Source organism: Urocitellus parryii, chromosome 8 (genome assembly GCF_045843805.1).
Source record: "Urocitellus parryii isolate mUroPar1 chromosome 8, mUroPar1.hap1, whole genome shotgun sequence".
Classification (NCBI taxonomy): domain Eukaryota; kingdom Metazoa; phylum Chordata; class Mammalia; order Rodentia; family Sciuridae; genus Urocitellus; species Urocitellus parryii.
Genome location: NC_135538.1, coordinates 134,602,461 through 134,674,549, shown reverse-complemented (window position 1 = coordinate 134,674,549; position 72,089 = coordinate 134,602,461). Strand labels below are relative to the sequence as shown.

The following is a 72,089-nucleotide window of genomic DNA, read 5'->3' as shown; positions in this document are numbered from 1 at the left end:
ATTTGTTTTCCTATGAGTCTCTGATTTGAACAAGGGTGTTTCCAGACTTAGCGTTGCTTTCCCCTCACCCATCACCCTTCCTCATTTCTAGACACTGTGAAATAAAATGAGAAACCCAACTATAGGGAAATGAAATGAATCAGATGCATCCAGTTTCTGCCCAATATCCTGAGTTATCAAATGTATTCATTTTTTTTTGGGGGGGGAAGCTACTTCAATCCCTTTTTGGAATGAGATAGTTATAAGTTCAGGGGTCCCTCCATAGGCATGGGATCCGTATCTGTGAGTTCTGCATCCAAGGATTTGACCAACCAAGGATCAAAAACATTCAAAAAGAAATTGCACTGGACTGAACACGTAAACTTTTTTCTTGTCATTATTCCCTAACCAATACAGTATAACAACTACTTGCATGGTATTAGAAGTCACCTAGAGATGATTTTAAATATGCAGGAGGATGGGCCCAGGTTCTATGCAAATACCACATCATTTTTATAGAAGGAGCTTGAGTTTCTGCAGGTTTTCATGTCCCTGAGGTGTCCTGGAATCCACCCACAGGGGACACCAAGGGACAACTGCCATTGAACAGTATGCGTGCAGTTACATTCTAGGAAGAATGACATTTCTTCTAATGTGGGACTCAAAATTATTGGAATTAATTCATGAGAAAATACTCCCCTCAATGCCATTTTCTCTCTAATGAAAAATACTGACAACATGTCAAAACCTGTTTCCCTGAAGGGAGCCCCAAACAGCAAAATTAATCACCAAGAACTGTTATCTTTGAGCACTAAATTACATAAAGGCCTCTGAAGACTAGACAGGGCTTAAACTACCCCCGGGTGTGGTTGTGGGTGTGAGATGTGGAGAGCGTGTGAGCTCTGGCTGTTTGCCAGGCATGCCCACACAGCTGCCAAGGCTAGACAGCTACGCCAGAGGCTTGACCATTTTTCGATGTGGTTGAAAGGGCCATTTAGGCTCTGTCAAGGCAGCTACCCTTGTGTTGTCTGTCTTTCAAATGCAGTGCACTTGCAAACCAAGAAAATGTACCGTCAGACAGGGATTTGCTGATGCTGAATCTGGAGTGGAGTTTCAGACAGAGTATAATCAGAATCTAAAGAGATGCCAGTCTGCTGAACTTCGAAATGGGTTATTAACAAAAAACAAAATCTGTGGAGCAGTCTGCAATTGCTTAGCATCTAAACGATAGCTGTAGTTTAGTCCAAGATTGGGCATAAAAACCAGCATTGGGTTTCTAGGGGGAAAAAAAGTATATATATATATATATTTGGGAGAGTGGTGGCAATAAAGACCCCGAAACAGAATTGTGTGCGTGCATTTATTCTCTCTCTCTCTCTCTCTCTCTCTCTCTCTCTCTCTCTCTCTCTTTCTCTCTCCACCCAGAGGTCCAATATAAGCAGTATAAGCAATTAATTTTTATTAGATAAATAGGAAGTAGATGTTCCAGTTTTTCTTAGTTCTCCTTCAATCATTGATCCAAATTGGATTTTGGAGAGAAGACAGTTCTTTTTCTAAATCTTTAAACGTTTATACATTTATGTTTTCCATCTTGGCCTATGACATCTGTTCTGGACCAAGCCCAGGTTGTTTTGAATGTCTGAATTACAGAGCCCCTGGGAAAAGAGGTTTCCAGTATTGTCCTGCCTGGGTAATTGTCAGAACAATTCATCCTGACAACTAGTACAAATGAACTGGAGTCTAGAAAAGTCACTCCTTGAATAAGACGGTAGATTTTGTTTCATTGCCCTGGGCTTTTTCCTGGTTTCAGTTCACCAAACACTTCACCTGAGCAGAATGTAATTCTCCACTGAGAAGGTGTACACAACCACAAGACAATGTAGAGCAGAAAGTTGACAACCAGCCAAGATACTTGGGACAATACAGACCACTAAGTAATTTGGTAAGTAATAAGGTAAGTAATTTGGGCCATACTTCAAGATAAATATTCTGGCCAACTAGGAGTGAGGGGAGAAAGGTAAAATTATAGATTTTACTGATATAGCCATCTGCATTGAGCAAACCCAGGTACAGATTTATCAATACAGCAGTTTCCTCCCCATCTATAAGTCTGCATTTTGTGGCTTCACTTACCCATAGTCAACCATGGATCCAAAATATTAAATAGAAAACTCTAGAAATAAAAAAAATAAAAACTTTTAAATCATTCTCCATTTTGAGTAGCATAATGAAATCTTGCACCATCCCATCTGGGATGTCAATTATCCTTTTTTTTCAGTGTATCCATTCTCTATATGCTACCTCCTCATTAGTCACTGAGTAGCCATCTGGATCATCAGATTGACTGTCAAGGTATCACAGTGCTTGTGTCTAAGTAACTTTTATTTTACTTAATAATGGCCCCAAAGCATAAGACTAGTGATGTCAGCAAATGTATTATACTCTAGTGTTATAGTTGTTCCATTTTATTATTACTTGCTATTGTTAACCTTTTGCTAGGTCTAACTTATAAATTAGACTTTGCTATAGGTATGCTAGTATAGGGAAAAAATATAGTGTATATCAGGTTCAGTACCCTCCATGGTTTCTAGCATCCACTGGGGGCTTAGAATGTAGCCTCGGCAGTAAGGAGAGTGTAAACAGAATGAATTTGGTGATTCCTCTCTGAAACTGGGAATGGCTTCCTCGTGCTGAGAGTAGAGGCTGGGTGGGGGGCCAGACAGGGACCAAAGAAGCTGAAAATGGAAATTGTCTCCAGCCCCTGCCTGTATAGCACAAGTTGATGACATCTGCATGAGTACATTCTTTGCCATTTTTCTCACTCCTCTGACTCTTCTTTAAAAGTTCTGCTCACCTTCAGGAATTCTGATGATGGAATTTCTGGAACAATTAATTTTCTTCTCTCTTCCTTCAAAGATGGCTTTAAATAAAACCTGTTTTTCTACCGATTGGACTGAACATTGCTGGAGCAGCAAGCCTAACCTCTCCCTCCCTGGGTTGGTACTGGGGCCACCTGGTAACAGGGGGATGACTGTATACATGAAAGCCAAAATGGAAATCGGAATGTGGTTATTTTTTTCACGTAAGAGGGTTACCTGGAACTCGGAAGTCCTCTCGGCTGGTGGTAAGGTGTCTTCAAGCATTCATATAATATTTCCCCACTTCCTTAGACCAGACTTCAAAAAAATAATCATAATTATTATGTCAGGAATACAAAGAGAAATAAACCAAAGTTTCTCCCCTCAGGATATGAGATTCCAAAAGGAAGGCTCTTGAGATTCTCATAGGAAGACCACAGAAGATCAAGAAATAATGGCTCTGCCTTAGAAAGAAAGGAAAGGAAATGTCTAGAGTCAGGTGGGATGTGGCCGGGGTGCCTTGGCGCTGATCGGGAAGGGAATTGAGAACGAAGAGGACCAATTGGTAGACTGCACATGCTGCCCCATGGATGTTAGCCACACCTCGTGCACTGCAGATGGCCAGGATCTGCTTTCTTGTCCTTGTTGGGCCAAGACCTGGCTGTATATGACTTCCCTTGAATGGCCCAAACAACAAAATTCCTCCAACACAGCAGGGGTTTTGCTACTCAATAATGCTGCTGGGGACAAGCCCAAGCCTTTTTAGGTGGGAGATGTTAAATGGTAGGATATACTAACTATTGCAAATCCCTGTCCACTCTGATACATGTAAAAGGATGTAATCTATCAGAATCTTTTCTGCAATACACCTACTTTATAAGGCGAGAGGCACTGGGATGCATCCTTGGTCTTTCACACCACGAGCTTTTGCTCACTGAGTCCTAAGAGTCTGATCATGTGATCAGACTGAGACTGCACCGAATGGGCAAGATGCTTGGCATGTAGACACGAGCAGATGTCCGACGGAGTAAGCATCAACCCAAATCTCCAGCCACAGCTCCTTGAACAAGCCTGAAGGAACTACATCCCCTTTCACTGACTCATAGAATAAAAAGCTTACAGAGTACCAGCCTCAAAAGTCTTCATGTTGTGTGATACAACTAATGCATTCAGGACAATATCTCTGTCTTGCAGAGCTTGAATGATTTTACAACCGACGATCACTGCAGTTAAGTGATGATTAAAGTCCCTTTCAGCTGGAAGTTTAAATGATTCTCTTAAAGTTGAGTTGACTACATCTAACTTGGGGGATTTGGATATAAAATGCAATATTCTGGACCTAATTTATGTGGGGCTCTTTTGTTGAGGGAGGTGTGCAGTAAACTCAGACTTATCAGGAATAAAGAGGCTTGAAATACAGCTGCTGCCACATCTGTCACCGTGTGGCTAACTGTGAAACTGTCTCATATGCTCCGTGAATACTTTAGGAAGTTGTGATACCCACTCTGTAAATATTCTATGAAGTGGTCTTACATGCTTTTGAGTACCCCATGAAATCGTTTTAAGGAAGGTTCATTTTATTTTACTTTTTAAATTTTTCTGTGTATTTTTAAAAATTGTTAACTGACATCCCCCAATTTTAAAAGCTGTACACAGTAATGGGGTACCCATGTACTGTTTGATACATGTGTGTATGCATTGTATTATGTTTAACATAAGCATATTTTTTTTCTCAGATATTTATAATTTCTTTGAGGTAGAAACTTTCAAACTCCTTTTTTTCTGGCTTTTTGTAACATACACTGTATAAGTGTTATCTATAATTGCCATACTGTGTACTGGTACCCCAGAGCTTCTGTTCCTATCTAACTGTAACTTAGAACCCATTGGTTAACTTTTCCCTATCCCTCCACCTCCTGCCCCATTGTGGTTGGTCTCTGGTAACCACGTTCTACTCTCCACTTTTATGAGATGAACATTTTTAGATTCCACCTGTGAGTGAGACCGTGCAGTACTTGTCTTTCAATGCCTGACTTACTTTCTTGAACATGTGGTTGGGAGAATTTCATTCTTTTTTATGGCTGAGTACTACTCCATTGTGCACAAGAAACAAATTTTCTTTACCCACTTCTCAGCTGATGTGCTCTTAGATCATTTTCATTTTTTTGGCTATTGTGTGTAGTGTGCAGATGTCTCTTTGACATGTTGACTTCATTTCCTCCAGGCATATACCCATAACGGCTGTTCTAATTTACATTCCCACCAACAGTGTGCAAAAAATCCGTTTCTTTCCTCCACATCCTCACCAGAAATTGTTTTCTTTAGACTTTTTTATATTAGTCATTTTTACTGGGGTGAGATGATACCTTTGTGTGTTTTTGATTTGTATTTCCCTATAATTTGTGTTGTTGAGCATTTTTTTCATGTACGGATTGGTCATTTTTATTTTGAGAAATGTTTATTGAGATCTATTGCCCATGTTTAAATTGGATTTTTTTTTTGTATTGAGGTTTTGGAATTCTTGATATAGTCTAGATATCAGTCTCTTGTCAGATTTATACATTGCAAACATTTTCTTTCATTCTGTAGGTTATCTCTGCATTCATTGAGTGTCACCTCTGTTTCACAGAAGCTTTTTGTTTTATGTAATCTGTCTATTTTTGCTTTTATTTATTATGCTTTAGATGTCTCAATCAAAAATTTCTTCCCATTCCAATGTCCTGAATCATTTCTCCCTAGGTTTTCTTCTAGTAGTTGCATAGTTTTAGGCCTTACGTGTAAGTCTTTAATGTTGATCTTCATAAATGGTGAGAGATAGAGGTCTACCTTCACTTTTATGAAGTTATTTTTCAGATTCTGTAAACACTCTGTGAAGTTATCTTACGTGCTCCATGAATACTCTATGAAGTCACCTTATAAATTCTACGTAATATGTGTCTTCTAACATAGAAGATATTGACTGACTTTGTTTTACTTTTTCCTTGACCTTTGGCTCAATGAATAGTCATTGGTTTGAAACTAATGTTAATATGATGGATAAAATCCTGTGGCTACTCATGCTGATAGTTAATCTCAGCCTTAATATCATGGTGAGAATAGCAGAAGAAATAAATGTGTTCTCAATGCAGAAAGTAGGGCCTTACCCTTTTCTTTTTTTTTTTTAAATGTACAGCTTGATGTTTGAAATTATGCATATATTGTCTGAATTCTATAAAGAGTAGAAAGATATTATTTTTCCTCCCCAACTTTTTTTTTGTGAAAATTTTTTCACGTATTCACAAAAGGTGAAAAAAATAAAATAATATGATAGGTCCTGAATCCCTTCTCTTTGATACCACAATTATTAACATTTTGCTAGAGTTCTTCATATATCTATATATTTACCTATCTGTATTTATTTATTGCAGGGTCAGTTGAAAGGTGATACATCATAATGCTTTCATACTAAGTACTTCAGCCTACAAACCCTTTAAAAAACAAAAGGACATTTCTATTACAAAGTACCATTAATATGCTGCCTTAGTCAGTGTTCCGTTACTATAACAAATTCCGGAGGTAGAAAACTTTTTTTGGGGGGGGGAGGGGGGTGGTATTGGGAATTGAACCTAGAGGTGCTATACCACGATTCTAGCCCTTTTATTTATTTATTTATTTTTGACAAGTAAACTTGTCGTCCTCCTGCTTCAGCCTTCGGAGTCACTGTGATTACAAGCATGAAGGGCCACCATGCCCAGCTTTGAGTTAAATCAACTTTTGAGGAGAAAAGGTTTATTTTGGTTCACAGTTTGGGTGGTTTCCGTTTATGCCATTGGTCATTCTGTTCATGACCTGTTTGGGACCTGTGGCAAAGCAGCACATCATGGCAGCAGAAGCCACTCACCTTGTGGTGGTCGGGAAGCAAAGAGAGTGATGCGAAGGGGTCAGTGCTTTAGTCCCCCAAAGGCCAATCTGTTGTAGGTTTGGGCCCCAACCCTTAACACTATAGGGAGGTGGTGGGACTTTAGGATGAGGGGCTGGTGGAAGGAAGTTAGGTCATTGGGGGAGTGCCCTTAAAGGGGATGTTGGAGCCTCTTGGCTACCATGAGATGAGCAGCCTCCTCTGCCATATGTTCCTGCCCAAAAGGGACCGGGTTAACCATGGACTGAAACCTCAGAAAACATGAGCCAAAACAAACCTTTTACCCTTACAAGCCGTTTGTTTCAGTTTTTTTTTTTTTTTTTTTTGTCATGGTGATGGAAAGTTGACCAGCACAACTAGAGTCCCAATATCCCCTTTAAGGCACACCCCCAATGACCTAACTTCCTCCCACTAGGCCCCACCTCTTAAGGTTACGCCACCCCTCAATAACACCACAGGCTGGTGATGAAGCCTTCAGCACATGGGGAGATTCTAGGCCCAAACTCTAACATACACGTAGAAAAATAAACAGAAATTCTAAAATAGCATATGAATCCCGTTTATATTTAAGTTTTCCTAGTGATCTAAGAATTATTCTTTATGCTTATTATATGGTTTTATTTTTATGTACTAGGTGTTTTGGCCTGCTTTTTCACTGCTATGACTTAAAGACCTGACAGCACAATTGTAGAGGAGGAAAAGTGTGTTGGGGGGGGGGCTCATGGTTTCAGAGGTCTCAATCACAGACCACAGGCTCCATTCCTCAGGGCTTAAGGTCAGGCTGAACATCATGGCAGAAGAGTGTAGTGGAGGGAAGCAGCTCACATGATGATCAGGAAGCAGAGGGAGAGAGCTCCACTTATCAGTCAAAAATATATACCCCAAAGTCCTGCTCCCAGTGCCCCACCTTCTCCAGCCACACCCCACCTGCCTTCAGTTACCCCTGGACTAATCATATCAGGTAATTAATTCACTGATTGGGTTAAGGCTCTCACAACCCGATCATTTCCCCTCTGAATCCTCTTGCATCGTCTCACATGTGAGCTTTTGGGGGACACCTCACATCCAAACCATAACACTAGGAGTGACGATATTGACACATGGGCCTTTCTAACTACTGTCAGAAAGCAGGGCTTCAGGGGCTGTTCTAATGCTGAAGTTGTCATTTATACTCCTAAACTGAGTTACCTGGAGGCACGTGCTATTTGACAACAAAGTTAACCTGGTGAAGCCACCAGAAATCTATTTTGGGAAACATGTGAAAAACAATGAAATAATATAACTGAAATTTTCCCAGGTCCAAATCACCACGGACCCATTTTAGGGCAGATGACACTGGGATCCTGATTGTTCCGTTGTCCGTGCATCGGAGCAGCTGCTGGCCTGCAGGATCTTTCAGTGGCCGCTCCTTGCCCTACCACCGTGCAGCAGTGAGAAGCTCCTCAGACGTCATTGTGAGGAGTAATCAGATTCAGACAAGCTTTTCATGTGAAAGGAAGCCTGTCCGATCTGTGTATTCAGTGGGTTTTAAAGAGCACAGGGAAATGCCTCCAATCAGCAAAACAGAATACCTGCACTCTGCCCCAGGCTAGCAAACATGACCTCAGTCATTTGCTGTTCTCAGGATAGAGTAGTCTACAAAGCAAAAAGCCTTCCACAGGTTTACCTCGTAATTAGGGGACAGTTCACAGATATTACACACACACACACACACACACACACACACACACACACATCCTCTGAAGAAACATAAAGCACAGTTTGAATGTGTCTCCTGAAAGTTCATGTGTTGGAAACTTAACCCCCAAATTCATGTTGATGACATTTGGAGGTGGAGCCTCAGGTAGGGAAATTAGGACGAGCTGAGGTCATGAGGGTGGGCCATCACAGTGGCATTAGCTAGCAGCTTTGTAAGAAGAGGAAGAGAGACCTGATCTTGCCTGCTTTTGCTTCCTCACCACATGATTCCTTCCACAATGTTATGACACAACAACAACAACAACAACAACAAGTCCCTCATCACATGCAAGTGCCATTCTGTTGGACTTCCCAGCCTCCAGAACCGCAAGAAGTAAGTCTCTATTCTTTATAAAATACCTTGTCTCAGTTATTCTCTGATAGCAACAGAAAACAGACAAAGACACATAGCAAAGAGAAAGAGTGTTTGAACAGGAGTGTGCCCCTTCAGGCAGGAGGTCAAGGGTGACTTCTGATGTCTTAAAAATGGTGGATTTGAGCAGAGATCACAGAGGGAGAATCCAGGAGGACACAGGGCAGAGTGTTAGGTGGATGCAACAGTTACTGCAGGACACTGAGGTGAGGCCTTCCTGGCATATTTAAGGAGCAGACTAAGAATGTGAGTGTGTCAGGGAAGATGGGGATGGCAGGGTGACAGAGGCAGCCATGGGGAAGTCTTGTAGGCTAGGCTAACATTTTGGAGTTTAATTCTAATACAGAAAGTCACTGGAGGGAAGCCATTTGAAATTCATGTTTGGTAACTGAATGGCTTGTTATCCAGCCATTCCTCACCTCCTTCTTTCTTCTTCTTCGTCTTCTTCTTTTTTTTTTTTTGGTCCTGGAGAATGAACCCAGAGGTGCTTAACCACTGAACCACATCTCCAGCCCTTTTTATTTCAAGATAGAGGCTCACTAAGTTGCTGAAGCTGGCCTTGAACTTGCAATCCTCCTGCCTCAGCCTCCAGAGCCACTGGGATTACAGGAGTGTGCCACCACACTGGGCACCTCCTTATTTTTCAACATTTCCCTAGGCTTTAAATTCTGATTTATGTACTTTTTATTGTACATATGTTTTGGGAAGTTATCTCAATTCTTTGTGTAATCAAATAAGACCTATATCTATCTCTATATTTATATGCATGTCACTATTCTGTATCAATTTAACTATGTGGCAAAAGTTTATATCCTTGTTTTAATATTAGTGTTTGGTATGAGGCACTATGTTATCTCAAAACAGGTAAGAATGAAATTCAGGCATGGAAGTTTTACTTCTATTCAGAATTATAAGGAAATGCAGAATCCTAGCAGTAATAATGATGTCTTATTTAACGATGCAGAGAGACACAATGTTTGTCCTAATGTAAAAGACAACCCTAGTACAAATATTCTGGGCAAGCACTATGTCTGTCTTAAGTCACAAGGTTGATCCATAAGTATTTCAAAATTAAACTTTAGACTTTCTTCTTCCTACATAGTTTCCAGAGATAAGCTCACTAACTATGCTTGCGGCAACTTAAGGGCAGTAGGTTGAGCAGATGTGAGCTAAAAGGTGGGAGGAGAAAAGCTCAGCTTCAAACCAAAAAATAATGCCAATCATGTCATATATTCATGCATTCCTACATTTGGGATCTATAGGGGCTGGGGTTAGTACAAAAGCTCTGCTGTCCCAAAGCTGTTTGGACCTCATGGATTATTTGTTTACTTGAAGATTGTTTACTGAGTGCCAGTAGGAAGACTGTAAAACTCTAGCAGCCCTTCCCAAGGGGATTAGTTAACCCTGTGACTAATACTGATAGTCTTAAACATTCTTAGGTTTTCACAAGTCTTGTTTGTTACCAGAATGGTGACTCATGTTGTGTCTAAGCCTTTGCAATGAACAAAGCTAGATGATACAGTTGGCCTTCCATGTTCATGAATTCAGCTAACTGCTGAATTAAGATATTTTAAAAAATTGCATTTATATTGAACAAGAACAGGCTTTTTTCTTGTGATCATCCCCTAAACAATACAACAACTATCCATATAGAATTTACCTTATATCAGGTGTTACAAAAACTCTAGAGATGATTTGAAATATCCAGAAGGGTGCTTATAGATTATTTGCAAATACTAGAGCCTTTTAAAGAAGGGACTCAAACATTTTTGGATTTAGGGGCTCCTAAAATCAATCCCCCTAAGAAATACGGAGGGGTAACTGTAGTGATTATTTTACAAAGAGAAATGTAAATGATTATTTCATATTAATATCACCAATTCAAACTTGTGATTACAGGAGTTTTTCACCTAAAGTCTTGATTCTTATGGATATGATTTCTCAATTACCTTCTCCTACCAGGTATAAATAAAAGTTTTCAAATAAGAAAAGAGAGAGAGAGAGAGAGAGAGAGAGAGAGAGAGAGAGAGAAACTTATATCCAAACACCTCCGAGGCAGCTAAGGGTAAAGTCTGTTACTTAGGCCTTAGATCAGAGATTCCATCCTCAGAAAAGGGGTAGCATGAATCACAAGTGTTTGGCAGGAGCGTGCAGAAAGGAGGCAGTCAGGATGGGGCGGGATTGCCTCGCCTTGGAGTAGCAAGGCTCAGAAGGTACAGAAGACATAAAAAGATCGATTCATAGAGAATTCACATGGGGAGAATCTTGATGGTCATCTATAGCCCAAGTTGACTTCATGATGGTTGTGGTTTGGATCTTAACTGTCCTTTGAAGTCCTATGTGCTAAAGTCTTGGCTTGCAGCCTGTGGCACTATTGAGAGGTGGTAGAATCCTTAGGAAATGGGCCTCCAGGGAGAAAGTTAGGTCACTGGGGGCATGCCCTTTAAGGGGCTATCGGTACCCTAGCCCCTTCCTTTCCTCCTTTGCCATGAGACAAACAGAACTCCTCTGACATGGCATTTCCACCAGGATGTGCTGCCTGGCCACAGACCCAAAACAACAGGATTAAGTGAGCAGGGACTGCAACCTCTGAAACTGTGAGCTCGAATAAAACTTCACTGCTTTATCTCAGGTATTTTGTCACAGTAACAGAAAGCTCACACAGTAGTTGAGGAAACTGAGACAGATTAAGCTCAATTGATGGACCGTGGCCAGAGAGTAGCTCATCATCAGCAATGATGCAAGAGAAGTGACCATGCAAATGAGAGAATTTACCTGGATGAACTTTCAAATCCTTTTCAATTACCTCAGTAGTGCTCAATCGTTGGGTTGCATTTGGAAAACACTGAAAGTGCACAAAGAAAAATAGAAGTCTGTAATCACATTCTTGAGAGAAAATTACCATGAACATTTGAGTTTGTCCCTTTTAAGATGGTTTATTGCCTGGGGTTTGTGTCTCTGGGAAAATCTGGAGTTGATGATGGTTTGTGAAACTTGCTAAAATGTTTCATTATTGGAAATCAAGGGATGGCTTTGTTTCTATGAGGACAGTTTTGGTTTGCTGGCTCATTCAATCCGGTATGTCATTCAGTCAGTTATTGAAGAGATATTTAGTGAGCACTTACTGGATGCCAGCCATTGTACCTTGTGAATATGAATATGAATGAGACGGTGATCATTCTTGGCCTCCTAGAGATTACAGTCTAGCCAGAAAAACATGAGGAATACTTCACGATCATTATGAACCTATGCAGGGTCCTATACGATTGCATCACTTTCTAGACAAAATGAGGTTTATGCTAGGATTAGCCTTGCTACTTAGAGCAGATAACAGAAGGGCAAGCTCTTACATTGTATTAGAAATGAAGAAGTTCAGGCCTCCACCGAGAACTTCTGCATCACAATCTGCTTTTTAAGGTCTCAGAGAATTCCCAGGTACTTTAGTTTGAGAAGCACTGGTCAGAAAGATGAGTGGGAATCAACAGTCCAGGCATGGGTGAGGAAGGCCATTCTACACGGAGGGCCTGCTGGGTCTGTTCGTGGCTCTGGGTGGGAAGGCACTTGGTGCTTTGGGAAAGTGAAGGAAGACTGGGATCAAGGCCAAGAGACAGTGGTAGAATAAGTATCAAGCAGAGCCTTGGAAGTCCTTGGTATGGGGCCAGCTCTCTGTCCAGAGCCACTCTGGACCCCTTAGGAACCTTCTGCCAAGGAAGAATGATCTTCTCCTTCCTGTCCCTTTGGGCTGCTGTAAGGATCACATCAGTCAGTGTGTTGGAAAAACTGTTTACAACTGTGAGATCCTGTCCCTATTGTTCTGAACACACACACACACACACACACACACACACACACACACACCAGCTGCACTTTGAGGGATGCTTACTGAATTATCTCACTGCTTCTAGAACAACCAGAGAGGCAAAAGTCAAAACGGAAATCATGGTGCTCCTATGAGTATTTTATCCATCTGAGAGCTTCCAACTCATCCAAGCACAGGTAGCCTGTCTTTAGCTCTAGCTTTTATATTGAGGGAGCCAGAATGAAGTGGGAATGGGAGTGGTAACAAATGCTGGAAACTGTAAGTGTGGGTCACTCTGGGGTCTGCATCTCCTCTCCTCTCCTATTCTTACCTCCTAGCTCTATACTTTGGGCAGAGTACTCAATCTTATTTCAGACTGAGCTGCTATTGTGTTAGATGCCAAAGGAATGGGTCACAGAGGGTGAACTGGGGGAAATGACTGTCAATTTTGTGTCATCTTTCTCTTAACATTGAAAGCTGGGGAGCAAGGCTAGAGTGAAACAAACGAACAAAAACCCCAAACACTTAAACCAAGAAAAAAACAAAGGAAAAATCAACAAAACATTCATACATCCCTTCCAAAGTGAAGGCCTTGAATTTCATGAAGACTTTTATTCTCATTATTTACTCTTATTAATTGGGCTGAGTCTCTTGTTTCCAAGGCTCTTACCTACAACTAGGGCCCTTCCTTGGATACACCTTTGTAATTTTAAACCCAGCTTGGAACTGGGACAGGTGACCCAGAGAGCTCCTATTTGTTTTCCATTTCACCTTCTATTCTGTAGCCCCAGGCACTGGACTAGCTAATCAGCTTGATTTATAACCCGAAACCACTCCTGCTCCTCTGGATGGCTTCCTGACATTTATATAACACAGGTCCTCAGAGGTGTTTACAGCACGCTTTCTGCCATATGCTTTTTTATTATCCTTAACAACAGTTGAGGACTTTTTTATATTTTGGTTTTAAATTCCCAACTCAATTGGAGATAGCACTCAAAAAGTTCCAGATTTCAGAGTATTCATATTTTAATTAGGGATGATCAACCTGGTGAAGCTTATGAAAATATTCTAAAATTAAAAAACAAAACAAAAAACTCTCGAGATCTGAGACATTTCTAGTTCCAAGCATTTGAAATAAGGGATAGTCAACTTGTATTTATTTCAGGGATTCTTTCCTCATTTTCTTCATCACCCTTAGAAAATATTTAAAACACAGAAAAATATTAAGAAGAAAATATTAATAGCACTTATTCCCACCATCTAGAGTCAAGTCCTACTGACTGGCCTCCCATAGGCCCCATTCCCCTATTAAAAGTAATAGATGCATTTATTTAATTAAAAATGTACATAAGAGCATTATAGAAAAAGCAAAAATTCTCTTGACACCCTCCCATCTGGACTTGTTCACCACCTCTAACGGAACTTTACTGATTTGGTAGGTCCCTTTCTAAATTTACTGTTGTTTTGTTATGTGTAGCTATACTACCATATTATACCCATCACCTATTTCCACTGACATTCTGTAACTGAGATTGGTCCACGCTTTTTTAACTGATTCATTTTTGTGGATGCGTAGTAGACCATCATGCTGTAATTTATTCATGTGGCAGTAATTTATTCTTCTCCCTTTCAATGAACATTTAAATCACTTACAATTTCTCACTTTAGTAAACTGTGCAACAATGAATGTCCCTGTGTGTTTCTCTTAGTACATATGTGGAAATGTTTTTCCAGGATTGAATCCTAGAAAAGGGAATTGTTGGGACACAAGTTATACACATTTTTTGTTGTTGTTGTTTTAACAAATACTGCAAACCTGTTTTCCAAAGAACCTCTTCCAACTGATGCACCAATATTAGTCTATAAAGGTCCTTGTCTCTTCACACCCTTGCAAAAGCTCTTGTTCTTGTTAAACTTGAACAAGCAATTTTTTTTTTTTACAGGTTAGAAGTATGACTCTCAAATGGTTCTGCAAATATGTGTCAAAAAATACTCTACTTGTTAATTAATGAGAATTTGTAACATGATAAGGCTGATTCAAAGACCATTTGAGGGCCTAGGTTTATATAATCTTTTAAAAATAAAGTTAAAATAAGCTTACTAGGCTAGATTAAAAAAACAAAAAACAGTTAATGTCCTAAAGTGCAATAAAAGATAACCTTTAGGGTAAACTTTATTTTTTTCTGGACAAAAATTATTTGTATCGGTCCTGGGCATAAATCTACAAATTTACATGACTTCACAGTCCTAGCATTTTGTTAATAATAAATAGCAAAATAAAAGAAAGGTATATGGTCCAAAGAAATTAAGTAATCTTTGGGCTTTTAAACAATAATTCAACATGACATTGAATGCATGACTATCCTTTTCATCTTATTTCCAGAATTTGGATAATTTCTCTTATTTAAGTAAAATGCACCAATTAGATGGCATCTCATTGTGTTTCAATCTGAGCAACTTTTCAGCATTTGCTATTTTTACTAAGCCATCTAGTTTTCTCAAGTTCCAGGTTTCTTTAAACAAACACGTGTCACTAATATGAAAACACTTTTTTTTTTTTTTAGTGAACAGGAATGCCTGGCACAAACTGAAGGGATTAGGCCTCTTAAGGCAACAGGGGAACGAAGACTTGATTGTCTCTAGCAAAGACTGTTCACACAGCAAGGGTTCATAAAAGCACCATAAACCTGGAGGTCCCAGAGATGCTGATGGGGGAGGGGAGAGCAGCGAGGGAAATCAGGTGTGTGTCCAGAGAGGATGGAGAGACAGAAGTGCCTCCACCGGGCTTTGAAGCTGCCAGCTCCCTGAGTGCTTCTGTCTTCAGGCCTCTCCCTCTGGCCAGTTATCTGTCAATAAACACTGATTACCCTGGTTGGGGGTGGGGGTTAGTTTGGGGAGTGGTTCCAGATTGTGGAAAACATCTTCTCCAGTTTGCAGGGCAAAGGGGGAGGCTGACCAACAGGGAGAGGGTAAAGACAAACCCTGATAAAGAACTTTGAAGATATATATTTTCACAAGTCCCTGGGGGCAGTCTGAAAAAGACTGGGGGGGGGGTAGGGTGGTGGAAGACAGACATCTGGGTCCGGACTGGACACAGAGAAAAGCCACCTGTCTCCAGCCTCTGACGTTTCTAACGCTGCGTTTGGGGTCATTTGGGAGCTGTAGATTTTCTAGAACTGCATAAAAGGCTGTAGGGCTTCTCTTGGTCTCCCACCCAGACCTTAGCAATGTGTCGTCACCGAGTTCTTAAACTATTGTTAAACATTATCTTCCAATTAGAACAGCCTAAGAAATACGCAAATGCCTACTTAGTGTGGGCAAATTTCCCAGTTCCATCTCCGAAATCCCTCAGCTCTCAAAAGGGTTGGGATCACTCCCAGATGCCCTTTCCGAGGGGACCCCCTTTCCCATTACTGTTTTGTCCCACGTCCCTTTTTAGAGAGCTGCCCCTCAGCTAGCTGGCTGAGCTCCTAGGGGCCCTCCACCCACGCTTCTGGTCTGACTGTCCCGCCGCGTCCGGGCAATGGCCAGGCTTAGGCACGACCGGAATGCGCGGGAGGAAGCGGGGCGGAGACGTCAGGCACCCGAGGGGACCCGGGGCGTCCAGCCCCGGTCAAGGCCACCGGGCCCGGGTGGATGGGATGGGGGCGGCGAAGAGATCAAGGCAAAGCCAACCGTGCGGACTCCTGGCGTTCCGCCCGGCCCTCGCCCCCCACGGGGACATGCGCTGGCCTGCCTCGGGACGCCGGCCCGCGAGCCCGGCGACGTGCTGTTTCCATCCCCTCGCGGAGCGGGTGGGGCCCGCAGCTCCTAGAACGGAGAAATCCTGAAGATCGAGAAACGGAAAAAGAAAAAAGTCTCCACCAAGCGCCCCCGTGAGCGCAGGGCCGGCCCCGCCCTCCCCTTCCAGCTTCTCCTCCAGTCACCGACCGGCGGCGGGGGGCCGCGGAGGGAGGAAGCGGCGGCGCGGCCCGGAGGCGGGGACGAGCGCTCGGGTCCCCGCGGCCGCAGTGGCGCGGGCTCCGCGGAGGCAGCGCGGGGCGTGGGGCGCGGTGGGTCAGGCCACCCCCTCCGCGCGCGGCCCGTGGCGGCTTTTCAGAGGGAGGGGGAGGGAGGCGGACGCGACCAGGACTCGACGTCGACAACCGCACCGCCCGCGATGGGAAGTGTCTTATAAAGCCGCCGCCGGGCCGGACAGACCGACTTTTGTCGCGGCGGCGCCCGGATCGCGGGCAGCACCGGGAGTGCGCGCAGAGACCGGGCAGACGCGGGAAGACTCCTGCAGCTCCGGCAGCCCCAGGACAGACCTCAGACCCCAGTACGACCCCGGCTGGGGACAGACCCCTGCTGGGGACCGACCCAGGTCGACTCCAGTCTCGCATAGACGCGGGTCCCTGCGGATCCCGGCCCTTGACGCACTCGAGACCAGACGCACCCGGCCGGACCCCAGCTCCAAACAGACCCCCGGCGCGGGCGCGCCTCCTGCCGGCGGGCGGGCAGGCAGGGGCCGAGGGCGCCCCCGGCGGCCAGGGCATGCCAGGCCCGCGGTATGGCCTCGGCGGTGTTTGAGGGCACGTCGCTTGTGAACATGTTCGTGCGCGGCTGCTGGGTGAACGGCATTCGCAGGCTCATCGTCAGCCGGCGCGGCGACGAGGAGGAGTTCTTCGAGATCCGCACGGAGTGGTCGGACCGCAGCGTGCTCTACTTGCACCGCAGCTTTGCCGACCTAGGCCGCCTGTGGCAGCGCCTCCGCGACGCCTTCCCCGAGGACCGGCCCGAGCTGGCGCGCGGGCCGCTGCGGCAAGGTGTGGGGCTGCAGAGCACCGGGCAGGGGTTGGGCTGGGAGGACCGGGAGGTGGGGAGGGGGCACGTCGTGGCGAGGCAAGGCGGTGAAGTCAGCAGGGAAGAATAACTTAAACCGATGATGCGTCTTCCCGCTCTGTTGCCGGCGGGACAGGGGACACTTAGACTTGGGGCTTCTAAAAGAAGGACGCCAGGGCAGACCTAGCGCCAGCCCTGGAGCCAGGAGGCACTCACTCCTGAGGGAGAAATGAGATGAGATGGGAAAGGGGCCGAGGCCGGCAGACGGGTCCCCTGTCTCCAAGGACAAGTCACTTCTGAGGAAGTCACGGTCTGATCACTACTCAGCCCTAGCCCCCTAGGCTGGAGCGATGACCCCATACCTCCACCCTCGGAAGAGCCAGTCGGTGGCAGAAGGAGGGTTGGGGAAGTGTTTGGAAACAATTAAAGCGTGTCCGAATTGGGGATGGAGACGGCTGGGACAGCTGCCTCTGAGTCGTTCCCGGGGAGACCGCGCCTCCTTTTCCCTGGGAGTCAGCTGAGCTGGAGTGCGAGGTGCCACGCAGCAGCCCTTTCACCCCTCCCCAAGAGGGGGCCGCCCCGCCTGCGGCTGCATGGACAGCACAGGGTCCCCACCCCAGGCCTGAGTCCACATTCCGGTTTGATTAGCTGCGGCCGCCTCCTCCCTGGCCTTGTGACTAGTCCGGCTTGGCCAGGACGCTTGTTTTCAGAAACTGGTGGCTTCCCTTTTCCTACTGCCAGAAAGGGGGCTGGAAAAGGGGAAGAAGCAAGAAAGAGAGGGGCTGAAGTTGAGTAGGTTGGAGACATGAGGGCAGAGAAGACGTGAGTTGTGTGGTCACTTGAGTCGTCTTCCAAGCAAAGACCCCTGGCAGCTGAGGTGAAGTTACCTGAGCTGGGCAGCCAGCACAGGTCTCTTTGGCTGCCTGTCTGGCTGAGGTCTGGAGATAACCTCTATTTTCCCCTGGCAATAGGCCCCACCCCATGTGTGAATTATGTGGATAATTAGCTCAGTTCTCATGACAAGTCCTCTGGCAGACACATCACTTGGAAAGGCTCCCAAAGTCAACCCTGGGTGAGAAAACCTGCCTCTCCACTTCTCTTTGCTTCCCAGATTCTTACATGTGTAACTGTTTTTGAATTGGAGTATTATTTCAAGTATGGAAACAGATTTCTTTGAATTTGCTATTTATTATAACATTTGTAATTCAACAAATGAATGCCAATTGAAAAAAGGATGATGAAGGAACAGCAGTGTATTCAGTGACTTTTTCTGGAACAAGGCAGGCCATAAACAAATGGGACTTCCTGAGTCTTACTCACTCTGGCCAGGTGTCTGAGCTCAGCTGTGACCCCAGGCAGACTGGTGGGAATCCAGCTCTTCCCTGTGACTTAGTACTGACTGCCAGTGTCTTTTGCAAAGATTAAAATGCATGATAAAGTGCCTGACAATAGTAAACCCTTGGTAAATACCAGTTGTTTTCATTACTGCCAGCATTAGCTATTTCTGGCTAGGGTGGCTGCTCCAGGTGGTGGGGAAAGGGGTGTGGCTTCATTGTGGAGGCCCAGATGAAAACACCTTCCCAGGAGCAGAAGGTAGGTGAGTGGGGGCAATTTGCCTTGTCATTACACATGTCCCAGCATTGCATGGGGTCGATTTGTGCTGGGGTCAGTTCCTGGAATGGAGTGTCTCTGCAGAGTGACTAAAGAAATATTTAGGAAGTGGTTGATTATCATGAAGAAAAATAAGAAGGTTTGTGATAGCTGCCTTTACCTTTTAAAAAGGGAACAAAAGTCAGAAATGGGGATTGGAGGCCAAGGTGATAGGACTGGCAGAGGGCGGTTAGGTTGAGGACCAGTTACCGGATGTAAAGGACTTCCTGACAACCTGCCATGTAACTGTTGGAACTGTTGCTGAGGCTGATGGTGACCTGTTTGGTGGGGGCCTCTTGTAAGGACCAGCCCACAGCTCCCTAGAGGGGTTGAAGAGAGGCCCAGAGGAGGAGTAACCTTCAACCCTGTCTCCCTTCCAGTCCTTGGTCTCTGCTTGGAGGCAAGCTGGGTCTGCCCCAGTTCCACCAGAGTTTTGTTGTACCACACCAGGGAAGTCCCTAAATTGTTTGCTAAGCAAGGTATATCACAGAATTAGAAAAGTAGATTCTTCCTTTTTCTCATGGAGATTTATTATTTGCATAGAAAGATTATCAGAATTTGCAAACTATAAACACCAAAAGGCAACCAGATGCGTGTATTGTATTGGCAATGCCAGCTTCTCTCCCTATAATTTCTCTGTTAAGATTCTCTGGTCTATATTTGTTGAAATTTCTGGGCTGTGTTAAATTTGCAGTCTCTGGTTTCATGAAAAAGCTTGGAGAGGAAATCTGAGTTCTGAGCTTTGCTGGCAACAAGCTGGTAGCTCTCATCAGTGTTTGGCTACACATTCTCAGACGGTATGGAAGCTTTGGTCCCCTGCTTTGCATTTTTGAATCTGTGTGCAATTAAAATGATGTGGAGCCCTTTTTCTTGGTTCCTCAAATATTGCAGTGGGGGGAGAGTGTGCATTTGGAGACAATTATACTTTTTGTCCTTTGCATACTCTGGAGTCATGCTTGGTAGCAATCCGTGGGCCCTTGATGACACATCTGCAGGGATATTAACCCCAGTATGGGATGGAGATTCAATGCTCACCAGCTTCCCTTCCTGGCCTTTTATTTGGGTAAAGTAGGGCAAGGCCTCTTCCTTGGAATCTGGGCCTCTCACCAGATCCTAACCCTCTTCTTGACTTGAGTCTAATACCTCTTCCTTTCTAGTCCCCCAGCCCTAGTGGAGGGAGGTAGCTACTTATCTCTGGATTCACAAGATAATTCCCTGCACTCTAGCACCAGTAAGGGCCAGGCCTTGAACTTAAATCTCCTCTATGCAGTACCTAACAGGGTTCAGGGTTTCCTCCCTGGAGCATGATCAAGTTCTCTTACCTTATTTCCATCTCTCACATTTAGGAAAATTTGGGATTTAGAACATCACCATGCAATATTTATTCATTGAGTGAGTTTTTTTTTTTTTTTTTTTTTTTTAACTATTTTGGTCCTTTTAAAATCATACCTGTTTCAGGCCTGTCACCTTTGAGCTGGCCTGGTCACATTTGCTGCAGCAGATTCTATTTCTAAGTAGTTGGGTGATCTTCAATACTTGGGAATTATACCATCAACATTTTGATTTTACATTCATTCATTCAATCAAATATCTGCTGAGTGCCTACCGAGTGCCAGGCTCAGGTGCTTTGGACAATGAAATGAAAAGACCACCCTCCCCACCCCCGCCCTCATGATTTTTATATTCTGATTGGAAGAAATCCAATAATAAACAAGATCAACAAGTGGATAAAATATGTTAAATAGTGATAAATGTTCAGAAAGAAAATAAATAAGCCAAGAAAGGGCTATGACTTTAGGGGAAGGGGAGGGGCTCAGCTTTCAGGATGGTCTGGGACTAATGACCTTTGAGTGACCTTTGAGTAGACACTTGAAGGAAAGAAGGGAGCAAGCCAGTGGATATCTAGATAGGGCACCCAGGTAGAGTGAGAGCCAGTGCAGAGGCCCTGAGTCCCATGTGTGCCTGTTGGGTTTGAGTAGTGAGTCTCTACAGCATGTGCAGTAGAGAGCATGGTCTGGGAGTGAGGAAGATTGCAGTCAGACTTGGGCTCCTATTCAGAGGTAGCCACCCTCCCTGGAGGGCTCTGAGCAGATGACTGATTCCATCTCAGGTGAACTCAGATGGCTGGGCTGAGAAGGACACTGAGCTGGACAAGAGGGAGACACTGAGACAGGCAAAGAGGTACCGAGCCTGGGGTCAGGCGCAGCAGAGCCAGTCTAGAAGGTGTTAAACTGGTTGGTCTGGAAGAGGGAGGCACAGGAGCCATTGAGGGACCACAGGTCCCGTGTGAGCAGCCTCAGGATGAGCCCAGAGTGTTGATTCTGGGACGTGGAACTGTCATGAGCTGGTGTGGGCAGGAGGTGCCTCAGGAGCTTGGCTTGGAATTAGCATTTAGCATGTTTTCCAAGTAAGTTCTGTAACGTTAGCCAGTGTGTGGTGCTCATGTACTCCTCTCGGTTCCCCTCATTTCATGCTGACAGATCTCACACTGCCCCAGGTGACACATGAGTTACCTTGCCAGTTGTAGAAGAGCCAGCCAGGGACTTATGTGGATGGATCTGAGCTTGCTGCCAGGTTGTGCTCACTTCTCACCAGATCTTAAAGGAGAAACTCACTTCTGCTTCCCCGTCAGAAGTCACTGTGAACCCACTGGCAGCATCCGGCTGCCCTTGCACTTCCCCCAGCAACATGGGCACCCTACCCTTTAAAAATGTCTGGGCCAGATATTTCTGTGCTTTTTGTTTTTGCTTTTTCTTCTTTTTATTGTGGTGCTGGGGATTGAACCCAGGTGTGCTCTACCTCTGAGCTATACCCCTAACCCTTTAAAAAAAAAGTTTTAAGACACAGTTTCATGAAGCTGCCCTGACTGGCATCAAACCTGCGCTCCTCCTGCCTCGGCCTCCCAAATAACGGGGATTATAGGCGTGCAGCCCTGCGCTCGGTTGTGCCGTTTTGATGGATATATTCCCAGGGTCCAAAGATGTTCCTGCATTGTGAATAGTTAAAATAGGGGCAGAGTCGAAGTTCTGGTGAGCCCTGGTTGTACCAAGCAGTTTATCCAGTGCCTGTTGAGTTTGGCACCTCTACTGGAGTTTAGCATGCAGGCAAGTGACACTCAGGGGAGAGACTTGGGAGGCTGCACAGACTTGGGAGAACCTGAGCCCAGGGCTCATTTTCTCTGAGGGGCATCAGTAACAGATGTCCACGCCATGACCTCCTCCCCTGGGCAGTCGCAGCCTGGAGACAGTAGATAGGAGGGTACGTTGCTATCAGTTGTTGGCACAGAAAGACTTTTATTCTCATTTATTTATTTAGCGGGGCTGAGGAGTGAACACAGGGTCTTGTGCAGGCTAAGCTGGTGCTTTACCACTGAGCTATACCCCAGCCCCTTTTATTGGTGTTTTTGTTCACAGAAGGTATCCAGTAGCTGGTTTTGGTTGTTACCCCTAAGAATATTGTTCCTTTCTCAAGTAACAGGCCTGAGAAGCCCCTAGTGCCCTTGATGTGAACTCTCTCCTTGATGATGTGAAGGGCAGGGAGGGAGTGTGAGGCCCAGGGCTCTGTACTCCCTTCTTTCCTTGTATGATACCATGTCACTGAAGCACATACCCACAGTGACCCTCCTCCACACAGACCCCTCCAGCCCCTGCCCTCTTCTTATCCCACCCGCCAAGCTGAGTGATGGTGGTGGACAAAACATGGTTACTCTTTTGCTAACTCACACTTGCAGGTTTTCTCCCCATTCATTTTAAGAACAAAAGTCTTAATTATCCTTTGCTGACATGTAATTTAGAATCAAGTTGGAAAGACACGAAGAGCAGCACCTGGACAGAGGGGGGAAGGGAGGAGGGGGAAGGCACTTTTACACACAGTGTCTCCTAGTCCCTGCAGTCACCTTTCCTGCCTCCTGTGTAAGCATGTCCAGGCTCTGTGAGATTGAGTGGCAAACCAGGGTTATAGCCAGGTGATGGTGGAAGAAGTCAGGCTTGGGGGTCCCCTGCCTGGGGACTCAGCCAAGTGACGGTCAGGTTCTGGTCGAAAGCACTGGCTTTGGACACACATAGGCGGGTATTTGGATACCGGCTCTGCCACCTGCTCCTTGCTGAGTGACTTCAGCAAGTTGCTCAGGGCTCCAGGCCCTGTGGATACAAGAGTAATAATGGTATCTGCATGGCATGTTTGTTAAGAGTCCTGCTAATCTGTAATAGCCACAAAGTGCCTAGCACCTACTGGACCCATGTGAGTTGTTGGCCTTGAACTCGGGCTGTCCACCCTTTGCCCTGGCACAGGCAGTGTCCCTGATGACAGCCTCTTAGAGGGAGAGTGAGGGAGTGAAGTGTCCTGCAGGACTGACCCACCCGTGTGCCAGCCTGCTGTTCCCTACAAAACCTTCTGCAGCTGTGGCCACCCCCATCCTTCAAGGATATCCCTGCCTGGACTAAGGGGAGCACTCACAAAGGAGGGTCACCACCCTACCTTGTTGGGACCCTCATGGATTGACTCAGGGCTTTATTGGTTCAGAAACTAGAATTTGGTGCTTGCCTGTGAGCTGGGCTTGAGTTACTGTGGTATCCTGGAGCCAATGTGTCGTTAACCCCAAGAAATAGAATTGCCAGATACATAGAGCTCTTGTGGCCAAAACTTACATAGGAAGCTGTGGTCCCCTTAGCCCTCTGGGAAAACCCTTAATGGGTTCTACCTTGGCTCCCCCCGCCTCTCACCTCTGCCATCTGCTCACCTGCCATCCTCTTCCTTCCAGGAGTGGGGCATGCCCTGCTGTGTTTGCTTAGGACCTGGAGTCCACCTCCTAGGTGACACTGTATGGTCAGTGTTGGCCTCCTGTCCACCTTCCTGGTGAGCAGGAACACACGGGGGAGGCAGGGATCCTGCCTGTCTTGGTGGCTGTGTTGTGGAAGCTCCTGATGGCCTGATGGGTGAGCCCCACAGATGGGTGTGTGAATGAACCAGTGCTTCCTTCCTATTTGGATGGGTCGCTGCTTTTCATGTCTTAAGACACACTGGCCAACTGAATGGCTTTTTAAAAACACTCTAAGTCTAACGTTTCGAGTGGTAATTTTGCTTTTGATGGGGAGAATAATGAAGAGGCCCATTGAGGAAGAATTAAGGAGAGAGCATAGTAAAAATCAGAAAATTCAAGTCAGACATGTTTTTTTTTTTTTTTTCCCAGTTCATGAATTGACTTACTCAAAGAGGCCACTCCCCAGAGCAGGAAGCTGTCCTGGAGGGGAAGGAAGTACAACTTCCTCTTTCAGGGTTCTCCGGAAGTTTTACTTCATCTCCACCTCTTCTGTCTCTTCCCTCTGCATTCTCTGCCCAGCTCTTCATTCTTGGGAAGAATGTAGAGCAGAATCGACCCTCGACCCCGATTGATCGTTCCCCAATACTGTGCAAGGGGAGCCACAGTGGAGGGGTGAACCAGCCCGCCAGTGTCCCCTTGTGAGTGAGTGAGGGGGAGCAGGGTCTTGCCCTGGTCAACACTGCCAGGTGCACTGCTCTTGCTCTGCAGTTACACACTGGGACACCGCTGTGGGAAGCAGGTGGGACCCCATACTGAAGGGTGTGGCCATTTTCTGGGATAATAGAACTTCCTCTGGAATGCTTCAGTCATGCAAACTAGGAGCTCCTCATTCCTTACTCCCTGCAGTCTGGAGTGTTAACTACCTGGTTAGAAAGGTGGGGGTTGACTATATAGCTCAGTATTTGAGTGAGCACTTGCCTGCATGCTTGAGTCCCTCAGTTTGATCGCTAGTACCAGTACCACCCTCCCCTGCAAAAAAGGGAAAAAAAATATGTAGGAATACTAAAAGTTTTCCTAAAAAAATTAAAATATTGTGTTTCCAAACTTTGTATTACACTTTCAATAGTGTATATCCAGGGCTGGGGGTGTAGCTTAGTGGGAGAGTGCTTGCCAATCCTGTTTGAAACCTTGAGTTTGATCTCTAGAATTGAAAAAAAAAAAAAGATAGAGATATATATTCTTTTGGGGGGATTGATTAACCATGTGTTCTACCACTGAGCCACACCCTCAACCCCAAGAATACATATACACAGACATACATATACATGTATATGTGTCTTGATGACAATCATAGCACTTTACGGAGCAGTGTGCTTCTGTGCACAGTACATCGATGTGCATTTGTTAAATGGAAAAGAAATGATTTGAATGCAATTTGCTATTTGACTGTGTTTGAAAATTCCCTGGGTAGAAAGCTTCCCCCCGGGCTGTCCATTGTGTCTCAGTCATAAGCTTGCTGTCTTCTCATAAGAGAGGCCTTGCTTTGGGTCATGGACGTTCCTTAATGTGTGCTCTTCTCAGTTCACCCACGCAGCGTCGTGCCTTTATGTCCAAACTTCAGCCACACAAGCACTCAGGTTAGATTCCGACTGCCCAGGTCCTCCACAGAGGAAGCCTGGGGCGGGTGTCAGAAGTGTGGAGCCCCCAAAGTCTCAAAGAAAGCAGGGAATGGGAGTCTTGGACCCTGGTTTGAGATTAGGAAACTGCATTTATTTATGTTTGCTTTTGCTGACAGATCTGGGGTCGGTTTTGGTTTCAGGAATAAACCAGTAATTTGTATTTGCATATGATGGCTAATCCTAAGGCTGACAGAGCACACCTTGTGTTCTCAATTTCCAAGGCCCAAATCATTTAGGAAGAAAGGGCACCTGGTGCTACTTCAGACTGATATTGAACCCCTAAATGTATGTGCAATTGACTCACTGAAGTTTATATACAATAGTATTAATAATTTTTCAGTTTCAAATTCTTAACTGCTTGGATAAACCTGGCTAAAATTATTCTGTCATAAATTGAGTGAAGTGAGATTTTTACTTTCGTCAGAAATTAGAAACATTTCTAGAAGCTGTGACACTTTCTGGGTCAACTTCTTTAAATATAGGTAGTGGACAGTTGTCCCTTTCTATGCTGAGGAATCCCTGAATCAAACCCAGCAGCTTCCACAGAGTGCTTGCGCCCCCTGTTGGCCATTCCTGGAACAACATCCTTCTCATCAAGAGGGGGTTGATTTCCTTTAATTTTCAACTGTGCAAATAAATTCACAACCATCCCACCCACATGCAGCGTTTGTGAGCCCACATAGTAAAACTGTGTTAGACAGAATTTTTATGCTCTCAGTAATGTTTGCAATACAAAAAATAAAAGTTTTATGTTATCCTAAGTTACTGTATTTAAGCACAGTTTTGAAAGTAATGTTTAAAAGTGTTTCTTATGACAAACAAGCAACATTTGGAATAGCTGCACTTGCCCTTAAGAGTCAAAGGACCTGAGACACAAAGGGACAGAACAACAGGGAGGATACCAAGGCACAAAGGCCACAAGTAGTGTGTTTTGGGGGCAGCAGTCCTTACTGGACTTACAGCTCTTGTCCTCTGTCCTTGAAAAACAAGAAAGCAGTGTCTCACATGTGGACTCCTCAGAACTGCATCTTTCAGTATGTCACCCTGAGAGCTTATGATAATCTGGGGCCTGGGCGGCAGGTGTTGAGGTTCCCACCAGCTGTGAAACCAGAACCCCAGGGAGTGTGAAGCAATTAGAAATTTCAAAAGATTTAATTCATTTCTGCAGCGCCGTCCTGGTTCCTAAGTGTTTTCCTTCCACATTAACTACATCCAGTCTGTTAATAATACTGTTAAAACAATTGAAGGGGAGTGGGAGAAGGGCACTGTGAACTTCAGTGTTTGGGGCTGTCAGAAGCCACGTGGCCAGCGGTGACTCCTCCATGCCCTGGGGTGGGGCCTGGGCTGGTCTGGGCAGCCTGCCTGGGCTGAGGGCCAGTTCCAAGGACCAGTATGTACTTTCTCGTCACTGCTCTGCAGCCCTGCTGGTGACAGCTGAAGCAGTGCTGTTCAGTAGGTGGGTTTCAGTAAGTTCAACAGAATCAGGAGGGAGGGTTCCTTGGAGAAAGGAGGACAGCCTGTTAAAGAGAGTGGATCCACATGGCTAGCCTGATTGACACCCTGGAGCAAGGATGGGGAACTAAATGATTAAAGTGCCCTTAAAAGCCCAGAGCTTCAGAAAGAATCACCTGCCATTTCTGTGCTTGCAGGTCAGGGTCCAGCTTCTTCCCCTTGTGCTCAGCCTCGTTTAGTTTTCAGGCAGGTTTGCTTTTCTAAGGAGTGACACTTGGATTCCATTCAGAAACATAGAAACTGGAGAAAGGAAGCAACCTGCTTCTCTACATTTCCACAAATAAAACCCAAGCAGAATGGCCAAGTCTTAATGTCCCTGGGGATGGATCTCCCTGAGGAGCACTGTAGGGGTCAGGTTGGCCAGCGGGGGGACCTGTTCCTTGGTGTTGCTGTGAGGGTGTGGGGAATTACAGGGTGCAGAGCTGGTAAGGTGGCCTGGGGTCAAGTCCAGGAGGGTCTGCTGGCCCAGCCAAAATACTGATGCTGTTTCCAGAGGCCTGATGGGGCACTCTTGCCTTTCTCTGCCTCCATCTAGAAAATGGGTCACAGAGATGACAGGGTACAGGGCACACAACTCACTTGGAATATCAAACAACAAATATGCTTTTAGTGTGCCAGGCCTTACTTTTGCATTATGTGTTGTTTATCTGAAATGCAAATTTAACTAGGTGAGATATATATATATATATATATATATATATATATATATATATATATATATATATATTAAATCTGGCCACCCTAAAAGATAAATCTGAAGTAGGATGTATTAATCTCACTAAGAGTTGCCCTCAGAGACTGTAAACCCACCCAGGAAAATCAAAGAGGTAGCCGGAAATATGTCATCAAAGCAAGCATGCAAAGACTGTAAAACCCTGTAATGTTGCAGAATTGTTGCACAATGCTTTACATCCTGTAAAGTGGGTGTGAACACGCCAGATGCATTGACTATACAAGAGGATAATCTTCAGAACATAAAAGTCCTAGTACTGTGTCATCAATTTGCTGGGTTCAAAGCTAGTATTCTAAGAGCCGAAGGATAACAGTAGCTTGTCTCAGAATAAAGAAGCTCTTTGTGGGAAGGAGTTATATGATTGTCTTCTCTTTAAAAACATTTTTTTTCAGAGAATTTCAAATTAGCTCTCGTTTTCTCTGTAGACTTCTCCCTAACAAGGAGGGGATCCAAGCATTTTGGTGCAAAGAGCAGCATTTACACACACACACACACACACACACACACAAGCCTGCATGCACATGCAGCCATGCTTTGCGTAAGGACAGGGATGTTTTGAGAAATGTGTCATAAGGTGATTTTGTCATTGTGTAGACATCCTAGAGTCTGGTGACATAGACTAAGCCAGCTGTGGCATCACTGGGTGATATGCTGTATGGGACTCCTGTCATGGATGCAACACCATGATGGTATGTGGCACATGGTGTGAAAACCGAGATTCATAACTATTTGAAATTCTATGCAAGGCATTTGAGCTTGGGCAGAGATATCCATAGAATATGGCATTCTGGTGTTTTCTTTTTTCATTCTTCTTCCTGCTTCTTCCAGTGAGCAGAGCGGTAGAAAGGGACACAGGGTGAACTGGTCCCTTTCTCTGGTGGTGGCCAGGGCATCGTGCTCTGGTGTATTCAGGGGCCATGTGGACAAAACCCCAGGCTTTTCCAGTGGGCGAGTCACAGCCCTGCTGTTTCTCAGACCCGTCATCTCTGATGGGCCAGGTAAAGGGGTCTCCTGGATTGTGCTTTGGGCCCAATTTCTGACCTTGACTCCAGTTGTGAGGGATCCTCCTCCTAGGGCCTAGGCTTTCAGAAATGCACCCTGCTATTTCTGGGGGAGTATCTGGTGGGAGTTCTCAAGAGCTAAGGTGCTGGAGCCTCTTTTTCTTTTTTTGTACCAGAGATTGAACCTAACCCCCCAACCCCTTTTTTTTTTTTTTTTTTTTTTTTTTTTGAGACAGGGTCTCTAAGTTGCTTAGGGCCTTGCTAATGTTGAGGCTGGCTTTGAATTTACAATCCTCCTGCCTTAGCCTCCCGAGTCACTGGGATTATAGGCATGTGCCACCACACCTGGCCCATTGGGGTCTCTTAATTTCAATCAGATCATTTAGAAAAATTTTTTTTTTCTATTTCTTTTGTAGACCCAGGCAATGAGTGGCCTGAAAACTGAATAATCTTTTCTTCATTCTTAAAACAAACAAGTCACTTCTGGAGAACTTTTCAGTGACTTCTTTGAACTTCTCAGTGATCACAGTTCTGGGATTCAGGCTTCTGTGGCTTGATTGTAGTTCACAGGGACAGGACAGGAATATCCTAAATCCCCCAAAACATGGGGGAAAAAGCCAGTGTCCTTGGGAATCTAATTCTCACCCTTGGGAATCTGATGGATAGAAGTTGTAATGGGAAGTCTTACATTTGCGTTGCTCATGGGGAGGCAGAAAAGCATCCCATGTTGCCTAAGAATGTCCTGGAGTCATGGCATTTTAAAAATAAAATACTGTGCACCCAAGAGCCAATCACAGCCTCTGGTGACTGTAATAAGCATCAATGCTCAGATTCCTGGAAAGTGCCATCATGACTCATGACCACTTTGTTTTTCTCTGGGCAAAAATCTGACTTTTCCCCTCCCAAATACAGCATTTACATGACTTGTCTAAATAGGAGCTCTGTTTACATGGGCCTTGTGGTCTGGGCATCCGAGACCAGCAGAGCTAGCCCTTTCCTGTGTTGCTGGGGGTGGCAGATCCTAGGCCAGCTGTCCTTTGCTGCAGTCACCATGCTGGTGGAGACAGAGTGGTCCTGGGTCAAGTTCTGGTTATGTCCGCCGTGGTGTTTTCAGAGTGGTCCCAGGACATCCCACACTGGGTTATCTTTCCCCTGCTTTTCATTTCTCCACCCTGTATTTGGGTTTACAGTATCAACCCCAACAGAGCCATAGACCATTCATTGTATTGATAAAACCTGAAATGAAGTTCAGAGCAGGACTTCGAGAATAGGGCTTCCCATACATGTGGCTGAGTGAGTAAGGTAGGTCTTCCTCCTTTGAGGTTTTACTTTCTGTTGTTTTACCTGTGGTCAACCACAGTGTCAAAATATTAAATGGAAAATTCCAGAAGTCAACAATTTGTAAGTTCTAAATGATGAACCCCTTTTGAGTGACATGATAAAACTTTGAGCCATCCTATTTCATCCCACCAGCTGTTTCCGTGCTGTATATGCTACCCTCTGTTTAGCCACTTAGTAGCATTTTTGGTTAGACCTACTTGTGGTACCCAAGTGCTTGTATTTAAGTAACCATGATTTTACTTTATAATGGCTTCAAAACACAAGAGTGATGCTGGCAATTTAGATATGTTGCAGAGAAATGGTAAAGTGTTTACTATCCATGAAAAGGTGAAAGTTCTCAATAAGAAAAGGGGGGAAAATCATGTGCTGAGATTGCTAAAAATTACAGTAAGAGGGAATCTCTGAAACTTGTGTGAATTTTGCTCTCTTCCCTCAAACTGCAAAAATTAGAGGCACAGTGTGAGATACATGCTTAGTTAAGATGGAAAAGACATTAAATTACAGGGTTTGGGACTATCCATAATTTCAGGCACCCACTGGGGTTCTTGGAACATATCTCCCTCAGATAATGGGGGACTCCATATTTCCAGACATCTCATTACAGAAGATGACACCTGGGGGTGATGCTCCTGTCTTGGGGCTCCTGTTGTGTATTTTGTTAGGGGGATGTGTGTCCTGGTGTGATTTTTCTGACTTGGGGCATTTCTCTCTCTATTCCAGGTCTGGTTGCCATAAAGGATGCACACGACATAGAGACCAGGCTCAACGAGGTGGAGAAGTTGCTCAAGACGATCATCAGCATGCCGTGTAAAGTAAGGACGGCCGGGTCTGCAGGAGGGAGGGAGAGGGCCTGTCGTCTTCTGTGTTTAAAAGACGTGCACCCTCCCAGGTAACTTGCCTGTGTGCTGTATGCTGCTTAGCATTTTGTTCCCTCCCTGGGAGCACCCAGTGAGAGGGAAGCAGGAAGATGTCATCAGGGAGCGGAAGACTTTTGTGGGCTCCCTACTACTTTGTTTTTCTGTCCCCTGGCACAAAGGGGAAGCAAAGGGCCCCAGGAGGGGTGGAGCAGGAAGGGGCACAGGACCCTCTTCAGATGAGGGGTCTTTGCTTCCTTACCTCAGCTCAGAACCTGCTCTTGCTCAGGGGATTTTAGAACAGGCCCACAGAGGCCCAGGGGAGTGTTAGCATTTCCACATTGGCAGGTGACATTGCTGGGACTTTGCTTTCTTTAGATGGTTTGTGAACTTTGGATGGGGTACCAATTAAGTACCTGGACTTGAGAGTTAGGCAGAACCATGAACTTCTTTTTTCTTTCCATATTTTTTTTATTGGTGCATTATAGTCATACGTAAGGGACTCTGTTGTTACATATTTGTACATGCACACAGCACAACAATATAAGTTGGCCCATATTGCTCAGTATTTCCCCTCTTCTTCTTCCTCCTGGTCCCTTTCCTCTGCTCTGCTGATTTCCTCTTGATTTTCCTGAAGATTCTCCTCCACCTTCTTTTCCTTTTTCCTAGCTTCCATATATGAAAAAAAAAAATGACCTTTGACTTCTGAGTTTAGCTTATTTTGCTTAATACACTGTTCTCATGTTTCATCCATGTTCCTGCAAATGACATAATTTCATTTTTTCTTTATGGCTGAATAAAACTCCATTGTGTATATATACACCATGGATTTTCTTTATCCATTCATCAGTTGATGAACACCTAAGCTGGTCCTATAGTTTGTTGTGAATTGTGCTGCTATAAACATGGTAGGCATGTGTCACTGTAGTATGATGACTTTAATTCTTTAGGCCAAACATGGAGGAGTGGTCTAGCTGGGACATAGGATGGTTCCATTTCTCGTCTTTCGAGGATTCTCCATTCTGATGTCCATAGTGGTTGTACTAATTTACAGTTCCACCAACAGGCTGCTGGTAGGACGACTGAACTCCTTTAAGCCTCTGTTTGCTCAACTGGCACATATGGAAATAAGTGCAGCTCCGAGTTTCTCATCCAGAAACAGGGAGATGTGGGCAAAATACGGACCTGTGAATCCCTGTGAGAAGCAATGGCCATGGTGGTTATTTCTGTTATCCCCACGCTATCCTTGAGGCCTTGCATCTTAGCCACAGGGGACCACACAGGACGAGAAGTGGGTCTTGGCTGTAGCCGTCCAGGTCTCACTGGAGCCTCTGCAGTGTTGGAGGTTGCTCCCTGGGCATCAGCATCAGGCAGGACCCACCTCTACCAGGGAGCAGGGCCCTGTCCCAGACAAAAGTATGGGGCCAACTTAGGGGAACTTTTCAGTTTGGGTAATTACTGTGTTTCTTTCCAGTATTCTAGGTCTGAAGTTGTGCTCACCTTCTTCGAAAGATCTCCGCTGGACCAAGTATTAAAAAATGATAATGTACATAAAATTCAACCCAGCTTTCAAAGTCCGGTCAAAATATCAGGTAAGAGCCACAGTGAAGGTGTGGAGGGAAGGTCCTACTGTTGATGGCCATGGTGTGTCTTTGGATACAATATCCACCCTAGGGCTTGGAATTTTGTGAAAATAGTGGTGGAGAAACTGTTTCTGATTTTTATTAAGCTATGTGTTTTCTACCTATTGCTCTGCAGTTCACACTCTTCCAAAGGGATTTATTTTGCATTTAAATTGGAACTTATTTCGGAACTAGGAAGATAGTTATTGTGTAGTCTTGAACTTGGTTCTTGGTTTTAGGGCAGCCAGCCCAGGGGAAGTATAAAGAGTGGGTATAGTTAGTGTGGACATTGGACCTTAGCTTCTGGCTGCAAAGGTCAGTAAAGGCAGCCAGGGTAAGGGGGGATCACCCACAAGAGAATGGATGGTGAGGAAGGAGCACTTTTCGGTAACCTCTTGGGACCAGGTGGCATGTGTCATAAGAATAGTAGACTTGTATTTTTTCAGTGCTGTTTCCTTGAAGGCTGCTGAGGAGAATTTTGTAGAAAAAAAAGAGTTCTGTCCTGGTTGTTCCCAAGACTGGGTTTCCTCAAGTAAGGGGTAGTCACCTTGTAACATAAGAGGTGACATAAAGAGTGTCATCTTGCTGGGGCCTGCCAGTGGAAGAAGGACAAGTGGTTATGAGAGAAGACCCGCTTGGCTAAGAGTGGGATTTTATGTAACATCATGATCTGTAGGAAGGAGGGGAGAGGGCATAGGCACCATCTTTGCATTTCTGAATGGAGGAGAAGGTGGGATGAAGAGGAGGGGACTCAGTGGGAAGCTGAGCCCAGAGCTGTCTACTGGAAAGGAATCAGGGAGAGAGGACTTATAGGGACAGAGCGATGATGCCTAGGTGTAGTGTCCTTATGAAGATACACGCCACCCAGGGATGAGGTTCCCGACTGTGTTCTGGAGCCTGGAGTGGAAGAGGTATTGGTAGATACCCCTGGGAGTGCAGGGTGGGTGGACATCAGGTTTGATACCTCCCACAACAGCTTCTTGAGTGTTCTTAGAAGAGTGGGCAGTGCAAGGGCCCCTCCTTAGCTGGCACCTGGTCTCCAGAACTTTCTTTACAGCAAAGTGAAGATGGCTATGTTGTTATCCTGTTTGGTGTCTACAGACCCTCTTCTTGCAGGGAAAACAGAGAGCTCTGGAATCCCCCATTGGCTATCACATGGGATTCTGTATTGCATAGCCTGAGGCATGGGGAAGCTTCTCTTCTTTAGTCTGGGTGAGTAGGGTCCTTGCACTGAATCTTAGCGTCTGTGCTTTGCTCTATTTTGTTCTGTTTTAGGCAAATGAGAAAGCAAAGAATAGCAGAATTGTCGTAGAACCTTGTGTCATGGGAGGAACTGGGCTGTTGCTTCGTAATGACCCAGAGACTCCAGAGTTGAGGGGACAGGCTGGAGCTGTGTGGAGCTGCCTCTTGGGGAATGACTCCTTGGGAGCAGCAACCTGGAAGTCCCTTAAACCCTATCCTTCTGTCCTGCTTTTATTAGCAATGTTACTAACACATGGGCCGCATCTTTCCTAAAGGGCTGAAAGTCATGAGATGAATTAAAAGGGATAAATGTGGAGTCCCACACTTATCTTTATGTTCTTTGTGTCTTTTTGCAAGGATTAAGGACAGGTTTCAGCCCACGGCCATCTGTGAGCCTCCTGGAGCCTCCTTGGGGCCTTTCTACATGCCCAGGGCCCGGCATCTAGGTCTAGGAAGGTAGGGAGTTTTGACCTTCTAGTGCAAGTCAGGACCCTAGGCCATGTGGGATGTCCTATCCAGCCCTGGAACCATCGCAAAACAGCCATTGCATCTGGAGAAGAGATTCTGGGGAGGGAAGGGGTCAGAAGAGTGGGAAGAAATGGAGAAGAGAGATTGAGAGGAAGAGGATGTGGCTCTGGTGTTGGCAGGCCCCCACTGGTGTGGCACCAGCACTTGGGAAGAAGTGCTGCTGACTTTGGCTCCGCACAGAATACTTTCTGACAACGGAAGAGTGTAAATGGCCCGTAGCTGAAAGTCTCGGTGCTAAGGCTGGGGGAGCCATCAGGGCCTTGCTGCATGAGCCTCCCTCCAGAGAGAAGCATCCTCAACCCCTTTGGATATTTCCTCCCCTTCCTGCGGGTTCTCCCCATGAACTCTCCCAGTCCTCTGGCTTGGCTTCCCGAGCAGCCTACCCTCAATTGTCTGTCCCCTCACTGTCTGAGCAAGGGCTTCCTGACAGATCCGTGCATGCCCCTCGGCACCCCCACCCACTCAGTGCAGGAAGAGCTTCATTACTCAGTGGGCGAGGAAATACACTGATAATGACCCACGGCAGCTTCCGGAATGCTTCCTAATGAAACTACTAGTCCCAGGAGCAACAAGATCTCTTGAGAAAAGAGCTCCCGTGTGGGCACATCAGGTCATGGGTCTCAGTGCCATATCTGGGGTGGACTCTTGGGTTCCCAGGTGGAGACTCAGGGTCCAGAGAGTGCCGGCCTCACAGGAAACATCTACGTGGCTGGCACTCTTCCTCTTTCTCCAGAAATGTACCCCGAGTGCTGATGCCAGGCCTCCCAAACTGACTCCCAGGGTTCATTAATTTCTTTAAACCTCACCCTCAGAGTAAAGCTTGGTCCCTTGGTTGTTCTGGGTGTGTCAGAGTCTGAACTCTGGCTGCTGCTGGCCTGGTGACCTTGAGGGTCCTTCAGGTGAAACCTGCCCATCCATTGCTATTCTGGTAAATTCCATTCATTTGGGAAAACACTCTTCATGGCTGAGACCTATATCTACGCTTCTCCCCCTACCCTAATGCCTTCTTGTGCCAATGTGTCGTTCAGCGAGGAGGTGCCACAGGTAGGGCACTGACCCACTCTCACCCAGACTCTGAAGGCTCCTTTCTTTCCAAATGGTGAGACTGCTTAGTGGTCAGGGCTCCACTAGATGGCGCCAGGCACTAGTCGTGGTGAGAACCCTGTCCATTTCCTGGCTCCCCAGCAAGGCTAGCCCTGCAGCCTTAAGCATTCTTGGCCCCATGTGAATCTAAATGCTCATCAGATCTAAAGAAGCCAAAATCTAAAGTATTCTGTGCCAACTGTGTCTCTGCAGAGTGAAAGAAAACGTAGTTTTCAGCCTTCATCTGCTATGGCTAGTTGGATGGATGGATGAATCTCAGCCACAGAACCTGCTCATGCAGGTCTGAGGGGCCTGAAAACGATCATTTTAATTTTCATTATTCTGGCATCTGTGCAATCTCAGCCTTAATTTTTACTATCCAGAGACAGCCCAGTTAGCCAATTAATAGAAAGACATCGGTTTGGTTTTTGTCTTGTTGCTGGAGTATGTTGAAAATATAATGGGAGAGAGAGGATTTGCAAGCCAGGAAAGCTATATCATGAATACTTCCGAGACAAAATGTCTGCTGAATACAAGGTATAGAAAAGTTAGTGGAGTGACCGGGTGGTGGCTTAAGGGGACAAATGAAAACTTAGATGCAGTTTAAAAAAAAAGAAAGTACACCATTAGGACACTAGGCACCATGGTAGTTGTTGCAAAACCCTCCTTCCTCAAATGATCCATATCGGCATCAATAGTAATAGGGCCTGTGAAACACACGTGCGCACGTGCGAGCGCGCGCGCGCACACACACAATACTGCTACACTGTGGAGAACCAGCATTACTTCCTGTAGGATCCCTGCCAAAGGTGTGTCACCTCTATCTCATGGCTCAGAAACCCAACTGAGGGACATTGCATAAATAGATGGCCCACCCTCCTTACAAGTGTTACAGTCATTAGAGACAAGAAAAGAGGAGAAAGTGTCGAGGTCCTAGGAGACCAAGACTCACCAGCTGGAAGCACCAGCATTCTGGATTGGAGGCCAAACAGAGAATAAGGGTTCTTAGTGGAAAAGCTGGTGAAACTTGAGTAAAGGCGGTCTTAGTTAGCACTACTGTCCGCACGTGAATCGCCTGGATTTCATCCGTCTGCCATCCTTGTGTACAATGCGGACGTTAGAGAAGCCGCTGAGGGAAATGTGAGAACGCTCTCGACTGTGTCTGCAGCTTTTCTGCAATTCTAAAATTAGCTCAAGATTAAAAGTTGGGGGGGGGGGTGGAAAGACATACTAAAAGTAGGGCTCTTCTCCATGTGAAGATAGGAATGCAAAACAAAAAAAAAGCTCGAAAATGAAGTATTTTATGGAGTCAGTCACGTATATGATCAAAGTAATCAGACTGGCCAATGATTCTTGTTGGTGGTGCTAAATTGACATCTAAGAAATTCACATTTTCAGTGTGTTTGAAGACAGGCGTCAGGGGCTGTAATTTTTCTTTAATCATAACCATTTCCTTCAGGTCTCTCTCTTTATTTTTTTTCCATGTGTCACGACAGACAGGAAGACGTTACCGACAGGGAGGGTAATCATGGAGTTTATTTGAGCTCCCAGCACGTGTTAGATGCTTTACATCTATCATCCCTAATTCAAGCGTGTGCCCTGTTGAATGGATACAGTTATTCCCATTTTATGGATAAAGAAACTGGGCAAGAAGTAACTTGCTTCCTAAGCATCCGGAGGAGACCTGAGCCTTGAACCAGCCCTATTTGAGTTCTAAGTCCACATGCCGTGTACCCTGGAGGACCCAATCTTTTAAACTGTAGGCCTTCAACGCTTGCTGATGCTGCGTTCCAGGCAGGTTAATGGGAGGGTCTTGTTACAAGTCAGATTCTCCTATCCAATAACCATGAATCTCAAGGAAACCTTTTGCTTGAAGGTCTGAGTCCCCTGTCCATGCTACTACCCTTCTGTGAAAATTGACCTGCCCGGGTGATTCCCAATCGAGCATTTGCTGTCCTGTTTGTCCACAGATAGGAAAAGACAGAGCTAGAAGGTTATTAGCAAAGAGGATCTGCTTAAACTGGTGGTCCCGGCTAGAAATCTGTTATAGCTAAATGCTTTCTCTCTCCCTCAACCACTAATTTGTATAACTCTTCTTAAGACTTTTTTTTTTCCCCCCAAGTGATGGCATGAATAAAAATACAAACTGTCACAGAATCTGTGCTGCTTTTTCAACTAGCGCAGGATATAAAAACCGCGTATGTTTCCTAGACTTTCAGGCTGCCATGATCTGATACTTGTTTACATATTAAAAGATCATTTGCTTTTCAGCCATCCCTCCCTTTCCAAACCAGAGTTGGGAATATATGTTGCTAAAGCGGTTGCAAACCCACCAGCCCCGTAACCTGGTTTGCCTCTCCGTTGTTGCAGAGAGAGCAGAACCAGAGTTTCTCAGGGGCCCTCAGTTGCCCTGAGGAAAACACGCAGTTTGAGCCAGGTCCCTCCCAGGGACTGGGCCTGAGGCTTCAAGCACTGACAAACCTCAGTGTCCTAAGGGGCCCAGATGGCCTCGCAAACAATTAAGCAGCATTTATGTGCACAAAGGCTTTTTTTTTTGTTAGATAATTAAGAAATGATTAGTTTCAGATATTTTTGGAGGGGATTGGTCAAATTCCATTTTCTAGAACTCCAGAGTTCACATGTAAGAACCATTAGGAATGTCAGATAACTTCAGAGTTTTGTTCAGAAATGATTTGCAGCAGTGACATCTGTTTGAACCTGTAGGGTCCCCCGCCCCAAATTCCCTTGGCAGAGGGGTGGGGAGAAAGGGGGGATGAGGGCTGTCAGCTTAGCTGTATGGAGGCTGCTCCCGAGTTTTGTGTGCTTCCTCAGACAGACAGATTTGGGTCAGAGTTAATAAAAACAATAAAGAAAGTGGTTCTTTGCTGCCACAAACCTTTTAAATTGAGAGGGAAGGGGATCTGAACCTACCTTATTAAGGTTTCTAATTTTCAGAGTCTGCCTGCTCAGCCAGACCTGGCTAAGAATCTTCTTTTTGTTCTTTTCACACCTAGAAATGTAGTTGACCCCAGAGTTCCCAGACCCAAAGTCCCCACCAGAGTGGAGCAGGGAGGAAGACCCAAACAAGCCACCAGTGGCTGCCCCACGGGGTGTGGCTAAGTGTCACAAGAGAACATGAGCGGCCCCCTCTCCAGAAAGTTAGGTATAAATCCTAGCAAGAACTTGGCTCGTCTGATTGATGACTCGTCATTTTGATCCCATCGGGAGAAAAATCTTCTATTTTTCTTTCTTGTTTTTTTGTGTTGTTTCCCTAATTCTCTTCACATGGAGCAAAGTTCAAAGAGCTGAGAGCGGAATGCCTAGAAAGATCAAAGGTATTCAGGAAGTGACAATTTCAGTTAGAAAAAAAGCAACTTCATCCTTTGGAAGAATTTAGAATAAACTATGCTAAGGTATAAGAAAAAAACATAAATAAATAAATAACAGAAAACAATTCTCCAGACAACAAAGGGAAGATATTTCCATGGACACTGTGGGCCGGGAGTGATGCTCTTTTTTGGGGTATGGCGGGCTCAGAGGATGGGGAGGCTGATCCCCAGCGGCCTGTGAGCGTGAACTTGGCTCCGCATGGTGGGATGGTGATTTCTTGCATTTGAGAATTTGAGGTGGTCCTGGGAGTGGTGCTGAGGAAGGGAAGGGAGCCAACCTCACAGGGAAGGGAAGACTTCAAGGCCAAGGAGCATTAATGGACACCAGATCTGTTCCTGTACTGTGGGAAGGGATGAAAGCAGACCCTTGGGAAATATAAATAAAGACGAGAGCAGGAGAGAGGCAAACCACACCTGGCTCTTATGCATTCGGCCAGTACGCATGGATGCAGTCAAACACAGGTCAAGAGCATTGGAAAAGAAACCCTGCTGGACTGGACACGTACAAACTCTCTTTTTCTCTTGTCATTATTTCCTAAATAATACAGAATAATAACTACTTAAACATTGTATTCAGTGTTTTAAATCTTCTGGAGGTGATACAAAGCATACAGGAGGATATGTGCAGATCTCATGCCGGTGCTAGGCCATGTCACGTGTGGCCCTCGAGCAGCCCTGGATTTGGGTATTCTTGGAGGTCCTGGACCACTTTACTTAAATGGACAAGACAACATGATGAATCATATCCCATAATGAGGTTTTAGAGTTAGAAGGATCCTCAGGGGTTATCTCATACAATTTTGAAACTGCAGTGAAGCTCACAGTCAGGCTGCCTGCAGTGTCCGGGCCCCCAGCCCAGTGCTGGTCCCACATCTTTCATTCCACCTCCCCTAGCCATGGACCCAAGCCCCAGACCTCCACCTTTGCAAACTAACGCCATTCAGCCAATGTAAACACAGGAAGTCATTTTTCTCTGTTACCAACATCAGTGCTTATTGTGTGTGTCGGGGTGGGGTGGGGGGATCAATGCCTATAAAGAACTATATATAAAGACAAAAATGAAAGTGTCCTGCTTGGTTCAAAATGCACATTGATTTCATTTGATGCTCACAGGAAGCCCAGGTGGTGGATGTTGTCAGCTCTGCCTCAGCCCACAGGCGAGAGCTCAAAAAGGTTGGGTGACCTGTGAGATGGTGCATGTCACTTTAAACTCAGTGGGAGGGCCATGGGGGGGTGCTCACAGATCCAGAGCCTCTCCCCAGGCAGAGCCACACTGGCTGACTGACACAGGGTCATCCGCATGGCTCCCTCAGGGACTGGTGTCTGGCCGAGCACTGGAATGAACCTCCACTGTGCAGAGTGGGACAGAAAGGGGGACAGTAGGTGGCGGGGACAGTGGGGGAAATGGTGTAATCCCTGAAATTCAAAACCTCAACTCCTCCCCTCCCCAATACTCACTTGATGGCTTTGGTTTTCAGAAATCATGAGGTCCAATGGATTCTGTTTAGCAAACACAGAAACGATCGTCATTGACCACAGTATACCAAATGGAAAAGACCAGCACCTGGGCGTGGATCCTGCAGAGCATCTGTAAGTATCTTGGTTTGACTGTGGTTTTATAGAAAGGGTCCCCAAGCTGCCGGCCCCTGCTGGAGACTGGGGTTTGCGGCCCACACCGGCTCCATGGGAAGGAACCAATGTGGCCAGAGGCACCCTGCAGCAGACTCTGCCCACGTTTGGATACTTATTTTTAAAGATGTGTCCTTTTCTGGAGTTTGGTGAGACCTTGATTCATGGACGTTACATCTTGAGGATCTCTTGAGACTGGGATGTAACATCCATGTTGGCCTCACGTCAGTGGCTCAGGGTAGAGCCTGGCCATTGGCCCTGTTTTGAAACCTAGGGCATGTCCCATCATTGTAGGCTGGATGGACAAACACACCATTGTCCCCTCCATTCCTTCTACCTCTGATAATGCAATTCTTGACCATAGTTTGTGCTCTGGAAAGCACAAACACCTGGGCACCGAGGCACAAGACTTCCTTCTGCTCGGATCTCTGTCTGGCAGCTCCTTGGTGAAATCCTGAGACAGCAGCATCCCCAGACACTGAGAAGGGGGAGTTACACCTTGATTCTGTTTATGTCTAGGCCAGGTCCAGGCTTCTTGGTTGTGTGAGTTCAGGAAATTATCTAGCCTTCTCTGCTTCCCTTATCTTCAAGGGGGACCATTCTGCTCTCTCATGGGTGGCTCTCTGAAGACTGCAGATGACAAGCATAAACTGTCTGGCTCAGGAGGGGGCCCCATGAGTGACACAGAATGGGGACAGCTCATATCTGGAATGTTCATGTCCAGCCCCAACCACTTGGCAGCCCTCAAAGGCAGAAGGAAAAATAAACAAAACACCTAAGATAGAGCTAAGCACCCATGTGACACACCTGGGCGAGTAGGCTGCAGGAGACGCTGACCCACAATGAGCCTGGGCTCTTGGAGGTGGCCTGAGCCTCCTGTGCTACACTCCTGCTCCGTCACAGAGCTTAATGGCTTGTGGGACTGGCACCAGCCCGTAGCCATCCCTTTCCAAGTTTTTCAGGTGTCTCTTGGGGATTTGATGCGAGGATCCTTCACAGTGGACGTGCCAGGAGATGCTGGCACGAGAAGCAGTGCTGCTGGCAGGTCGGCCCTGTGGCTTGGCATGCCTTGCCAGGACACCCTGTGGCACTGCAGACCCTCTGTATAATTCACCACTTCACTGAGGCCTCTGAGCACCACTGATGTGGATCAGTGGGGGAAGGGCAAGAGTCCTGTAGCTTTGTGGTCAGGGATTGTCTTGGTGGAGAAGATAGATGGAGACCCTTCCTCACCACTAGCTGCTGTAGGGTCTGGGTTCCGACTCTACCGTATCCCTAGGGGGACACCTCTGTCTCCAGAAGGACTCTGGAACAGGGTCAGGGTTTTCCCCAAGTGCTGGGATGGAGCCCCGAGCCTCACGTGTGCCAAGCACGCGCTCTACCACTAAGCCACACCCCCAGCCCACGATGCCAGATTTATAAAGTAGTTTCCACTGTGAGCAGTTTTGAGCTTAGAAGAAACAGAGAGAAAAGAGAATCTGGCCGGAAGCACGACTCCCCCGGCTGGCCAGCACTCTGCATGGACAGGAATGGCAAATCTTGAAATCGTGGCCACCTGCTCCAGGTCACCCATCTGGCAGGAGAGTAGGAGCAAGGAAGAAAACCCAGTGCTCCCAGGGAAGCCTGGTGGAGGCTCAGGGGAGCACTTAGAGGGAATTTCTGGCCCGGCATGGCTCTCGGTGCCTGATCTAGGACAGTGAGGCCCAGCTGGTGGTCTGGCTGCAGTTGGCCTCCTGGGAGCTAACTGTTGGAGTGTTTGAACTCCAGTGACACTCGAGACCGCTGTGTGACCTGCCCCTAGGGCCGTGGTAGAGTCTGTACAGGCAGCCCCCACACTCTGGCCCAGGGTAGGGTGGACCCCAGGGCTGGGAACTGGAGATGAGCTGCAGTCAGAGAGCGTCAGACCCCTGGTCGCAGCAGCCAGTCTCCTGGGCAGACACCCAGGGCTGAGGGCTTGGGCAGTTCTGCCAAGGGCTGGACCTCAGCCCCATGATTCATCTTGCTCTAGCCTCCCAGCCTCCCTGGAATCCCTTCTCCTGGTCTTGGGTCACCCTCTGTTCTGGGGTGATGGGGAGCTGCGAGGACAGTTGCCAAGACCCTGTCCTGGCTGGTTTGGGGGAAGATTTAATGCCTTAGGGTGAAGCTGGAGAGTTGGTCTGGTCCCCATGAGGTACTCCGACCCAGTGGAAGCTCTTCACGGGCACCTTGAGCTGCCAGGGGAGTAGGGGGCCTCCAGGAGGAGCCTGAGGCGGGATCTGGGCCCTGCATCCTTCCTGAGCTGGGCGCAGACAGGGGGGCTCCCCTTGCCTCTCTCCTCACTGGAGTTAAAGGAAAGCCCCCCTCTGCAGCCCTTTCTATTCAGACATTTTAAAACTACCATCTCCTCCTCTACATTTTTGGGTTTCTTTTTTTTTTTTTTTTAACCACAAATTACTTAATTTGCAACTTAGAGGAAGCCTGCCGGAAGCCCCATTGTCTGAGGTCGCTGGGTTCTGCACAGTCCTGTGTACTCAGCTTGCAGGGAGGCCCCCCTCTCAGGGCCCATTGCAGCATGTGCCAGCATGTCCACATCAGTGGTGGTGACCTGTGGTCTGGACAATTCATGGACTTCCTGGTCATTGAGCAAGTAGCATCAAGTTCCTATAGCTGTCCTGTGGTCAGAGGCGTCTTCAAGTGCTGGGAACCAGCCCAGGGACTCAGCATGTGAAGTGGACTCCAGAGCTTCCTTCCTGCCCTCCTGCCTCCTCCTCCCACCCACCTCCTCCCCCTCCTCCTCCTGCCTCCTGGGCACTGGTTTCAGGTTAGGAAGATGGAGGCAGCACAAGCAGGACCCGTCTCCCTCCTTGGTGAAACCCCAATATGTGTGGCTGAAGACAAGGAATCTGTTTCTCACAGTTTTGGAGATGGGAAGTCCAGGTTCAAGGGGCTGATGCCTGACTAGGGCCTTCTAGTGAGAGACAGAGATAGAAAGAGTGAGCAAGAGAGAGACGGAGGGTGGGTGCTGAACAGGCTTTTAGAACAGACCCACTCCCATGATTACATTAATCCATGCACATGGGCAGAGCCTAGACTCTTCTTGACACTGTTGCACTGAGGATTAAGTTCCCGGCAGATAACCAAACATGTGGGAACACGCACGAATCACACTTTTTTCTTTGTTATTTATTTATTTATTTATTTTTAAGATTGGAATCTTTTTCTGGCTCAGGAGGTCGCATCTGGGTTGAACAGGCAGCAGAAACATTTCTAGTTCAGGGGGAAACCCAGCAGGAGAGTACTTACTTGACTTTATTCTTTACATTTGGGTACTCAGTTCTCTTCCACCCCACATCAGCCTCCCACATTCAAATGCGTCTTATACTTCCCAGCCTGAGTTAATAACAGCCCAAAGGAGGCTTCCTCACCAGAAGGACCCTCTCCATACCTCCATGGGCCTCCTGCCCCTCCCTGGTCTCCTTAGCAGGCTCCTGCTCCCTGAGGAGAGGCCCCACCTGTCTTGTCCACTGTTAGACCACAGAACTGATAATGCACCTGGCACCAAACAAGAGAGAAAAATGATGGTCCCAAAAATATGGGAATGAACTAGGGCCTCACTAACTATTGGTTAAACCAGCATGGATAGCGGCCACACAGGCAGGAAAACCAGAAGCCAAGATGTATTTTAGGAGAGATCCATTTCACCCAAATCATTTGTAACATGGTTCTTTTCATGTGTCCTTAGCATACCGGGGAAGGCCACCCTGTTGGTCCCTTCACCCCTTGTTCAGAGGGTTGGCCCCTTCCTTTCTCTCCGCTCCATCTGGGACTCCATGAACCAGTCTCACCTCTTTTTTCCTGTTTCAGGTTTGAGAATGGTGGGGAGTTCACCTCAGAGCTGGAGAACGGCGACGACCCAGCAGCTTATGTCACCAACCTGTCCTATTATCATCTGGTCCCCTTCGAGACGGACATTTTGGACTGAGCCCCTCCATTGGGACTCCCCCCACCTCAGCCCTTGACTGCATGTCCTGACGCTGTCCAAAGCTGCCACTCAGGCCTGGATTTCCTAGGGTCCCAGACCCCATCCCTGGTGAGGGCTGGTGTCCGACAATTGGAGCTGCAGGGCTTCTTGGTGGCTGTGGGCTGATTGCACGTCTCCAACAACCAGGGCTCATGTCCCTGAGTCTCCGCAGCCTGCAGTTCTGCGGGGCCTTCTCCTCTCTCTCCGCTTGACACACCAGGATGCCTCTTCACTCCTGGGACTCGCTGCCTATGCTCAGTGCCTGCAGGGCGTGCTCTCTGCCAGGCCAGGGGTGCCAGGTTGTGTCTGGCCTCCCTCTCACTGTTACTCCTTCTCTGCGAGGGGCATTCCCTTATACCAATGGCCTCAGACTGCCTGGCTACCTTGACTCCCCACCATCCCTTCATACGTGAAAGGCAGGAGGCATTTCAAGGGGAGATTTTGACAAGTTGCCAAGTTCTGGATGACTGAAGCAGGGGATGTTTAGTAATCCCGATTTCCCTGGAACCAGGATGTGTGGCTTTTGTTTTTGTGTTTCATCTCTCTGGAAACCAAGTTCGGGGTCAGCCCGGAGGAGTAAACACTTGACAGAAGGTCAAGCACACATGGGGAGTGTTGGCCTCAGAGCAGTGGAATCATTGATGACCAGGTGCGTGCATGTCTGAACTTGGCCTGAGAGTTAATGATGCCCCTCAAGAGCAAAGGAAGCCCTTTCTTGGACCGCCAGCTCCTCTCAGTCAGCCCTTCCACTTGGGTGTGATGCTGTTACTACCGCCTGCAGGCGGCGGGGGTTCCTCTCTCCTGCCCTCGGTGCCATCGTTGTCATAATGAACCTGAAAGGATGGAATTGGAAGGAAAGCTCAGGGCCCCGGGCCTACAGGGGTGGGTCTGGGTTCTCTGAGATTTATCTCCCCGGTGTCTACTAACGACCAGCATTTGCTAATGTAAATAATAGTAAATTATTGAGAATTCTAATTCTTTTACACAGTCTGTTTTTAATCTATTTTAATTAAATAAAATCTATTACTCTACTTTGATATGTTTGTGTAGAAAGGTGTGGTTCATTTGTCCCCTTTACGGGAACAGGACGGAAACCAAACACAGACCCCTGGTGCCTGGCTCTGAGCTCTCTCCCTGTCACATTGTCATTTAGGAAATGTGGTATGTTCTTCCCATGGGGAATGATCTGTCCAAACTGAAAAATGAACAAACAAGCTTGGTAGTTTTGGGGGTTTTTTTGTGATTTTTTTTCCTTTTTTTTTTTTTTTTTCCATTTAGGATTTTTCTTCTTCTCCTTTTTCCTCTTTGGCAGCCACAGGAAACCTCTCTGGTGACCCAGCTGTAATACATCTGATATTTCCATGGATTTTGCATTTCCCTTCTGCTTTCCGGCCTTGTTCAGTTTCATGCAACCTGATCTTCAAATATGCCATTAGGTGGCTGAATGAGGTTGACCAGTTGCCTGTTTCTTTTCTCTCTTTAACCGAGTTCTCAGTTCCATACATGGATAGAACTTTTTGCCTACCACTTAAAGTTAGAATCGATCAACACGTTCAGTTAATTCCAATGTAACTTTCAAAGTGTGATCCATGGATTAGGCTAATCACCCATGTTCCACAGGGTGCTTCTCTCCAGCCACTTACCTACTGAGATGGGGACTTCCTCAGCTCACCCACCTGCACCGACTGTATTTCTGTATGTGTATGTTAAGAGCTGAGTTTGGGCTCCCCAAGCTCTTCCTCTCAGCTTTATTGAAAAAGTATCACTGTTTACAATTAGTGCACAATGAAGCCTCTAAACAGGGCTCAGATGTTTGGAAATTTATTACCCTGTCAAAGCTCTGCCAGAGCATCCTATAGCATCCATTTTTTTTTCTTGGAAAACTTTGGCTTGAAATAAAACATATTCTTTATGTTCCCATCTTGGAAAGAGCCAGAGTGGAGATAAATACGTTAGTGCAATGAAACATGGTTAGTAGCACTCAGCATCACTGTGTGAGGACCATCTGCAGCAAATGGAGAGCCCATGCACCACAGGAGGGGAGCAGCTGGTGCTCCTCAGTTTAGCTGATCCGAAGCGTGGACCCAGTGTGGCCAGAAATCCAAGTTTTTCAATAGAAGCTAAAGTCAGAACTTTTATGTGCAAAATCCAACTTTGATGTGTTAGAAAGAAAAATAACAATAAAATAATAACAAGAAACTTAGCCAAGTAAAAGAATCATCAATTTGCAGCGTCTACCCTAAACCATCAGTTGAGAGATTAATACCAGAGGAGCTCGGGTTGGCATGTGACTTGTGCACTCTTGCTCATATCTTCTTCCAGAGACATGTTCCTCTCCTTTGTTGGTTCTGTCGCCACATCTTCATGCAACTCTGGCAACCAAAGGAGTCTTGGCCACAGTGTCCAGGACATTTTCTTTATTACTGACAATTGTGTGACAGCTATTATCCTGAGCCATGCTTACTACATTAGACAGCCTCCTGCAAAGTAATGTGCAATTAAATTCTTTTTGGCAAATCAAATTATTTAAGTCACCTCATTTTCCTGTTTGAAAAGAATGTTTGGCAAATGTTATTTATAGGCTGAGGAATGGTCTCCTCTTTGTTTTGCAAATCCAGGCTGGTTTTCACACAGGCTTGCTCAGAGTGAAAAATGTACACTGTGAACATGAGGTAGGCCCACCCTCTGATGATTTCTGCAGAATGGACACACTGTAATACATGCCCTCATCGTGGGATACCAGATAAGCACAAGTCACCTGGTAATTGAGCAGACCGTGGGCTCATTAATAAACATACAGTTCTCATGGATATGACACTTATTAATAGAAATATATGCAGGAGTGTTGGCATCCAAATCATCCTGAGTGATGTGTCCTAACCAGCACCATCTCCTCCTGGGGATAGAACACATTCTTGGCTTTCATTTAAGAGGCATTTTGTCAAAGCACAAGTATTTTTTTTTTTATTGCAAATGCAATTTCTGACCCACATTCCATGGTACTAATGTACTCTTGCAGACCAGGATTCTATTCTAGGTTCATTCTGTTTTTTAAACATGTAGATTTTATTATTATTTGATCATGGCCAGGTCAACAGATCAGGAAGTGACTGCCATTGAAAAATGGTTTGTTGTTGTGCTTGCAGAATCCAGGAGGAGAGGGCATGCCATGCCACAGGAAATCATGCAGGCACGGACCAGAGTAGGTTAGAGGGCAGAGGAAAAATATAGCAAGAACCTTTATGCTGGTTTCTGTGGGAAGTACAGGGTGAGGCAGGCTGATTTAGGATTAGTGAGTTTGAACAGTGGTCTCTGGGGCCTAAGCCCTGGACTGATTAGGTTTTGATCAGGTAAATAGTGTCCTAAAGTCCTGGAGCTCAGGTCACTGGGGGTGTGGGCTCTGTATTGGTAGGTTTACAGGTGAAAGTGTTGCTAGCAGGTAATTATTATCTCTTAAGAATTAGATAACTCTTGAAGGGGCAGACCAGTTTCAGCATGAGACCAAGATGTCAAAGCATCAGATACAGAAATTAGAAATCATTCTTATTATTATACATATTTTCCCCCATGAACCCTGGGGCTATGGGAGGGATCTGATTTTATCCCCTGCTGGGAGCACAGAGAAAAATCCCAAATGTGGCATATCTGTGTTCTCCAAGCAATAAAATTATCCAACAGGAAACAAGATTCCTTATGGATATACAAACTCTTTTTCTTATTTAAATGAGTGATATATTCCCATGGTCCAAATAAATAGAATGATGTAAAAGATTTTCAGCAGAAAGTAACACTCCCATTTCTTTCCTATCCTAATTCCCACTAACACCCACATTGATTAGTTTCTAATATGTTTATATGCAAACACCAAATAAACATGACCATATGCTTTTCAAACAATAGCTAGACGAATTCCTCTGGAGCCTACATAAAATTCAGCATTTGTGGTCAATAATAATATGTCTTGAAGTTCTCTATATATGCACTTCAGAAATAGATAATCTGTTTAGATTTGATACATTTTCCTTCTAATAAAAATGTGAATGGCTTAAGGGCTTGGCTGATGTGGAGCATAGCATATCTGAGATATGCTTAATTTTGCTAGGCTTCTAGGGAAAGCTAGATTTTTTTTTGTTATTTGCTCCCATCTGTTGAGGGTGGAGGTGAGAATTGGGGAGTGGAATGTAGTAGAGGCTGGGAGTTTGCTACAGGGTAGGGTCTAACAGTAATTTGTAGTAGACTTGAGGGCAAATCCCTCTCCAGTGAGCACACTCACCTTAAATGATCTTGAGGCAGATGTCCAAATGCCATAATGGCTGCCCCTGTGTTTATTTACAATAGGAACAACTCACCCAGAAAGCAGAATATGTAGAAATTATGGCTGGCCAGTGCCTTCTCTTTCCGTACAACTGGGAAGTCAAATCATGATCTGAAGCTGGCTCCATCAATATAGAAATTGGAATAGAGGGAAATAATTAGATTAACACCACGGGAAACATCACTGGGACCCAGGTTTTAGAGTTTTCATGGAAGGCATTTTCACATCTCATTAATTGAATAAATTAGCAGTATAAAAAGAGACTCTACTATGCTTTTCTCATTTTTCTGTGGGCAAGTGAAAACTTGACAAAGACAGGCAATGAATTTATTGGAAATCCTGAGATGAACAGAGAAACAACAGGGATGACTTCACTAATGGAAATCTAAACCTTAATATCTCCTGAGTCAGGGTAGCCTTGCCCATAGGCAGCTGTGACTGAAATGTCCAGATGAGGGTGGGGAGGAAGGATGCTCTTCTTGGTCCTGAAGCATCCTTGATCTCCAGGGAAATGCCTCTCCAGGAGGAGCATATTGGTAGGAGGATAAGCACTTTTGTTTTCCTGCTTTACCCACATCATCTGGGAGGGAGCCATTAGGGCCACCTGCAGGATCAGACACTCAAAGGTGGTTGGCTTGGTCAAGATCTCTTCTCCACCAGCTGATGCTTGACGACACTGAACAGACTTACCTCTGCAAAGCTGCTGTGGTAGACTGTGCTTCCTCGGACACATTCTTTCCTAGATACTTCATACATTCACACAGGTCTTACACTAACGTATTGGGGTTCATTCTTCCAATCCGAAGAAAATTTGCATATCTCTTCTCCAACCAAGTGTTAATGTCAGAGTATAACCCACAAATAGTCATCTTTTATTAGGATTTTATTTTATTTTTGATCAGATATTGTTTGCACATGATACAAAATTTAAGAGTAAAAAGAGTTGCTCATTGAAAACCTTATTTCTGCTCATCCCTGTCCCTCGACACTCAATTCCCATGTGTAAGGACAGTTATTATTACCAGTTTCCTGGGTAACACTTCAGAAGCATACAATCTTTTTAAAAGATAGCATACCCTTTCATAAACCTGGATTTCTCACTTAATGGTTGGGTTGGTGTTTATTCGTAGAGCGCGCTCATTCTTTTAACCTATGTACCTTTTTTTTTTTTTTTAAGCTAAGCTACATTTTCCTTTTTCTTTTATTTCTCCATAGATTCTCTCTGTTTTTTTCTACTTTAATTTAATTTTGAAAATAGGTAAACCACTCATATATTTCAAACTATTGGCCCACTATTCAATTATGAAATACTGTTGAGTCCTCACAGAATACCAGTTGATGATCCATGCACTAGGGATGTAGCAATGAGCATTGACTTATTTCTAGCAAAGGGGGAGTAATAATAATAATAATAATAACAACAAGGAAATTATCTAGAAGGTAAACTGGAGGCCTTGGAGAAAAATGAGCAGCAAAGAAGAGTTTGAGGATGGAGACTGTAATTTTAGATAAGGTGATGAGGCCATTTTTGTCTGAGAAGGTGATGTTTGAATAAGATCTGGAAGGGAGTGAGGGAGCAAGTCACGTGGCTATCTGGTGGTAGCCTTGAGGACTTCGAAGCCATTGTAAGGCTTTGGCTTTACTCTGAGTGAGAGGGCAACCACTGGAGGGTATGGGCAGAGGAGTGAGGTATAGGACATGGGTGAGGATCATTTTGGCTGCTGAGTGGAGAACAGATTGGAGGGGCAAGAGTGGAAGCAGGGAAACTAGTGTCTTAATTAGTGTGGGGCTACTATCACAGAATGACTTAAACTGAACACGTTATAAACCACAGAAGCTTTTCTCTGAGTTCTAGAGGCTAGGAAACCCAAGATCAGGGCACTGATAGATTTGATGTCTGGTGAGGGTCCCTTTTCTGAAAAGACCACCTTTTATGTGCCTTCACAAGACAGAAGGCACACATAGGGTCCCTCTGACCTGTTTCATAAGGGAGCTAATCCTATTCATGGGGGCTCCACCCCTGTGACCTAATCACCTCCCTCTTCAATACACTGGGGTTAGGTTTCAATGTGTAAATTTGAGGGAAAAAACACCAACGCTTAGCCCACACAGCTAGTTAGGAGACTGTTGCAGTAATGCAGGCAGGAGAAGAAAGTAGACCATGGTGGAACCGTTGTGATAGGATTGCCCTGGGCAAGAAAGGAGTGGACTCAGGGTTGGCAACAAGATGGAGGGTATGAGCCCAAGATCATTCAGTTTACCTCAACTACAATGGCAGAGAAGTTTGGAAAAGTAAGATCAGAAATTCTGTTTTAGGTATGTTAAATGTGAGGTGACTAGTAATTACTATTGGAGTTCAGAGTTCAGACAGGAGAATAAATATGGAGGTGGAGGTTTGGGGAGGTGTCATAAGAAATAGAAAATATGTAGAGCCATGAGACTGGACTTGATCAGGGTTGAGGTAGAAAAAAATTGAGGACTGAGCCCTGGGACTCTCCAACCACATAGGAGAGTGAGGAGCTTGTAAACTTGTGTTACACAGCAGGAGCTGACTCGTGCACAAAGAACTTCTACAAAGAACCACTATGAATCCACAAGGAACTTTATTGATTCCTTTGCTGATTCTCACTATGTAGATTGAGATGGGCTGGGGAATAAAGAGCAAAGCCAAGGGAAAACAGCATCCTGGAAGCCAACAAAGAAGGAGTTTGAAAGAGCAGAGAAGTCGGTAGGTCAGTTGCTGCTGATAATCGTGTATAGTGCAGATTGAGAAAAGAACCCTGGGTCTGAACACAGCAAAAGTCACTGTCAACCTCAACAAGAGCGGTTCTAGTGGAATGATGATGACGAAGACATGATTGGAATCTAAAACATACAATAAAAATTCTTCCCACTCCTGTAAACCATCTTCCATTTCTGAGAACCCTCTACCTCCGCTAAATAACCCATTTTATTAATTTCTTATCCATAGATCATGAATTTTTATGCAGATATTTCTACATGCAAATATGCATTCTTATTCTTCACTTTTTAACATACAAGCATACTATACTCATTTCTCTATACCCTGAAGTTATTCCTTCCAATAGCCTGAGGATATTAAAAGCTTCCTCATTCTTGGTTTTCTGTACAATGCTTCATTGTCGTTATCTTCTGAGTGGTACCCTTTTGATGGACATGTGTGCAGCACTCCAGTGTTTTGTAATTATTATTTGATTGTTCAAACAATACTTCAGTGAACGGGCTTTTCACAGCATATGTGCAGGTGTAGCTATAGGACAATTTCCCCAACAGTGGGTTTCTGTGTCAAAGGGTAGATTAACTTATAATTTGGTAGATTTTGCCAAATTTCCATCCATAAGTGTCATTCTAGTTTGCATTTGAATGTATGCAATGCATGTAGATATTGTTAGGTCATCACGGATGGAAAGAAAGATCATTTCAAATACTTTTCTATAGCAAAGTATTAAGCAAAACACCTGGATATACAAAATTTCTCATGAACAAGGATGCATTGTAGAATGAAGTCTCTTATTGACTTTTAGAGATTCTCTGTATGAGAAAGATAAATAGGAGTTCTTTGTATATGAAGAAAATGATACCTTGTATCGGTCAGCTCAGCTTTTGCTGCCTACCGAGCTCCAAACATGATAGTTGAATGGCTGCTTATTTAGCTCTCAGCTTTGTGAGCCCATAATGCAGATTTAGCTTAATGGTCATTCTGTTATTCAGGGTCAGGGTTGAAAGGTCTTGGCAGGGTCCACAGAGGGATAGCTAGCATAGGAAAGCTCCAGTAGAATAACTCATTCTTTCCACTCTATGTAACCTCTCATTCTCCATCTGGGTCAGCTAGTTTTTTTTTTCCCCCACATGGGAACTCATGGTTCTAAGAGCAGTTAGAAGGAAAACTCCAATGTACAAGTACTTTCCAAGTTTCTGATTGCAACTCACTTGTTACCGTCTCATAGGTTTAAGCAAGTCACATGGCCAAGTTCAGGGTCAGTATAGTGAGACAGTACCCAAGGGCATGAATTCAGGCAGGCTTGAACAAAGTGGAGTCATTGTTACAATCCATCAATCCATAATGGTCCATAAAGGTCCACTCTTAACCCACTGTTTCACACCCTTTTACTCTCACCCCCTTTATTAATAAAGGCAGGCATGGTGCTAGGATTCGACATAATCTTCAAAGCAGCTGAGTGTAAGTTTCAGTTCTAGAATGCGAGTCTCTGTCCATGAAGCTCTTTTCTTCTGAAGAGAGAGCCCTCACAATGGCAACAAAGCCTTTTCTTCATTCAAAAGGAGCTTAATGACCAGGTATCCCTTTGGCATTCCATACAGCCCAGCAGGGGCAGGTTTGATCTTTGCTGATTTCAGCTGCTAATGTGTCCTGGCAGAAACAGAGAACCGAGAATGAGGGCTTTCAGAAATGCCCTGGAACAATTGGATGATTGGATTGAAAATTCCCCAGTGACTTGAAATTTTGACTCATCAAAAACGGTCTTCTTTATCTTTTTCCCCCATTCAACTTATTCTTTTTATTTCTTGAGTAGAGTTGACTTGATGGAGTCAGCCCCGGAACCTGCTGTTTTGGGGGAGAAAGATCTATAATAAAGCCCATGAAATTAGTCTTCTGAGAGTTTAGGTAGATAGTGACAAGGACCTCATAGCCCCTGAGGCATGACTATTGCTGTGACGTGACAATTGTCCTTCACATCCAATCTGGAAACCAAGGAAGGCCTTGACAAGGAGCAGGAAGAGGGGAAGAAAGAGAAGGGACTTTTATTTAGCACCTACTGTATATCCCAAGCAATTGCAAGATACTGAAGGAGCAGAGATGTAGGAGATGCTGTTTCAGTCCTGAGCGGACATGAGTCACCATGAAAAAAAAAAAAAAAAAAACACACTCAAACATAGTATGGAGGAAGAAGAGGAAAGAGCAGAGGAGACAGGGAAGAGGGAAAAAGAGAAGAAATAAAATTAATCAGAGTAACATAAGGATAGTGAGAAGGTTTGCTAAGAACAGCTACCTGTCAGGACGTTTGAAGGTCTTCTTTAACCATTGTAGGAAAAAGTCCCTGACTGTTTCAGTCTCTGTTCAGCCCCAAGCCTCTGGGAGCTCCAGCCATCCTGGTGGTAGGGGCAATATTCTCCAGCCTGCGTGACTTCACCTCGCACCCAGTCTGCACCCCTAGCTCAGATTGGGTGTCATGGGATACACAAGCAGCTCTTTCCATAGACCTGAACTCCTCTGGTGTGTGATGGGCACCCACACAAGAACTGAGCACTGTGACAGTCCCAGAACTCCTCCAGGGTCCCTTGGGTTGGTTAAATGAAATCAGAGACCTAGCGAGTCTCGCTTGCCAGTCTCGTTGCTGTCCCTGGAAAGTGGTCTCACCTGTGGGAGGCGCCAGACAACCACGGAGCCAGCATACCCTGCGCCCCAACAGGTTAATACCTCTCCCAAGTGCCAGAGCTTCCCCCAGGGAGTCTTCATATATTTATTGTTTTTTCCTGGGAATCTGGTTCAACTTGCTCTTTAATAGTCCCTGGGGGGAGATTTGCACCTTTCCCTTGCCAGAAAGAGTTTCTCTCTGGCTCACCAGATGGATAATCAGATGGAAAAATGAGAAAGTGTCTGTGGCATGTTACCAGGTCTCACTTAGCTGCTTAAAGGAACAGCATTAGGGAAGCCCCACCTTAGGGTACGGGAGCCCTTGAGGTTCAGAAAGTCCCAGCTTGGCCAGAGGTTGGCAGAGGTGGGAGCTTCTCCCCAGCCCTTGGCAGGTCGGCTGTGACCTGGGTGCCAGGAGTCACAAGGACCCAGGGACTGGCTCACTTTTCCCTAACTCCTGTCACATGGGCTCAATGTGGAGGTAGACTTCAGCTGGGGTTTGCTGGAGGGTCCAGACGCCTCATGGGTAGAGCCTTTCCTGAATATACCTTCTCCCGCGTGGAGCCCCTGCACCTGCCTTTCACCTGCCAGGCACCCTGCCCCCATCCCCTCTGCTGAAGCTCTTGGCCCTGTGGGACCCCAGAACCTGCACAGCTAAGCCTCTGTCACCCACCAACTCAGCACATGGCATGGCTGCGAGGAGGCCCCTGACCTGCAGTGGATTTAGTACTTTATGTGTTTTGTTTACAAAACTGCACCTCCCCCACAGGTGTCTGTCCTGCTGCTCTGACACCCACAGCTCAGAGCCCACGTAATCCACTCTGTGGGGCCAACTCTCTCACAGTGAAGCAGACGCTGGTTCTGGAGATGACTCCACTGGAGCATCACTTAGAAGTTCTGTTTCGCAGATCTTTAACAAACATCTAACAGGCTTGATTACTTCATCATACGCTTAATAATCAGGTGGAAACACTGACATTGAGCAGGGCCTGGGTGACATTGGTCTAGCGGGGTTGGAGGGATGACTGCCATTATTTCTTGAGTCTGACTTTTCCCCTTCTCATACCTGAAGTTGCCAAGCCCACCCTTGGAAGTGATTTCTTACTTTTACATTCATTCCTGATTATCTTAACCAACCTAGGTTCAAGTGCCATTTAATTGTTACCACTAATAATTATTATTATACTTTAGTAGTGAAATCGATATTGCTATCACTTCTCTCTTATAATAATAAACAAATATCACAGTTGCTGTTGTGAACCTCCAAGGAGCAGTAGAGCACAGAGGTTGAAGAGTCTTTGGAATCAGACTGACCTGGGTTCAAATCCTGACTACACCCACTAAAAAACTCTCATCCCCTTTATTGATGAGCCAATCATATGATTTCTCTGAGTCATTCACATGACCTCTCTGAACCAGTCACATGACCTGAGTTTACTCTACTGAAAGCTCGGATAATCATAACCACTAATCAGTGTTGTTGTGAGACTTGAAATAAAATAAGGGATGGAAAGCGTGATGTCTAAAAAGTGTGGTTGCTCAATAATAGATTCTGTTCCTAGGTTTCTATTTTCAGCCATTTGTGTCACAGTTTGGTCTGGAACAACTTATTTTGGTTTTCTTAAAAATGAAGCATTTCATATTTTTTTTATTATTTGTTCTTTTTAAATGCACATGACAGTAGAGTGTATTTTGGCATATTACACATACAGGGAGTATAACTTATTCTAATTAGGATCCTATTCTTGTGGTTTTACATGATATGGAGTTATACTGGTCATGTATTCATGTACAGGCAGGAAAGTTACATCTGATGAATTCTACTGTCTTTCCTCTACCTCTCCCCCCTCCCTTTCCTTCATTCCCCTTTGTCTCTATTCTTTCCCTCTCCACCCTCCCTTGTTGTAGGTTAGCATCCACATATCAGAGACATCATTTGGCCTTTGTTTTTTGGAGGGACTGACTTATTTTAGTTAGCATAATATTCTCCAATTTCATCCATTTACCGGTAAATGCCATAATTTCATTCTTCTTTGTGGTTGAGCAATATTCCATTGTCAAAGAGCTCAAAAAACTTAACACCAAAAAAACCAAATGACCCAATCAATAAATTGGCAAAGGAACTGAAGAGTCACTTCACAGAAGAATAAGTACAAATGGTCAAAAAATATATGAAAAAATATTCAACATCACTAGCAATTAGAGAAATTCAAATTAAAACTATAGTGAGATTTCATCTCACTGCAGTCAGAATGGCAATTATCAAGAATATAATTAACAATAAATGCTGGTGAGGATGCGAGGAAAAATGTACACTCATATACCGCTGGTAGGACTACAAATTTGGTGCAGCCGATATGGAAAGCAGTATGGAGATTCCTCAGGAAACTTGGAATGGAACGACCATTTGATCCAGCTATCCCACTCCTTGGTTTATACCTAAAGGCCTTAAAATCAGCAGACTACAGGGACACAGCCACATCAAGGTTTATAGCAGATCAATTCACAATAGCCAAGCTATGGAGCCAACCTAGATACCCTTCAACAGATGAATGGATAAAGAAAAGTGGTTCATACTTAAAAACATAAACTTATATTTCTAAATGAGCATGAGGAGGGTGAGAACAACTCACAGTGTGCGTATCTACGACTGACTGCAGAGGGAAGCTGAGTAGATTTAGGGCCAATTCATTTCAGAGGTCGGAACAAACCCTATCCTCCCCTGGGTACCCTGTGCCTGATGTTGGTGGCCATGAGCTGGGTGGATGGCTGGTCAGACTGAGTGAGGCTATTCTTACATTTGCATGGATGATTCAGATGAGAACACAAAACAGCAGGTATCAGAGGGATATGCTCAAGGAACAGGACAGAGAGAATAGGTGAAGACAGTGGGAGAAGGATAGTTTGTTCATTTCTGTTCAAACTGCGGGAAGAAAGCTCTTTGGCCTGTGGGAACTTGCAGCCCAATTGGCTTATGATGGTGGCACCATCCCTCTATCCCCCACCTGGGTTTTCTCAGGACTCCAGTCCTGAGCAGTGGTCTGGTCCCCATGTCCTCCCACACCTTTGTCCTTGCACACAGAACCACCCTCCCATCAAGGCCTCCCAGCTTCTTATGCTCAGCAGCTTTAGTGCAGCAATCACACTGTTTTTATTTATTTATTTTTAACCTAAGGTGCTCAAACCTACTTTTAGTATAAAGAACCATCTCTTAAACATCTCTTATGTTCTAGCGGAGTGACATGTCATGCAGTGTCTAATGGCCGTGGAGATATGTGTCCATGTAGGAGCATGTGACACAGAGGAAGCCCATGCAGTTGGGGGGCCTGATGGGCTCCCCTGAGTGAGTGTTAAACTGAAATATGGAGAGAGGATAAAGTAGGGGGCAGGTGGTAGGGAAGAGAAGCCCTCGAGCAAGAATAGCATCAGAAAAGGCAAGAAGCAGCTTGACCCTAAAGGTGGGCGCACATTGGTTTACTACCATCTTCCTAAACTGGTTCAAGAAGAATGAGTTCAAGGAAACAAACAGCCTGGATTTCCTTGTCCAGTGTGGGCGCATAGTAGGCCTTCTCTTTCCAGGAACTATAAACACACCCCTTCTTATCACCAAAGCCTTCGCACATTTTTGCTCCCTTCACAAGGTTTGTGAATGTTCTGGAATTTAGTTGATTCTGCAGCCAGAAGCCCCTCACAGCAGGAAGAATCGTGAGCTCCAGCACTGGCCTGGGAAATGACAAGCAGGTGGAATCCTGCTATTAGCACACAGTAGTAGCAGGCAGCTATTACTCCAGGGAGCTCCTAGTGAATCTACGAGGTTGGATGAGCATGTTCTATCCTCTGTCACCTTTCCTATCCTTGTCAAAGAATTATTGGTGCCTTCCTTCACACAGCAGGAAAAAGCCAAACAACTGCAGGATTTCTAAACTGTAGGTCCCAACTGAGCCTTAATTACTCACATGGGCTGGATTAATTATTCAAGCAGATGGATTACCATGTGGAGCTGGTAGGTTTACCCGGTGAAACAGGAGCCCATGTGAACAGTCTGCGGCACATGAGGCAGGACCTGTTGTCTTCTCAGTGACCCACTGTGTGCATGGGCAGAGGGGTGCATGCAGCCCCGGATTGCACTTGATCTCCAGGGCTGCACTCTTTGCAGGTGTCAAGGGTGATTTTGATAAGATTTTCTGGACCAGAAGGAGGAACATTGCCAGGCCCGGTTCCCAGGATATGGCTTCTGGGGCCAGACTGTGTTGACCTCAAAGTGAGGATAGCTCTGCCAAGATCTCTTCTGTGTTTGCATCTTGATCATTGTGGTGAAAGGTGCTTGTTAGTAGTCACGAAGAATAACTGGCACAAATTCTCATCTCAGCGCAGAGTGCATGAAACTGAAAATTGGCAGAGGCAGGGAGAGGGAGCCCAGTCTCAAGACAAATGTGAACTCAGCAGCGTCAACCCCCGAGGACTGCCAGAGCAGCTTCTCTGGCACCTCTGTGCCCTTCCCTTGCTCAATGCTGCCTTCTCACCTTAGGAGAGCCCTCGTTCACTCCCAGGACCCCACTTTCCTTGCACCCCTTTCAAGGAAGGTTGCTTGTTTCCTGTGGCAGACCATGAGCCTTGTGTAAATGCCAGTATTTCTGAGCTTGCTCTCCTCCACAGAGCATCCTGGTGGTCCACCAGGGCCCTCCATATCCCCATCACCCCCATGACCCTCTTCATTCACAGGCATGCGGATGGCGTCATCTTAGCTCCTTGTCCTGTTGCCCTCTAATGATGTTGTCTTCTGCCCTCAGACACCCAGGCAACACCCACTCCTAAGCCACACCTTGGACTCCCATAGGAAACTCAGCAATCTCCAAAATAATTCAAGCAAACATGCCACTATTCGAATAGCAACCTCCTGTTCTTTCTAGCTGACTTTCTAACTGATTTTAACTGCAATAAAAAATGTGATCCATATATATGTATATATGTGTATATAAATATACACACATAGATATATATGCACATATACATATTATATATCCACATAAATGTAAATAATGTTAAATATGAAATATGCATAAAATGTATATATACCTATAAAATATATAAAATATATCAATGGGGGCTGGGGTTGTGGCTCAGTGGTGGAGCACTTGCCTTGCATATGTGAGGCACTGGGTTGGATCCTCAGCACCACATAAACACAAATAAACAAAATAAAGGTATTGTGTCCATCTACAATTTAAAAAAATTTTTAAATATATATATTTTTACAAAAATATAAAATGTAGAGATACATATATAAATATGTATATATTATACATGCATATTGAAATATATTTTTCTTTTATTTTATTGGCTGTTTTTAGTTATACATAACAGTAGAATCAATTTTGAAATAATTATACAAGCACACAATATGTCATATTCTGATTAGGACCCCAGTCTTGTGGATATACATGTGGTGAGATTCACTGTGGTGTATTCATATATCTATGTAGGAAAGTTATGTCAGATTTATTCCACTGTCTTTTCTATTCCCATTCCCCTCCCTTCCCTTCATTCCCCTTTGTCTACTCCATTGAACTTCTCTTCTCCCCCCACCCTTATATGATGGTTCATCTGAGGATATTTTTGATGCAAAGGTGATATAAATTCAGTAGAACCATACTTGGAATTGGGAATTTGCCTGTGCTCCCGGGCTGGTCAACCTCCCTCACCACACTGAACAGTAGCAGCCAGTTGCAACTCTCAGTCTAACCTGTGATTGGGAGGTAAAATAACTGACACTCTACAGTGACTGTCATTGTGCTAGATGCTCAGCAGATTAAGTGCAGCAAGTGCATTTTTTACTTATATGATATTTTCAACTTAAAATGGATTTATTGGGATGGATGTAACCCTCTCCTAAGCCAATATGCATCTGTCTATTTGCATATCTATAGCTATGTAGATATATAAGATTTACTGTTTTAACCATATTTAAGTGTACAATTTAGTGGCACTAAGTGCATTCAAGTCGTTGTGTAGCCATCACCCTCATCCACCTCCAGCACTGTATTGGTCTTCCCAAATTGAAACTCTGTGCCCATTCAACAATGACTCCCCATTTAGCCATTAGGGCTCATAGGGTAGGAGTGGGTTCTGTCTGCCTGGTTGCTCTTTGGTTCCTACAAATGGAGTTCAGCTGAGCTCAACTCCTGTCTTGGCAGAACTTAAGAATGTGTGGAACCACATGCACATCAGATAGAGTATTAATCTCTAGGATATATAAAAATCTTAACACCAAAAAACCAAATAACCCAATCAATAAATGGGCCAAGGAACTCAACAGACACTTCTCAGAAGATGATATACAATCAATAAACAAATATATGAAAAAATGTTCAACACCTCTAGCAATTAGAGAAATGCAAATCAAAACTACTCTAATATTTCATCTCCATTCAGAATGGACACTATTAAGAATACAAACAACAATAAGTGTTGGCGAGGATATGAGGAAAAAGGTACACTCATATATTGTTGGTGGGACTGCAAATTGGTGCAGCCAATATGGAAAGCAGTATGGAGATTCCTTGGAAAACTGGGAATGGAACCACCATTTGACCCAGCTATCCTTCTCCTTAGTCTATACCCAAAGGACTTAAAAACAGCATACTACAGGGACACAGCCACATCAATGTTTATAGCAGTACAATTCACAATAGCTAAACTGTGGAACCAACCTAGATGCCCTTCAGGAGATAAATGGATAAAGAAAATATGGTATATATACACATGGAATATTATTCAGCATTACAAGAGAATAAAATCATGGCACTTGGAGGTAAATGGATGGAACTGGAAAATATAATGAATGCTAAGTGAAGTTAGCCAATCCCAGAAAAACAAATGTCAAATGTTTTCCCTGATATAAGGAGGCTGATTCATAATGGGGTTGGGGCAGGGGAATGGGAGGATTAGATGAACTCTAGATAGGGCAGAGGGGAAAAGAGGAGGGAGCATGGGGTTAGAAATGATGGTGGAATGAGACGGACATCACTACCCTAAGTACATATATGACGACACAAACTGTGTGACTCTTCTTTGTGTACAACCAGAGACATGAAAAATTGTGCTGTATATGTGTAGTATGAATTTGAATGCATTCTGCTGTCATACATAACAAATTAAAATTAAAAAATAAATAAATAAATAAACAATAAGAATGCATGGAATGTCCTGTGCTGAGACTTGGGAGGGAGATGAACCCAGCTCGCAGCAGCCCTTGAGAGACAAGATGGCAGGCTGGGGCCCTCCCTTTCTGGAAGAGCCTGTTGGAGAGCAAGGACCAAGGTTGGAGGCAGTGGGCTTGCCCTCAGTGGTGCACAGCTGACCCCTCAGGACGGGCAGGACCCCTGGCTGAGCTGTCAGACTCCCTTTTCACTCTGGCTCTGCACTTCCTGGATAGCCTTCGGGGTAGTCAGTCCTCCAGGTCTCAGCTTATTAAAACCAAAAAGGAATCTGGGCCAAGGGCTTTTCAAACATTTTCTCATTTAATCCTCAAAATAACCCTCTGAATTGAACAACAACTTCAACATCATCATCATCTTCTTTTTCTTTTTTTTTATTTAGATGAGGAAAATGAACTCAGTCGTGAATTAGCACACTCAAGGTCACCAAGTTGCAGTGTTGGAGCTGAAGCAGAGCTCTGATTCCCGGGGCCCTATTTTGATTGGTCATCTCCTGCTGGACCATGCCATGCTCCAAGGCATGCAGCTGAGGAGGGCCCAACAGGGCTCAGAGTCAGCCCTGCCTCTGTAGCCCTGAGTTACTGTCTGTTTATGCTTCGAGTCCTGCTTGTCAAGTTCTGGGCCTTCTCAAAGGGAACATCTTTTCTTGGTTGGCACAAAGAGCTGTTATGGCCTAAAGGTCTACAGGATTAGCACCCTGTCTTTACCACATTGTCACTGAAGTTTCAATCTTTTATTTACATGTCACTTTCTTCCCATAGACTATTGGTCTCTGAAGGGCAGAGATCCTGCTCTTCTGTTCGGCTTGGGTTTCTAGTCCCTAGCATCCAGAAGGCACTTCTGCCTTTGTGTGGAATGAGGAGTGGTTGAGGGAGGAGGCTTTAGCACCTGGTTGTAAGTGCCTCACCTTGACCCTGGGGCTCATGAACACTGACTCACATCTAGGGATGTGCCCATTAGGATTCCAGTACTGGGCCAGGAACTTTGGAAAAGTTGTTAGAGTTTTGTAGATTGCTTTCATGCAACCTTCACAGTCCAGAAAAGTACCATAAGGATGATTGAAAGAAGTCATTGCTACTTCCAGATACAGAGCTCTGGAACAGATAGATGTATTAGCAAATATGAACAGAGCCCTATTAGGGAAGCAATCCTCTTCACTAGTCTTGGAAATGTGGTCATGTTATTTAGCATCTCCTGGCCTCAGTTTCCTTGCCTCTGAGGTGGAAATAATCATATCTACCTCATGATTGTTGTTCGGATTAGGGTAGGTGGCCTGTGGAAAAGTGTCAGGATAGGACCTAGTGCAAATTAAGCACTCCGTACCCACTAGCCATGTATTTAACTGTAAGTATAATTATTATTACCAGGTGGAGGGAATGGACTTTGAATCCAAGTTGATTACCCTTTAAAGTAAACAAAAATAGGAGCAGCAGAATAACCCACAGGGAGCAAATGAGGGGCATCACGGTGGCAGAGGTGAAGCTGGGAGCCTGGGGCTCAAGGAGGCCATGAGAGGTATGTGTGAGGAGGGATAGGTAGGAGTTAGTAGACTGGGGGCAAGAAGAATTTCAAGGGCAAGTCCAAGAATGAAGAGGTATGGAGAGAATAAAAGATGTGTGTGTCCCCCCGACTCCCCCAACTCAACTATGAGTCTCAGCTTAAACGACACTTCCCAAGCCTCCCCTGACCCCTCAACCAGCCAGTTCCCTTATGATGTGCTCTTTTGCTGACACTGATTCTCTGGCAGCAAGTGGGTGTCCTGCAATTCAATTCTGACTTTATCTACTTGATGTAAGTGCAGACCCCACAAATTAAAGGGCACAGTCTCAACAAAACTGCTCCCAGTACAGATACAAGCTGCACTTTGGGGGTCCCAGGCCACTCACATTTCTGTCTGACTTGACTACAAATTCAGGGGTTCCTGCAACCCTTCCAGCTTGACGATTTTCTAGAATGACTCACAGAGTTCAGAAAAGTACTTTAATTAGAATGACAGTTTTATCATAAAAGGAACAGTTGAGGAACATCCAAATGAAGAGCTGCACAGGCCATGGGTGGGGTGAGTGAAGACAGAGCCTGCGTGCCCTCTCCTGCTGGTGTAGGGATTCAACTCCATCTGACCACAGCCCTCTTGAGGGGTAACCATCATGACTGCTCCTGAGTAACCCCGGCCAGCTCTCCCTACAAAGTTTCCCAGCGTACAATAAATAAACAGAGCCATTAGAAAGCTATGTGGAGCTCTACCACTGGACTCTTGTGCTGTTGGTGCCAGGCATGTGCGGGCCATTTTTTATATTAGTTTGAGATAAACTAATATAAAATATAATAAAATATAATGAATGAAGTAGCTTTTTCCTGACTGATATGTAAACCCCCTTTCTCTTGATTCAAATGCAGGAATTCACTGTTCTTATCTGAGCCATGCTTCTACATGTAAATTCCAAATAAACTATACTCTGTGTATTCCTAGATCTGTCTGCCTCTCTCTCTCTAGTTACTTGGAAGCTTGCAGCCAGTTCCCACACCATGGGAACAGAGTTTTCTGAAACACTGGGGTGTTTTGCCCTCCCAGAATGTAAATATGAGCACAACTAGAAAGTTCCACTGAGCCTTGGGATCCAGAGTTTGCACTGGGATTTCACACATAGGCATGGTTGATTGAATCATCTGTTAGGTAGGAGTTCAGGACCCAAGATGGGGGAGGCTGGGTAAAATAAGGAGGCTGCTGGAGGACCAGACAGGAGAGGAGGCATGTCCCTGTTTATGATAAATTCCACTACCATGACAGCTCCCACCACTGAGGACTCATTACCATGACAACTCCTGCCACAGGTTTGGTATTCTAAAATGACCAATGTTGGTAGATTGGATGGCATTCTAATTAGGTTTTCTAAAGTAACCAATGGGGAAAATTGGACAACATTTTAATCAGGTATCATAAGGTAATCAATGGGGGCAAATGGGGTGAGGTCTTTAATCAGGTTCGTACAAGGAAGAGCTCAGCATATGAGACACTAATTTCCAGACATGGGGTCCTTGATCCTCTCTTGTGAGGCTCACTCTCTTTCTACCTTATAGAGTGCCAGCTCCACCTTCAATAGGTCTGTATTTTGCCTGTGACTTGTGCATGTCTTGTTCAATTCTTCATTGGGGACACTAAGGACCTGGATACCGGATGGATACCCCAATGATAATACATTGACCATGTGGTTAAACACAGTGTCCAAGACCCCTCCAATGCATGGGATTGGACAGCTAAAAGTTCCAATCCCATAATCATGGCTTGGTCTTTCTGGTGACCAGCCTCTATCTCTCGGATACCTGGGAGCCCCAGTAGTCACTTCAATAACATAACCAAGACCCTCATATCACTTAGGAAATTTCAAGAGATTTTGAAGCCCTATGCGGAACTAAGGACAAAGACAGTATGTATTTTTATTATCTCACAGTTCTTATAGCACTTTGCACCACTGAAATTGATTGCATAATTAACATTTAATTTTTACTTCTCCAATAGACTGTAAGCTTTTTGAAGGCCTGGGGTTTATTCCACTGTAACCTTAGGATGTAGCTCAATGCCTAACACATAAGACTTGCCTAATATGTCTTCACAGAGAGAACAAGTAGTGAGGGAAATCAAAGCCTAAGAAACATACAGTGAGGCTAGACTGTAGAAGACCTTAACTGCTTTATGGCCTTAAATATTTTCAGGATTTCTCTCATTTCGTCTCAGGAACTGCTAGGATAACATTACTGAGGAGGTTTGTAAAGTAGTCAAGGTCTGCTCTGGCCTCATGGAAGCCCCTTTGCAACATGAGTCTTATGAAGCCTGGGAAGTAAGGTTCTAGAGGGATGGATGACCCAGGATACGGTTGCAGTCAGGGGGGTGAATTTATCTCTTGGTAAAGGGAAAAGGGCCCAAAATACAAGCAAAATACAAGCTGTGGTAAGATCTGTTTCTCTCTTGCATTTAAACCTAAGAAGTGGAGAGAGAGGAGAGAAGAGGAGAGAAGGAGAGAAGGAGAGGAGAGGAGAGGAAAGGAGAGGAGAGGAGAGGAGAGGAGGGGAGGGGAGGGGAGGGGAGGGGAGGGGAGAGGAGAGGAGAGGAGAGGAGAGGAGAACATGATGCATGATGCTAGGGCCCATTAGATAGGAAGTAGGTCCTGGTCCCTACTGAACATCAGTAGACATTTAGTTGGGTGGGGAAAGTCTGAGGGGGAGAAATCTAGGTTCTCTGGGAGAAATTGATGGAGTCCTTAAAGATTCAGTTCTTATGTTTCCATCATCCCCTGCTAATGGCCAAGTCAAAGGAAAAATTAATGTTCATTCATGAAAATAGACAACAATGAAGTGGGAAATGGATGATGTTATGGTCCAGCAATGGACAACTGGTCTAATTCAGACCATCCATACATCCCCCTGAAGACATAAATAAGAGAAAGAGGTCTGCAAATTTCCATCATGCCTGTGGACATAGGTTATAAAACAGTAGTAATATCTTGCTGGATTCCAGAATCTCATGACATAGCTAATTTTATTCTTTAACCACTCTTAGTTCTTTATCTACATACTGATGCCAATAGAATAATAACTTGCAGAATGCTCAGCTGCTACTTATCACAATTTTTATCTGGAGTGATTAGCTCTATGAGGATTCAATAAATGCAATTGTGACACCCAGTTTGCTGTGTCACAATTATTATTATTATTATTATTATTATTATTATTATTATTATTTGATTTGTAAAACCAGAACCTTTGGATACCATTTTGGAGCACTTATTCTGACAAGTAGGATACATGTTTTCTCAGGTAACCATCCTCACCTTGGCCCAAATAAATTCTTGGTTCTTACATTCAATGTGCCTCAACTTGCCTTTCGATGCTTCTTTTCAGAACAGAATGTGGGAAATAAATATTCAGATAAAGTTATTCTTCATTTTTTATTTTATCTAATTATGTGGTCTTAGCTTTGCTGTTGAGAAATAATATTCTATGATCATAGAATATTAGATCTGCAATGTTAGTCAACTTTCCATTACTTTGACAAAATATCTGACATATCAACTCAAAAAGAGGAAAGTTTTATTTTAGCCCATGGTTGCAGTTCATGGTCAATTGGTCCCATGGTTTAGGGGACTGTGGTGACATAGTACAACATGGTGTGGGCACATGGTGGAGGAGGCCTGTTTGTCTCAAGGCTGCCAAGAAGTAAAGACAGTAAAAAGGGCCAATATCCCGATATCTCCTTCAAAGTCACCCCTGTCAATCATATAACTTCCAACAGCTTGGCCCCACCTCTTAGAGGTTCTACCATCTTTTGAAAGTACCATGTGCCTGGGAACCAAGTCTTTAACACATGGAACCTTGGGGGACATTACAGATCCAAACTATAAAAACCTTACACAACCTTTCAATTGTAACTCTAGTAAAATGCCAGGGTCCCTCAGATCCAGTCTCTGCATGAAGTAGAAGTCAAAGGAACATTAGCCCAGAGGAATAGAGAACTATGCTGTAGGTTTTTGTTTTAATGCATACTCTGTTGGGAGTCGCCCCACCTCCAAAGACTAACCTCCCCATCCCCCGAGAAGAGCCGTCCAATGGTGAGTCCTACTGACTCACATGATGCTTACCCACCAATTAGAACTTCCCCATCACTGTCCAATGGTGAGTCCTGCTGATCTCACATGATCCTTACCCACCAATCAGAAAGCACCCCATGCCAGCTGCCAAAACTGTTAAACTATTTCAACTGTCAGACCATCACCGGCTCCATAAATATGCAGAGCTGCCTCAATAAACCGCATTTTCTCCGATGGCAAGCCTTGATCGTTCTTCATACTCCTTCCCCCCAAAATATTGCACAGTGTATGTAGAGAAAGTTTCTCAGAATATTCTTTGAAAGTTGGTCCCCTCCAAAGTTCCACAGTGAGGCAGCCACTCTCCCTCTCTCTCTCTCTTCCCTCATCCCATGATTTTTCATCGTCATGCTTCTCTTCTTATTGGCTCCCCACTTCCTTCCACCTCACTTTCTGACCCACTCCTATGAGAGGGGACCATTAGGATTTGGCTGCTGGCTGTGTCATGGAAGCTCCCTGGGCTGAGTAGACCTTCCCTGGCAATGAAAACTTTCCTCCAAGAAATTCTTACTCAATATTTCTGGTGGAAAACTGACCATCTAGTTATCCTCTTGGACAGCCGCTGTGTTAGTGCTGGACATGCCGTAGAGATTGCTTATATACAGGCAACAGAAGGTTTTGTGGGTAAGATTCCATTATGGTTTGGATATGAAGCATCCCCCCATCCCGCACCCCAAATCTCATATGTTAGTTAAGGTAGGAATGTTCAGAGTGAAATGATTAGATTAGGAGAGTAGTAACCTAATCAGTGGTTGAATCCATTTGAAGGGTTAATCATCTGAGTTTGTTACTGGGTAGTAACTATAGGGTATTGCTTGAGGAAGAAAGTCACTAGGGGCATGCTCTTAGGGACTATATTTTGTTCCTGGCTTCTCACTCACTCACCCTCTGCTTCCCAGTGCTATAGGCTGAACATCTTTCCTCTGCCGTGTTCTTTTACCGTGCTGTTTTGCCTCAGGCCCCAAACCATGGAGTCAGCTGACCATGGACTGAACCTCTGAAACTGTGAACCCCAAATAAACTTTTCTTCCTCTAAGAGTTGTTATTGTTGGGTATTGTTTTAGTCAGCTTTTTCACTGCTGTGACTAAAAGATCTGACCTGAACAATTTTAGGAGGAAAGGTTTACTTGAGGGCTGATGGTTTCATAGAAGGTCTGAGTCCATAGAAGGCCACCCCATTTCTCAGGGCTTGAGGTGAGGCTGAGCATCATGGGGGGAGAGTGTGGAGGAGAGAAGCAGCTCACATCATGGTGACCAGAAAGCAGAGCGAAAGAGACTCCACTTGCCAGATACAAATATTTACCCCACAGTAATGCCCCCAGTTAATCTCTTCCTCCATCCATACCCCACCTGCCTCCAATTCTCACTCAGTTAATCTCATCAGAGATCAATCCACTGATTAGGTTAAGGCTACAACCCAATCATTTCTCCTCCAAACCTTCTTACTTTGTCTTACGTGTGAGCTTTTGGGGGATATCACATCTAAACCATAACAGGTATTTTGATCACAGTGACAAAAAGCTAACTCATACAAATTCCTTTCTTCCAAGGCCATCAGCAGCCTGTCTGTATCTCATGGACTCATGGAATAACTTATTTTATTCCAGAGGACAAAGACAAGCCATTTCTGCAAATCAGGGGTCTTGGTTGGAGTTCTTTGATGATTCTCTCTTGGAATGCCCTTCCCACTAGACGAGGAGGGTGCATCTTTTTCTGAAGTTAAGAGAAGGGACAGAGATCTATAAATTTACCTGTCTTATTGAAGGGAACATCTCTCGGTAGGATTTTAGGGTGTTGAAGAGCCTGGTTCAAAAAGTCCTCTATGAAAGAGGAAAATTCTGTGAAAGGCTCTATCCTCTCAGGCTGCTGATGCTCTTGAAAGGAGACTGCCCTTCCCGTTGCTTCCATTTCTCATGATTCTGTGACCTTCAATAGTAGCCAGCAAAATTACATAAGTTGGTGAAGCAGAAACTCCTTCTTTCCATTCAGTCATCTGGTCTACATTGTTTGTTGTCTTTTTGTCCTAGCTGAAGGTTTGCAAAACCAACATGTATGAAATTGCCCAATTTCTGCAATTTTACTTGCTTTGAGGGTAAGTCATCACTAGATGGATGATGAGAAGAACTTGCTAGGGTACCTCATCACAAAAGCAAAGTGTAGTTAACTAAGCTTAGAATACTTTTGACCCAATTATGCTTTTTTTTTAAAAAAAAAAACAACTGAAAAAAACAATACAATAAACAAATATTTTATGCTGTTGAGTAAAAATGTGATTTTCAATTTAGAGTCAGACTTTAAAAGATTGAAACACTGAAACATAAACAGCAACCTAAAAGTATCCTACATTGTCACCCATAATTTAGTAATTACAGATTCACTGAATCATATTTTCTCAACATATCCTTTTACCCACCTACTGTATTTCCAAGCTTGAAGAGGGGTTTTTTTTTTCAAAATGGTTTAGCCTTCCTTTCCCCTGAATGAACTCCTCTCTCTTTTCCTTTCCTTTCCTCTTTTTTCTCTCTCCCCCATTTTCTTTATTCTTCTCTCCCACTCACTGCCACACCTGTTTGGGGTTGTGAGATTTCCAGAAACTTCATCACACAGTGAGATTTTCATATTCAGTTTTAATACCCACAACAGGAGACTTTTTTCTTTTTCCATAGCTTTCTCATTCACTCCATATGGTGAGTATTCTTGGTAATAACTTCTCGCTGCTGTTCTCCAGTTCCAAGAAGGAGCAGTCTTTTAGCTTATCAGGCTAGCTGCAAGAAGGGGAAAAAAAATCCAAACTTCACACTCTCAGCAGCAGTCTAAACCCCAATAAGTAGCTTTTGTCTACTAGAAATTTCTTTATACCAAGAAACTACTTCCCCTTAAAGCCACATTTTGGTTTGAAGTAATTTAAGACTCAGAAAAGTTTCAAAGATAGCTCAGAACATCTCTGTACATTCCTTCACCCAAATTCTTTCCTGTTAACATCTCCATAACCAGAATTCAGTAAAGAGAACTCTGATGGAGGAGTGAGCATTGGTAATGCAATATAAAACTATATTCCCCATATTACGACTTCCCCAGTTTTCCAAGGAATGCCTGGGATCCAATCCAAGATCCCACCTTGCTCTCTTCTTGTCTCTGGAGTCTCCTCCAAGGTCTGGGTTCCTCAGTCTTGGCTTGTCTTTCGTGACCTTGGCAGTTTTGAAGAATACTAGTTAGCCATTTTTGTATTTTGCCCACCCAGTTTGGGTTCGTCTGATGTGATATATTTGGGGAAAAAAATATCACAGATGTACTATGGTCCCCTTGTGGTTCATATCAAGGGGACTTTATGTCACTATGTCTTATTATTGGTATTTATTTTGGTCACGGGGTCAAGGTGATGTTTGCTGGATTTCTCAATTTTAAAGTTTCTTTCTTTCCATTTGTAATTAATAATATTTGGGGGGAGATACTTTGAGGTAATGCAAATATCCCTCTTATAACATTAGCATTCAGTAATGGATCTGGGCAGCAACAATTATTGTAATGTTCAAATGGTGATTTTCCTATTTCCCTCATTCTTTCTACATTTACTGAATTGGAATCCTTCTGTAGGGAAGACCTGTCTCTTCTTTTGCTAATATTTAGTCATTCAATTATGTTTTTACCTGATTAGATTCATAGATATTAACTTTATTCTGTGGGTTATAATCCAGTACTATTATTAGTTATTTCATTACTCAAATTGTTTCAGTTTTGGTATTGGTTACTCCCTGAAGGAGCTCCGGTATTCTTTTAATTAAATCTCATCTTATTTCAAGTACTTCCTAACTTTATTGCACTTCAAGATACTCCAGCACTTTTTATTGTATTTTTCTTGCCCTAGAGCCAACCACTCCTCTGGTGTCTTTTTTTAAGAAACCGATATCTGTCACTAGGTGTGTTCATTGCTATGGAAGTGCCATTGCTTCTAGGTTCTTTTGAAAGACAAAGAAAGTAAATGTATATACACACTAACCCATGTATACACACGTTTCTATCTATGTATCTGTCATCTATTAAAAACCCCATGAATTCATACTGTAAATTCAACATAATGGGGTTCCTTCTAGCCTTTCTCCTTGCCTTATTTGTAACCTTTATTAAAACTGTTATTATTATTAGAGATCCACGTTGCCTGTCCTTCCTGTTCAGCAGTTTAGCTTGGTGTTGTGTTGACTAAATATGCACCTCGTCATGTCCTCTATCACTGCCAGATCACTGCACTTTTTCTTTTAAGATCTTGGAGTTGCAATATTACAGAATTCAAGTTTATCATGCTTGTATAAGACACATTTTAGAAAGCATAAAATGTAAATAGAGTATCAAAGTGTTTTTCTTACAACCTCTTTGGTGCATATCTTGCCTTAAAAATGTATTTTATAATACAATGATGAAGCAGATGAGAAAAATAACCTATCAATTAAGTATTTCTTTCTCTGATCTCTTCTGTTACTAAGCTATGAACTAAGCTCTAAAGCTGTAATATATGAGACTTCAAATCCTTCTCATGACCTCTCAAAACCAACCCAGATAAACATGAGATATAAGGAAAAGCATTGTTCTTGGGATTCCAACTCAAGATGAAGATAAATTGCAACAGAAAACATCTCTTCTGACACCATAAATTTATCCTTAAAATATTTTAAGGCTGAAAGTAAACAAAAATTGCATGTCACATAAAGGGAACAAAACTGGAAAATCATCATGGGGATGGGATTTAAATGGTAGGGATGAGATTGAAGTTTTAGAAACTTTGAACTAGGCTTTTCCTCAAAGCCTGGAGATAGGAAAATGTTCTTCTGTATAAGAAGTGAGTCTAGAGAAATGCTGTTTATGATTTATGATGTGACCTGAAAGCAGGTCTCTGACTGTGGAAATACAATCAATTGTAACAAACCAGAAGCCATAACTTCTATTGAGTGTTGGTGTATGGCTGGAATTCTTAACATTACCCATGTAGGGACAAATTCTAAAATAAAAGAATTATTTTAGTTCTGGAATAGTTTCAGAGGCAA

The 72,089-nt window shown here is 44.6% G+C and overlaps 1 protein-coding gene across 1 annotated transcript; it reads left to right on the top strand.

Moving 5' to 3' along the window:
- The first annotated feature begins 16,642 nt into the window (after positions 1-16,642).
- Pxdc1 (PX domain containing 1) lies at positions 16,643-45,471 on the top strand. The gene is made up of 5 exons (XM_026407120.2): positions 16,643-17,449; positions 30,861-30,952; positions 32,469-32,586; positions 40,337-40,448; positions 44,331-45,471. Exons 1-5 carry the CDS (start codon positions 17,194-17,196, stop codon positions 44,446-44,448), a joined length of 696 nt encoding a protein of 231 aa, XP_026262905.1. The 5' UTR covers positions 16,643-17,193; the 3' UTR covers positions 44,449-45,471.
- The last annotated feature ends 26,618 nt before the right edge of the window (positions 45,472-72,089 follow it).

Excerpts from the sequence above, each read along its gene's own strand:
- Pxdc1 (XM_026407120.2), top strand. The coding sequence starts at position 17,194 with ATGGCCTCGGCGGTGTTTGAGGGCACGTCGCTTGTGAACATGTTCGTG. Across the intron at positions 32,587-40,336 it reads AAGTCCGGTCAAAATATCAG|AAATCATGAGGTCCAATGGA; the intron begins GTAAGAGCCACA and ends TTTGGTTTTCAG. Across the intron at positions 40,449-44,330 it reads GTGGATCCTGCAGAGCATCT|GTTTGAGAATGGTGGGGAGT; the intron begins GTAAGTATCTTG and ends TTCCTGTTTCAG.